This window comes from Peromyscus maniculatus, chromosome 4, assembly GCF_049852395.1.
Source record: "Peromyscus maniculatus bairdii isolate BWxNUB_F1_BW_parent chromosome 4, HU_Pman_BW_mat_3.1, whole genome shotgun sequence".
Lineage (NCBI taxonomy): Eukaryota > Metazoa > Chordata > Mammalia > Rodentia > Cricetidae > Peromyscus > Peromyscus maniculatus.
In genome coordinates, this window is record NC_134855.1 from 108,563,324 (window position 1) to 108,620,716 (window position 57,393).

Sequence of the window (57,393 nt, forward strand, 5' to 3'; positions counted from 1 at the left end):
GTACGCCACCCCTGCCCAACTCTGTCTTGTCTTTTTTTTTTTTTTTGGGTGCGGGGGCCGAGACAAGGTTTCTCTGTGTAGCTTTGCGCCTTTCCTGGAACTCACTTGGTAGCCCAGGCTGGCCTCGAACTCACAGAGATCCGCCTGCCTCTGCCTCCCAGTGCTGGGATTAAAGGCGTGAGCCACTGCTGCCCGGCCTGTCTTGTCTTTTTTAAAGACAGGATCTCCCTCTTGCCATCATGGAACACTCTATGTAGACCATGCTGGCTTGAACTTCATAGAGATTCCCCGGCCTCCAGCTCCAGAGTTCTGGAATTAAAGGCCAGGGTCACCAAGTCAGGTGACAAACCATGATCTATTTTAAAATCCCGTGCAGCGGGTGCTGGAGAGCGGACTAACCAGTTAAACACTTGCTGCTCCTGAAGAAGACTCAGGTTCTGTTCCCAGCATCCCCGGGATGTCTCACAACTGTCTGTAACTTCAGTTCCAGGAATCTAGTGTCCTCTTCTGGCCTCTGTGAGCACCAGACATGCCCCTGGTGCCCAGACATACATGTGAACAACACTCATACACATACAATAAAAACTACTAAATCTTTAACAACTCAGCGGGACGAAGTGGGGTATGCCCAGCACTCTGAAGGTAGAGGCAGGCAGTTCTCCAGTTCGAGGCTAGCCTGGTCTACATAGCTAGTTCCAGGAGAGTCAGAGCTACACAGAGAAACTCTGTCTCAACAAACAGACAAAACAACAACAAACAAAAAATATTTTTAACTCTGTACAGAGACAAGTTGAGTAGATTCACAGTTCTGGGTCTGATGGCCTGCTGCACTTGACAGGGACAAGGGCCCCCAAGGGGACATAACAGACCTCTTTGGTACAGGCAGCCAAGCAAAGAGGCAAGAAACACTGCTAGGTGAAGAGAAACTCACAAGGAAAGACAAAAGGCCTCCAAGGTCATGGAAGTGCTGCAGCTGGGGTTGGATACAAATGTGGGGCTCGGCTAGCACCCACACTAGGCTGGCCAGGTAGAGGCACGCTGTGCCCCGACTGCCCTGGAGTGGGTGTCGGGGGGAGGGGGCTCATGAGACAGCCGACCCGGCATCACTCAGCGCCATCAGGGCGCGAAGAGGCTGCACACGGCCGGTCCCAGGGCTGCAGTTCCAGGCTGGACACCGGAGAGCCTGCCACTGGGTACCTCCCTGCACCCTCAGCCCCTGGCTCTGCAAAGGGGAAGCCACTGTGCAGGTGGTAGACTACCCGCCCTCGGTGTGAGGACTGCAGTCCTTGGAAAGAGTGGGAGGGCACAGACTTGAAGGATACACAACTTGCAAGGGTCTGAAACCAGATCCAGACATACGTGCATGGATGCCTACCTGTAGTGTGTGTGGTTTTTTTTTTGGGGGGGGGGTGTGCATTTGTGTGAGCATTCGGTATGTGTGTACATGCACATCTTTCTCTACCTACCAAGTGCTTGGACGACAGGCATGTGCCACCCACCACTCTTGGCTTCACACATAGGTTTCATTAGTGTGTGTGGCAGTTCTTTGCCCAATTCACATAAAACCCCACAAGGAAGTGTATTTCCTCCCTGTTCTTAGAAAACTGTGCCATCGAATTTGAGTCGCATGCCCAAGAATACAAAGTAATAAAACCAGGCAGGATGGCTTAAGCCTTTAATCCCAGCACTAAGGAGGTGGAGGCAGGTGGATCTCTGTAAATTCAAGGCCTGGTCTACAGAGCAAGTTCCAGACTAAGCAGGGTCACACAATGAGACCCTGACAGAAAAATAAATAAATAGATAAACAAACAAACAAATAGAGAAATCAATCAATCAATCAATCAATCAATCAATCAATCATGCCTCTGTTGAAAATCCCCATAGCTGAAGCTGACTAAAGCCATGAAGACATTTATGTACTCAAATGTTGTTTTTGAGGGGCTGGCAACTGAACCGGTGTTTTTTGAAATGAAGTGCCCGGGGAAAAGCCTTACCTGTGTTAAGGACTAGTGACTAAAACTTCTGTGAATGTTCTGAATCTGAAGACCAACTACCTTGGCTATCTGCAGCCCCCCCACCCCCCTTTCTCCCCCCATCCCCCCCATTAGCGATCCATTGCCAACCTCGGTGTCTGACCAGCACTGATCCTGACGGCTGAGTACCAAGGCTCAGAAACACAAATTCAGGTTACTATCAAAGCCATTGCCCAAACATGGTAACAGTTTCATGAAGTTTTATTTTTTAATTTTCATTACTATTATGTGTGTATGTGGTGTGTGGGGGGGGCTGTGTGCATACGGAGTTCAGAAGACAACTTGGTGGAATCAGTTCTTTCCTTCCACCCTCATGGGTTCTGGGGACCAAACTCAGGTCATCAGGCAAGCATCTGCCCTCCCAGCCATCCTACCTGCCCTCGGGAGGATTTTACAGTAACAGAACAAAGTCATAGATCAAGACACTCAAAACCTCATTGGTGGGTTGGACGGCGGCGGCGGCGGCGGCGGCGGCGGCAGCGGCGGTGGTAGCACACGCCTTTAATCCCAGCACTCGGGAGGCAGAGGCAGGTGATCTCTGTGAGTTCAAGGCCAGCCTGGTCTACAGAGCGAGATCCAGGACAGCCAAAGCTACACAGAGAAACCCTGTCTCGAAAAAAAAAAATGTATTTATTACTTGTATTGGCGTCTCTCAGGCTTTTGATCCTAGCACAGAGGAGGCAGAGGCAGGCAGACCTCCGAGTTTTAAGTATACATAGTGAGTTTCAGGCTGTCCAGGGCTGTAGAATGAGACCCTGTATCCAAAAATAAAAAAATAAAAATAAAAATAAATGGTTGCGGCCTCAGCTTCTGTCAGCAGAGCTGGAGCAGCTGGGTTGGGCCACACCCCAATCTCCCTACGGGTTTCCAGGAGGAAACTTTGAGAGTTTAGCTCATTTCCATGGTCTCATTATAGGTGACCTCTCTGAGGCATCACACACATCCGCGTGTGCCCGAGCATCTCATTTCCCCGGTTGCTCACGCTCTCCCTCCCCTCTTCCGTCTAGGGGGCAAAGCTCCCCTGTCTGAGCTCATCCCCTGAGTGAGGGGGAGGAAGGCAGGTGAAAGGGGTTCTCTCTGGAGGCTCCCCGCTTGTGAGACAGGCTAATTACAGGCTTCCTAATTAATGAGCCATGGGGTTGCATTTCATCAACTGAGTCATGGCAAGTCTGGGTCTCACTCTGGGCCCAGAGAGAGGGCATCAAGAATTAAGGAGGGTCACGGGAGGTAGAGGCCAGCTGGGGGCTGCTATCTAACCCATTTGGTTTTCTGCATTTACCCTTCTGATTTTTTAAACTTATTTTTCAGGTACATGTGTATGCGTGTGTCCCTGTCTTGTGAAGGCAGGCGCCTGAAGAGGCATTGAGTCTCGAGGCTGGAGTTACAGGTGTTTGTGAGGTACCTGACATGGGAGCTGAATCCGGGTGAGTTCTCTTACCCACTGGGCTCTCTCTCCAGACTCCTGCCTGCCCTTCCCCGCCCCTCGACCTTTTCAGGTCCATTTATGTAGTCTATGTGTATGAGTCTGTGCACCGAAGGCATGCTTGGTGCCCACAGGTCAGAAGAAGACGGCCTGGATCCCCTGGAACTGGAGTTAACTGCACAGTCCTTTCTCCAGCCTTCCTTGCCTTGTTGAGTCCCACTCTGTAGCCCTGGATGGCCTGGAATTTACTCTGTAGACCAAGCTGGCTGGGAAGTCACAGGGATCTGCCTGCCTCTGCCTCCAGAGTGCTGATCCCAAAGCCAGTTGCCACCACACCTGACATACCTTTTCCCAATGAAGCCCGATTCTTCCCACAGGTGAGAGTCACCCCAGTCCACCCTTCTTAGTCATGAATTATTTCTGGGACTGCTATCCCCCCATTTTCTCTCTCACACCTTCAGATTCCGCCAGGGCCACCCAGGGGTCACTGGGCACCAAATCACACATACTTCTCCTGCCCTGCAGATCCTCTGCCAGACTTCTTGTCTCTGACCACATGTATCACACACCTGGAGTCCCCATGAAGCACAAGCCCACCTCATCAGGATCCTGACATCCCCTACCCCTAAATGCAATCTAAGAACCTCCCTACACCCTCCTCCAGCAACTGTATGGTACTCTTCCATTCACACTGTAGCCGGAGATGGACCCACTTTGATGAGGCTGAAGCTGACTCTACAGAGTGTTTATTTGGGGAAGCATTTTTATATTTTGCACCAAGAGATGGAATGGGAAAAAAATCTCAAAGCTGTTTTGTAGGTGGGTCATGTGGTTGCTATTCTGTGCTTAAATTCTGCTGACGCTCTGGTTCTTCATGGAGGGTATGGACTCAAGTGGAGGGTCCTGTGGATCAGTGATTCTCAACCTGTGGGTTGTAACCCCTTTGGGTCGAATGACCCTTTCATAGGGGTCATCTAAGACCATTGAAAAGTACAGATATTTACATTGTGATTCATAACAGTAGCAAAATTCTTTTTTTCTTCAGATAAATGGTTTTATCATCAACTTTACATTTTTTGTCAGCTGCAAGATGAGCCTGCTAAAACATGAATACTCCAGTCACAATGGAAAGAGTAACTTCTAGGGCATCTCTAAGAGTAACTTCTAGAGTCTCTGGTTTCCCTGTGTTCAGCCGAAGAACAAAAGCAACACGATAGTAACGAGTTTACTGTTATCAGTGGCATCCTCACAGATCAAATAAGGCTCGTTAGCTGAGCTTTAATTCCTGACCCCTCTCTGAATCCACCAATCCCCTGCTCTGTTCCCCAGCCGGTGTTCTCCAGGAAGCTCCTAGTGCAGCAAGGAGATGGCGGCCATGCACAGCGGGGGGTGGGGGGTGGGGGTGGGGGTGGGTGGGGACTGCATCGGGGAGCACAGCGAAGGCCATGGTCACTCCAAACAGTTCCCAGGCCCGACTGACTCCTTCCCGGACTCCGCCTGGGACACGGTGCTGCCACTGCGCCCCTTTCTTTTTGTTTTTTTTCAAGACAGGGTTTCTTGCCGGGCGTGGTGGCGCACGCCTTCAATCCCAGCACTTGGGAGGCAGAGGCAGGCGGATCTTTGTGAGTTCGAGGCCAGCCTGGGCTACCAAGTGAGCTCCAGGAAAGGCGCAAAGCTACACAGAGAAACCCTGTCTCGAAAAAAACCAAAAAAAAAAAAAAAAAAAGACAGGGTTTCTCCATGTTACAGCTCTGGCTGTCCTGGAACTCATGCTGTAGACCAGGCTGGCCTCGAACTCACAGAGATCCTCCTGCCTCTGCTGGGATTAAAGGCATTCACCACTACCGCCGGGCTAACAGTAGCAAAATTGAAGTTATGACGTAGCAATGAAAATAATTTTATGGTTGGGGGTCACCAAAGCATGAGGAACTGTATTAAAGTCGCAGCTAATGGGAAGGTCGAGAAGCACTGCTCTATACAGATAGCGTGCGTCGTCTCTCACCAGCTCAGTATAGGCAGACAAGTGAGATCTGTGGGAGACCAAAGTGCAGCAGAACCCAGGACACCACCTCAGTACGTTCCTCCCCCCCCCCCCCCCCCCCGCCCACCCCCACCCCGTGTGTGTGTGTGTGTGTGTGTGTGTGTGTGTGTGTGTGTGTGTGTGTATGTGTGTGTGTGTGTGAGAGAGAGAGAGAGAGAGGAGAGGAGAGGAGAGAGAGAGAGAGAGAGAGAGAGAGAGAGAGAGAGATTGGGGATCAAACCCAAGGAAGTACCTCAGCCCTCTTTTAAGCATGTTAATGCAAATGATTTTTTAGAGCATGGATGCCCTTCAATGCTATTCATAATTTCCTAAACAATGTGTAAAATCATAGGTGCCACCTGCTCTGGGTCCCTCCATGGGGTGACGTGGCTCCCCAGTCCCTAAAGGGCCAGCCCAAGCCGCCTATGCTGTTTTCCGGTAGAATAGGCATTTTTGTGAACTTTTTTATTCTAATTTAAAAAATTTATTTTATGTGTATGAGTGTTTTGCCTACAGGTCTATCTGCACACTAGTTTGTGCCTGGTGCATCCAGAGGCCAGAAGAGGGTGCTGAATCCCCTTGGAACTGGGTTACTACAGATGGTTGTGAGCGGCCGTGTGGGTGTCGGGAGTCAACCCAGGTCCTGCGGAAGAGCAGCCAGTGCTCTTAACTGCCGGGCCGTCTCTCCAATTTTGTTCTTTGACAACTTCATACACGTATGTAATGCATTCTGATGACTCTCCCCTCTCCCCACCTCCCTCCCATCCTGTTACCTACCCCCCCTCCACCTCCCTCACCCCCCCCCTCTGCTCTTCTTCACCAGAATCCTCAGATTCACAACTTTTGGTTGGTTTGGGGTTTTTTAGTTTGTTTGTTTTGGGGTTTTTCTGTCTTTTGTTTTTTCGAGACAGGGTTTCTCTGTGTAGCCCTGGAATCAGCTCTGTAGATTAGGCTGGCCTAGAACTCACAGAGATCTGCCTGCCTCTGGCTCCTGAGTGCTGGGATTAAACTGCCCGGCTGATTCTGTTTTGTGATCCATTTAGGTTAACAGGGGCCTTACGTGTGAGCTGAAGGCACTATCTCCTGTCTCTGTATCCCTCGGCAGCAAACCGTTCAGTAGTAAAAGGTAGGGATCCCAAGCCTTCCCTCCAGCCATGCCTGATGGCTGATGGGCCCATTCTTTTTCAAAAGAGGGGAGGGATCCTCTAGAACTAGAGTTACAGAAGGTTGTGAGCCACCATGTGGGTGCTGGAAACAGAATCCTGGTCCTCTGCAAGAACAGGACGTGTTCCTAACCATTGAGCCGTCTCTCAAGTTCCCTGAAGGGCCATTCTCTTCCTCCCCCGCCCCTTCTTTCTGTTCTTTCTTGAGACAGGGTCTCTTTATGCATCCCTGGCTGTCTTAGAACTCGATATGTCGACTAGGCTGGCCTCAAACCTACAGAGATCTTCCTGCCTCTGTCTCCTGAGTGCTGGCATTAAAGACCTGTGTCACCAAGCCAAGCTGGTTGTTTTTTGTTCTTGTTTTTGTTTTTTGAAACAGGATCTTGCTATGTTGCCCACTCTGATCTTGAACTCAGGGGCTCAGCTGAACCTTCACCCTAGACAACTGGGGCTTATAGCCATGCCGAGGTAGGAATTCTTTCCCTGTGTTCCCATTAGAATTTCTGGACTAGAATCCTAGAGGGAACGTGACCAGGCCATACATATGTGACTTGGCTGGGTAGTGTCACATTCCCCTCCACAGGGCTTGTACACCTGTGTTCCCTCCAGCAGGACTTAACAGAGCCTGTGAATGAATGTGCAGCTCACCAACAGGCTGGAGTTAAAATGTTGAGACTTCATCAGTTTTCTTCTCACTGGGACGAGTTGCTCGTTCCTGTGTTCCATTGTGTTCCTTTACCCATCCTCACCCTTCCCAGGACTCCCAAACTACCTATTGACACGTTGAAAGGTCTATTTGCCGCTTTTTTTTTTCTTTTTTCTGAGACAGGGTTTTATGTAACCAGGCTGCCCTCAAATTTAGTATCTAGTCAAGGGTGATTTTGAACTTCTGATCCTCCTATCTCTACCACCTGATTGTCGGTCTTAAAGTCATGTGCCAGCCACCATGCCTAGTGTGTGCAGTGCTGGGAACTGACCCCAGAGCCTCGTGAGTACTAAGCAAGCAGCCTTCCAAATGAGCTACACACACCCTTTACTGTGCTGTCATCTTTATGCTAATTCTCATACACAACTGGGCCTACTTTGGGATTTTTGTTTCTTTAATCTATAATGGATTAGTTCTTCCAAAAACACCCAAGCCCAGCTCTGGACTCTTGCTTCTTGAGCAAACTGCAGCGGACAATGGGCTGAGCATTAAGCTATACCAGGCCCCAAACTTCAAGCTCTTCCTGGTGACTGACTGTTCTTCCAGTAAGCTTGATAGGAAGGACAGGCAGTTGTGCCCAGAATAGCTAGTAAGCATGCTATATACACAGTTCTTGGGGCTGGGGAGGTAGCTCAGTGGTTAGATGCTCTTCTTGCACTTCCAGTGGGGTTAGATTCCCAGCACCCATTGTCTGCCGGCTTAAACTACCTAGAACTCCAGTTCCAGGGGGACCTGATGTCCTCTTCTGGCCACCACGGGCACGCGTGTGTGTACGCACACCCTTACACACATATAAAATGCCCCATTTGGGGCTGGGGTTGTGGCTTAGTAGCAGCTTACTTGCTTCAAGTGCCCGAGGCCTGGGGTTTGATGCCCCAGCACAGGTGCCCGGTGGGAACGGCTTTTAGAGGGGTGTTGGGAGAGACACCACCAACGTATTTTGAGTGGCAGCAAGTAGTGATGTCTTGCTGCTCGAAGACACAAGCAGTCGTAACAAGTTGTCCCTCTCCTTTTTCGTCACCTCTGTGCCCTCTGGGAATCCTCTCTTCTGGGAAGATCATGAGGATGTCACCTGGTGGTGAACACTTGCCTAGAATGAGACCCCAGGTGTCATCCCAAGAAATGGGGAAGAGGAGGGCATGGCAGGTAGAGCCACTTCAGCAAGTGGAGCCAGGCAGGTCAGTGGTTAGCACAGGGGCTCAAGCCCATCTGACAGCCCAAGCCAGCCTGTGCTCTTCTCTCCTTCGTTTAGGAGTCTTCCACCCTCGGAGAAGGGTTTCTAGGACGTGACGGACACACCACCTCTTGGCCCTGCACTGTGATCACGTTTAACTGTGACGGCAGAACTGGTCTGTATCTCAACTGTCCAAACCAATAGCTCCCAGGCAATGTGGCTGACTGGTGACCCTAGGAATATAAATTCAATTTGCTTTGTTTTGAGACAGGGTTCTCTCTGTTCCCCAGGCTGGCCTCAAATGCACAGGGGTTGGGAATACAGACATGAGACATGCCACCCAGTAACTAAAGCTGACTCTTCTCAACAGCGTGGCTTTGGCCACTTCCCAGCCTGGCTCTTCCCTTTCCACTCAGAACCTGAGAGAAGATGCTGCACGTGCGAGCGGCCGGGAGGCCAGGTGAGAAGACAGCAGGTCTGAATAGAGAGCTGTGGGGGGAGCCGCAGGCCGGGTCCTCCTTACAGAATCCCCGTGGGAGCTCTGTGGGAGAAGGCCAGCCCACAGGAGCCCCACTTCCGCCCCAGTGGCCATCACAATGGCATTCAGGTTTTTGTCACAATGCCACTGTGCGTCACAATGCCACTGGCAGTGGGGGGCTGGTCTTTTTGTCTGCAGACCTAGTTACAGGCACTCAGCGTCAGAGGACCCTGTTTCCTGGGAACTGGAAAGGGGCCTCAAGATGGAGACCTATAGGAAGAAGTCGAACAGATGTGGGGCTGGACGAACCCAGTCAGTCTCAGGACCCAGGGTCTGCAGGGACCAGCCGCCCGCCTGCAGGGAACAGGGATTCTCCGTCAGCACTGAGCAGCTGCTGGTCTTCTTCCTGGCTCTCTGGTTCTTCTATTTCTTCTACTTTCAAGACTAATTCTGACAGAGCCTCCCTTCCAGCTGCTCAGGGGGTGGCTGAGGGTCAGAGCCTTGGCCCCCCAGGGCAGCTCACCTGTTCGCCTAGGGAATGAGGACCCAAAGCCTGCAGCAGCCGCTGTGTGCCTGTCACCCCCAGCTGGCCTGCCTTCTGTTCTCAGAAGACCGGAGTGCCACATGTCTCCAGCAGGTCCAGCCTTGTATGACCCCATTACCAGGCAAAGGCCAGGACAGCTATGGAAGGCTGCCAGGTGGAGGCACTGTTGTGGCTGAGTCTTCTTGGTCAGTGGAGTGGAACTCGGCATGTTTCCTGGGAAGGTGTTTTAGGCCTGGTTTCAGGCCCAGTCTCTAATGACAAATAAAATGCCCATGGGGCCAAATAACATATTTCTTTTTATTTTGGTGTCTTTGAGATAAGTGTTTGCTATGTAGCCCAAGCTGGCCTTGAACTCATGGCAGTCTTCCTCGTGTTTGGGTTTACAAGCTTGTACCACCCCAGCTTTCATTCTTCTATTCTAGGGAAGAAAAACAGCTCTGTGGTGCTGGCAAGGGTGGAGAAAAAGAACACTTCCTGGGGGTGGGGGTCAGATCTTGAAGAGAAATGCTTAGTCACATTAAAGGGGTGGGGGTGGGTCCCCACTGGACTCAGGGTAAGTCCTGCCCACCCCAGGGGCTCCCAGACCTCGTTTTGCAGCAGAACAGGACAAGGACCTCTGGATAACTGTGGCTGAGGAGCGGCATCTTGGGGGCAGAGGGCTGGAAAGGCCAAGAGGGAAGTGGGTCACCCCGGAGACCGTGACAGGCGGTGGGTGGGTTCTGACCCCCAATCAAACCCTCTGTACTTGCATGGGCTAGGGACAGAACACAGCAGGGGAACTCGGGCAGAGTGGGGATGTGCGGAGCCCCCAGACAGTGCAGGTCCCATGACGGCCGCGGCACAGCTGGCTGTGGTGTGCAGGAGAAAGGAGGCGACATCCCCTACTGGCCACGGCTGTGGACATATCCCCTGGGGACTCTCAAAGCAGATTCCCTAAGCCTCAGGACGGAGCCCTGGCGACCTGAAGGATGGAAAAACATGTGGTTCAAGAGACTGTAATTTATCTTAAAGACAAGGCGGAGCATGCCTGCAAGGGACAGGGACAGTGCGGTCATCTGCACAGATATTCTTCTCATGTCTAGAAGCTCTTGACAGTGGACAGAGCTGCACAGAATCCTTGTTTTCTTTGGGACTCCATAAAGTTTAATTTTGAATGGAAAAAAAAATGTAGCCTACGGAGCCAGTGAGGTGGTTCAGAGATTAGAGGAGACTGCCACGTGCTAATGACCTGAATTTCAGTTCTGGAACCCCACAGTAGGAAGGGGTGAGCCAACTCCTGGAAGCTGTACTCTGACTTCCACAGGTACACCATGGCACACATGTGCCATATACATAGACAGAATTGGTTAAAGATGTTGCCTATACACAAATATTCTCCTGCAGTGGGCTACATACAGAACAGGAATCTCCTCCTTCAGAGAGTGGCACCAGAGCAACCAGACAGACTCCGGCACCTGGCCTGATAGAAGCTACTGGCCATCCCTAGCACTGACACACCCATGCTGGACAGATCGAAACCACTGCCTGACAGGCGGCAGGCACTGCACATGGCTGTGCTGGCCTGTGTGCCAGGAGGAAGCTTCAGTGAATGTCAACTGTCTTTGTATTAAGGCTCCAAGTGTCTGCAGGGTTGGGAGGACACATGGCTAAGTCATGTGCTTAACAACCCCTACAATGGTCTACTTCGGAGTGACCCTGAGGCAGAGAAGGCTGTGTGAGGTCCCAAGTCACAGTCTACTGAACACCACCCACAAAGCTCCATTAGAAGGTTGTGTGCAGCCAGGTGGTGGTGGCGGCGGCACACACCTTTAATCTTAGTACTCAGGAGGAAGAGGCCAGTCTGGTCTACAGAGTGAGTTCCAGGACAGTCAGGACTGTTATACACAGAAACCCTGTCTCAAAGAATCAAAACAAAACGAAATAAAACAAAAGGTTGTGTGCAGGTAACATGGGGCTCAGGTTGGGGAGTGGCAAGGCCGGCCAGGGAGGATAGGAATGCCCCCCTAGCCAGCCTATGGCTTCATTATCCTGTTGTTGCCTAAGCAGGAGTGGGGTGTCCTGCCCAGCTCCGTAACACACCAGGAGGTGCTAAAACCCAAGAGAGAACAGGGACGCTGGGGTTCTATTCTTGCTTCCTCCACCTGCAGGTCTCCCCCAAAATGGGGCTTCTCTGGTTGAGGCTGGCGTTACTCAAAAGTGGACCCGAACCACATCCTGGCTGGTGACTGGCTGCTGGCAGGCTGTGCACATCATGGGCTGGGAGCGTTGCTTCACATTCAGACAGGGTCGGCACAGAAGGTGGCCACAGGGCAGCTGGTACACAGGCTCCTTGGTGGAGTAGGAAGAAAACGCTCTTTTGCAGGAGGCACACTCTGGACCACAAACACTCCTGGGGTGCTCTGGTGAGTCAGAACAACAAGGCAGGATTAGGTGAGGCTGGTCCTCAGTGAAAGCTTTGTCCCTGGAAGCTAGGGACTGGCAGGCCTCCCTCCTACCATCTTTATCAGTCTTGATGCTGTCTATGAATGCTTAAGAACTGGCCTCTACATGCAGTGCATGGACCAGGTCTGCCCCCTGGCCTCCCACACAAAGTGTACATTCCCCTGCCAAAGCTAGAGCAGGGTACAAGCTTACCCTGACAAGATAAGCTGCCAAAAGAGGGAAAAGCAAAATGTGGCCCAAATATCAGGGTCCAGACAGTCAGGGGGGAGGGAAATCACCAGAGGGGCTTCAATCTGTCGGCAGCTGCCTTCTAACCCCTCAGTCTTTTTCTTGAAACGCCTTGGCCTTGGGCAGGCCTTTCCACTGTAAGATGCACTACAAGATTCCCTTGGTGTGATCAAGAGGAAAGGAGATAAGGTCTACACCACAGGACACTGGGGCTCTGGGTCACGCCACGTGAATCTTAAGAAGTGGAACACCTCTGTGATCCACTAACTGTCAAAGAATCTTCTGACTGTGTAGGACAATGGGGCCATGGACGATGACGAGCACAGTAGAGAGCTCACGGGAGCCTTGCAGGGCTGGGAAAGAGGATGCAGAGTCAGTACCAGAGTGTCCCCCAGAACGACAGTGAAGAAAAGCACAAAAGCGGCTGATGGATGCCTCGGTGGGTAAAAGTCCTTCCTGCATAAGCCTGAGGACCTGAGTTCCACCTCTGGAATCCACAGTGGAGGAGAACCAACTTCTGAAAGTTGTCTTTTCACCTTCACGTGTGTGCTATGGCATGTGCGTACTGCTCACAGAGTAAGGACATTGAAGGAAAAACAGACTCCAGCAGAAGACAAGGCTCTTTACCAAATGGGCTCAGAGGGTGCTGGGGAGGAGAGCTTTGAAAACAGACAGGACAGTTCAGAATTATGGGTATTGGAGATGCCAATGAGAAGGATCCCAGCAGCTGTCAGGGAGGGTGGGGCCTGAGTTCCAAAGAGATGCAGGAGCCACAAGGGCGGCACTAGATGAGGGCACTCACTGACAGACTCTAATAATGGAGACTAGGAAGAAGTGGCTGAAGGACAAAAGAGAGAGACAGCCTGCCAACCACACCCCTAGATGCTGAGAGGACAAGCAGCATGAGACTCAACGGCTTCACTGGGCACTCTGAAAGACATGTTCTTGGGAATAGTTAGGGAAGAAGCGATCAGAGTGGGCACGAGTGAAATGGAAATCCAGATGACAGGAGGAGGAGCAGGCTCTGCATCAGCACGAGGAGTCCAGAGCCTTCCCTATCAGCCTCAGCAGGCTCCCTGTGTCCTTTGTTTAACAAGGGGCTCGGGGTGCTGGAGAGACGGCTCAGTGGTTAAAGAGCACTGGCTGCTCTTGCAGAGGACTTGAGTTTGATTCCCAGCACCTACATGGTGGCTCACAACCATCTGTAACTCCAGTCTCAGGAGATCTGACACTTTCTTCTGACCTCCACCAGGCATGGACATGGTACGTCACCTGGCTGAGATATAGACAAGGGAGCAGAGCAGCATGGACTCACTGCTCTGCTCCTGGTAACGGGTTCCATCTGAGCAGCTCTTGCTGCTCTAACTCCCTCCAGTGATGGACTCTGTACTTGGAACGTGAGTCAAAAGAAACCATTTTCTCACAGCAATAAGTAAAGAAACCAAGACAGTGTGTGGTGGTATTGTGTTCCCCAAAATATTGTGCACCCTAATAAACTTATCTACATACATACATACATACATACAGGGAAAACATTCATACACATAAAATGAAAAAAATTTAGTCAGTTCCTCACTTTGTATCTACCATACGATATGATCCTAGGTTATTTTTTTGTTTTTTGGCAAAATTTGGCCCATTAATCTACCACTGTGCTTTTCTAGTGCAATGATAAAAATGTTACCAAGAAGGGCAGAAGATGACATCTGAACCTTACACCGCTCTTCACATGTCGATAAATCACCCGGATGTCAGACAAGAGGAGCAGTACAGTCAGTCGCAGGACAGAACTGTCAGCCCACCACAGCCAAGGGTGACGGGAACGTCTGTAACCCAACACTCGGGAACTGGAAAGTTCAAGGCCAGCAAGACCCCATGTCAAAATAACCAAAACAAAAACCTATAGCAAAGGACAGCCAGGCTAGAGTCCACACAATGACAGGGCTAAAGATCTTGCCTGTGATGAGTCCCATTTCCGGCAGCCCCACAGCCCCTTCTGGAGAAGACAGGAGAGAAGTTCTCTCCACAGAACAGGAGTTACGCTAAGGGAGCTGGCTCTGCAGGCCCACAGAACAGGAAGCGACAGGCCCACATCCCGCACAGGGAGATGCCAGAGCACAACTCACCGGAGCTGGCGTCTGGCCTCCTGGCAGCACCACTCCCTCTTGTGCCCAGCTGCTGGAGCTGCCCCCGGGAGAGCCGGGCAGTGAAGCAAGGAATGGAGCCGAGGGTAGAAGTCAAGGCAATTTCTAAACTTTGCGACAGCTTCTGCTCATGGGACACTGGACCTGTTGAGAGACACGCAGACCATAACATCTCAGGAGGCCTCGCAAAAGAGAAACAGCTACAAGTTCTTGGAGGACCAGAAAACGACCCTCCGGACTTCAGACATGTGAGTATGAAGAAACCTCTTCTATGTCTCCCAGGACTGAGATTGCAGAACAAGCAGTCAACGTCTTGGGAATCCTGACAACTCCTCCCCATCTACAAAGCTCTAGGTGTTCTCCAGCTTTCCCTAGACAGAGTGTTGTGCAGGAGAGCGCCATCTTGAGGCTGCGATATAGAACTGTGCCTCCTTTTTCTCCCTCCCCTCATTGATTTTGGAGTGCTGGGGATAGAGTCCTGGACTTGTGCTCTAGACACCACACTACCCCTTAGCTACATCCCAAAGTCCTGTTACATTCAAAAGGCTGCCTGCTGGCCAAAGAAATAAGACAAACAGATCCCACCTCTGTTCACTCCCTACCCACTCTATGCTCTGCCTCAGCATACTGCCCTTCCCTCTGCATTTTTTTTTTTTTTTTTTTTTGAGACAGGGGTATCACTATGTAGCCCAGGCTGGCCTCAAACTCATGTTGATTCTTCAGCCTCTGCCTCTTGAATGCTGGAAATACAGGTATTTACTACCATGCCTTTTTGGTTTTGATTTTTGTTTTTTTGAGACAGGGTTTCTCCGTGTAGTTTTGGTGCCTGTCTGGGATCTCACTCTGTGGACCAGGCTGGCCTCAAACTCACAGAGATCCACCTGCCTCTGCCTCCTGAGTGCTTGGGATTGAAGGCGTGTACCACCACCACCCGGTACCATACCTTTCTTTAAAAAAAAAAAAAAAAAAGAAGCTAGGTGGTGGTGATGCCCGACTTTAATCCCAGCACTTGGGAGGCAGAGGCAGGTGGATCTCTGTGAGTTCAAGGCCAGGCTGGTCTACAACTCGAGTTCCAGGTCAGCCAGGGCTGTTACACAGAGAAAACCTGTCTGGAAAAGCTCAAGTGCCAGGAACATGGCTCTGTCGGTACAGTGCCTTCAGCAAAAGCAGGAGGACCTGAGTTTGACCCCCAGAACCCATGTCAAAAATCCAGGAGCACTAGATCACACCTGCAACCAAGTGCTGGGGAGGCAGATGCCCTGAGCCTGCTGGTCATTCAAGTCTGGCAACCCAAGTTCAATCCCTAGAACCCATAGTGAAAGAAAGTAACTAACTCCTGCAAGTTGTCCTCTGACCTAAACACACATGCCCACACACACACAAAACACACACACACACACACACACACACACACACACACACACACACACACACTGATAACACATAGAACCTTTTAAAAGTGGAGAGTAATTGAGGAACAATTCTGGACAACCCAAGTGGCTACCAACAGGAAGACAAAGGGAGGAGAGTATGTTTTACTCTGTATCACACCTGGGATCCTAGCACCTGGGAGGAGGAGGTAAGAGGATCAGAAGTTCAAAGTCATCCTAGTACTAAAGAGAATTCCAGGTCACCTATGTTATATAAGACCTTGTCTCAAAAGAAAAAAGAAAAGAAAAAGTCATCTTTAAAACTCTTCATTTGGAGCTGGGAAGAGTAGCACACAACTTTAATCCTAGCACTCAGTAGACAGAGGCGAGCAGATCTCTAAGTTTGAGGCTAGCCTGGTCTACAGAGGACAACCAAAGCTAAACAGAGAAACCCTACCTCAAAAACAAACAAACAAACAAACAAACAAAAACACTCTTAATCTAGGCCAACATAATGGCTCAGCAGGCAAAAAAAAAAAAAGTACCTGTTTGGTTGTTCAGTGACTGGACACAAGCTACAGTCATCCGGGAAGAGGAGCCTCACCTGAGAAAACGCCTCCATCAGACTGCCTGGAGGCCAGTCTGCAGACACTTTCTTGATTACTAACTGATATGGGGGGCCAGACCACTGGGGGTGCTGCTACCCCTGGGCAGGTGGGTCCTAGTATAAGATGGTATGAGAAAGCAGTGTGAGCAAGACATGATGAGCAAAAACCGGTAACCAGATCCTCTGTGGCTTCTGCTTCAGTTTCTGCCTCCCTTCTTCACTCAGTGACCGAGTGGGACCTAAGAACTGTGAGACGAAATGACCACTTTCCTCTGTAAGTTCTGGTCATGGTGTTTAGTCACAGCAGTAGAAATCTAACTAGGACAGTGGCTGCTCCAAAACTGATCCTCTGGGTTCAGCCTCTGGGACCCACACGCTGGAAGCAGAGCACTAATTCCGGAAGTCGTCATCACATACACATACAACCCCACACAAAAAGCTCTTAACTGGTCTTAGATTCCAAAACCCACCCACTTTGACTTTGCTTCAGTTTGGCATTTAAAATCTTCCGGAGTGAAACAAAGTGGTATAACCTATAATTCCAAAACTGCCAGGCAGAGGCAGGAGGGCTGTCACAAATGTAAGGCCAACCTTGTCTATAAAGTGATTTAGTTAAATGCCAATCAGGGCTATGTATTGTAAAGGGGATTCCAAATGCAAGGATGCAAGGATGGTTCAACATACGAAAATCTGTCAATGTAATGCACCATATAAACAAAATGAAAGAAAAACACATGATCATCTCACTAGATGCTTTGACAAAATCCAACACCCCTTCATGATAAAGGTCTTAGAAAGATCAGGAATACAAGGAACATTTCTAAACATAATAAAGGCAATTTACAGCAAGCCAACAGACACCATCAAATTAAATGGAGAGAAACTCAAAGCGATTCCACTAAAATCAGGAACAAGACAAGGCTGTCCACTCTCCCCATATTTATTCAATATAGTACTAGAAGTTCTAGCTAGAGCAATAAGACAACAAAAGGAGATCAAGGGAATACAAATTGGCAAGGAAGAAGTCAAACTTTCACTATTTTGCAGGTGATATGATGGTATACATAAGTGACCCCAAAAATTCTACCAGGGAACTCCTACAGCTGATAAACTCCTTCAGGAAAGTGGCAGGATACAAGATCAACTCAAAAAAGTCAGTAGCCCTCCTATACACAAATGATAAAAGTGCTGAGAAAGAAGTCAGAGAAACATCACCCTTTACAATAGCCACAAATAATATAAAATACCTTGAGATAACACTAACTAAACAAGTGAAGGACCTATTTGATAAGAACTTTAAGTCTCAGCCGGGCGGTGGTGGCGCACGCCTGTAATCCCAGCACTCAGGAGGCAGAGGCAGGCGGATCTCTGTGAGTTCGAGGCCAGCCTGGTCTACAGAGCTAGTCCAGGACAGGCTCCAAAGCTACACAGAAACCCTGTCTCGAAAAACCAAAATAAATAAATAAATAAATAAATAAATAAATAAATAAATAAATAAATAAATAAATAAAGAAAGAAAGAAAGAAAGAAAGAAAGAACTTTAAGTCTCTAAAGAAAGAAATTGAAGAAGATATCAGAAAATGGAAGGATCTCCCATGCTCATGGATAGGTAGGATTAACATAGTAAAAATGGCAATCTTACTAAAAGCAATCTACAGATTCAATGCAATCCCCATCAAAATCCCAACACAATTCTTCACAGACTTGGAAAGAACAATACTCAACTTCATATGGAAAAACAAAAGACCCAGGATAGCTAAAAGAATCCTATATAATAAAGCAACCCCTGGAGGCATCACCATCCCTGACCTCAAGCTCTACTATAGAGCTATAGTAATAAAAACAGCTTGGTACTGGTATAAAAACCGTCATACAGACCAATGGAATCGAATTGAAGACCCTGACATTAATCCATGCACACATGAACACCTGATTTTTGACAAAGAAGCCAAAACTATACAATGGAAAAAAGAAAGTATCTTCAACAAATCTGGCATAACTGGATCTCAATATGTAAAAGATTACAAATAGATCCATATCTGTCACCATGCACAAAACTCAAGTCCAAGTGGATCAAAGACCTCAACATAAATCCAGTTACACTGAACTTGATAGAAGAGAAAGTAGGAAGTAGCCTGGAACAAATTGGCACAGGAGACCACTTCCTAAATATAACACCAGTAGCACAGACACTGAGCACAACAATTAATAAATGGGACCTCTTGAAACTGAGAAGCTTTTGTAGGGCAAAAGACATGGTCAATAAGACAAAAAGACAGCCAACAGAATGGGAAAAGATTTTCACCAACCCCACATCTGACAGAGGACTGATCTCCAAAGTATATAAAGAACTCAAGAAACTAGACATCAAAATACTGAACAATCCAATTAAAAAATGGGCTAAAGAGCTAAACAGAGAATTCTCAAAAGAAGAATCTCAAATAACTGAAAGACATTTAAAGAAATGCTCAGCATCCTTAGTCATCAGAGAAATGCAAATCAAAACGACTCTGGGATACCATCTTATACCTGTCAGAACGGCTATGATCAAAAACACTAATGACAGTCAATGTCAGAGAGGATGTGAAGCAAAGGGAACACTCCTCCACTGTTTTGGGAGTGCAAACTTGTACAACCACTGTGGAAATCAGTATGGTGGTTTCTCAGAAAATTGGGAATGGATCTACCTCAAGACCCAGCCATACCACTCTTGGGCATATATCCAAGGAATGCTCAATCATACCACAAAGATACATGCTCAACTATGTTCATAGCAGAACTATTTGTAATAGCCAGAACCTGGAAACAACCTAGATGCCCGTCAACTGAAGAATGGATTAAGAAAATGTGGTACATATACACAATGGAGTACTACTCAGCAGAGAAAAACAATGACAGCATGAAATTTGCAGGCAAATGGATGGAACTAGAAATATCATCTTGAGTGAGGTAACCCAAACCCAGAAGGTCAAACATGGTATGTGCTCACTCATAAGTGGATATTAGATATAAAGCAAAGAACAATCAGACTGCAACCCACAGAACCAGGGAGGCTACATAGCAGGGGGGACCCTAGGGTGACTGTGGCTTATAATAAGTTTTGGTTTTGCCCAATCACTGGGTAAGCCTCAGTGAAACATTTCACTATTAGGATAAGAATTTGTACTGTATCAAGCTGATAATAGAAAAATAAATAAGTAATTTTTTTAAAAAGCCAAAGATCTGACTGATTTTGCTTTTTCTTCTGGTTGGTTTTTGTTTTTGATTGACTTTGTTCTTCTGATGGTTCTTATTGTGTAGCCCTGGCTGGGCTGAAACTCACTATGTAGACCAGGCTGGTCTTGAACTCACAGAGATCTATCTACCTCTGCCTCTTAAGTTATGGTATAAAAGGTATGTGCTACTATGCTCTAAGTTGCTTTATTTTTGTTTTAAAATTAAAACAAAACAAAACAAAACTTATGTATACGAGTGTTTGCCTGCATGTATGTTTGCCTGGTTCCCACAGAGGCCAGAAGAGGGAATCAGATTCCTTGGAACTGGAGTTACAGATGATTGTCAGCTGCCATGTAGGTGCTGAGAACTGAACCTGGATCCTCTGCAAGAACAGCTAGTGCTATTTACTGCTGAGCCATCTCTCCAGGCCCACATGCCAAGTTCTATTTTTCAAAACATACTATAAGAGACCTAGAGACAATTTTTCTAATTAAGGCACCAGAATTTCTGTTCAGGTGGTGTCAGATGAAATGATACTTTATATTTCTTTCCTTTAAACATTTTTTTAAATTTATTTTCCTGTGTACACGTGTGTACCCAGCTATGTGGGTTTATGTGTACTACTTGTATGCAGGTGCTGGCGGAAGCCAGAGGGCATCAGGCCCATGGGACTGCAGTTACAGGAGGTTTTTAGTCCCCTGATGTGACTATTCACCCCTGGAAGAACAATGAGTGCTTTTAATGGGTAAGTCATCTCTCCAGTTGCAATATTCCTTTCTTTCTTATCTTCCTGTCTTTTACAAAAATAACATGTCAGCTGGGCATGGTGGCTGTACTGGCTGAATGTGTGTCAACTTGACACAGTAGAGTCATCAGAGGAAGGAGCCTCAGCTGAGGAAATGCCCCCTTGAGATCCAGCTGTGAGGTATTTCCTCATTTAGTAATCAATGGAGGAGGGCCCAGGCCATATGGGTGATGTCATCCGTGGCCTGCTGGCCCTAGGTTCTATTAGAAGGTGGGCTGAGCAAGCCACGGGGAACAAAGCAGTAAGCAGATCCCATCTATTACCTCTGCATCAGCTCCTGCCTCCAGGTTCCTGCCCTGCTTGAGTCCCTGTCCTGACTTCCTTCAGTGATGAACAGCATGCTAAGGGATAAGCCAAATAAACCCTTTCCTCCTCAACTCGATTTTTGGTCATGATGTTTTGTCACACCAATACAAACTCTAAGACAATGGCGCATGCTTTAATCCCAGCACTTGGGAGGCAGAGGCAGTCAGATTTCCAAGTTCAAAGCCAGCCTGGTCTACAGAGCAAGTTCCAGGACAGCCAGGGCTACACAGAGAAACCATGTCTCGAAAAAAAAAAAACCAAATCAAAACAAAGAAACAACAATAACAACAAATGAATAATATGTCTTGTCAGTCTGAAAAGTTACACTAGACATTTCCAGGTTCAGAAGTTTCCAAAGCCAGCCCGGGCTGCACTGCTCAGGGGGCAGGACTACGGCTTCCAGGAACCACCGGTGATGGCAGAGGGGAAAGGCGGGAAGCTAGGCAGCTTAAATCTCACACTCAGAAACAATACAACTCACTCTCACATTTACTGAGCATGTTTTCTTCCCGCGAGGCAGGCCTCCAACTCCACATTTTTCCACTTCTCAGTGTGTTGTAGCACTTCGTGGATACGTGCAGCAAAGAAAACTACAATGCATTTCCATCAATCTGCTCTGGGAAGACTAGACATAGTACCCCAAAGGTGTCTAGACACATGACATATAGAAGATTCCAGAGAAGAAGACATGGTCTGCTTTAAGGGAACCTACTGTTTCTCCTTCCAGCAGGTCTGAATGGAGGATTTGAAAGAGGAAAAGCATTGATCTTGCCAGGGAACACAAAGCAGGTAAGTCCAGCAATGGGACGATTACTGGATGAAGGCACAAAGCACGATGACAGAGCTCAGTCAGATGTGGCGGCTTCCACCTGTAGCCTCAGCACTCAGAGACTGAGACAGGAAGATCAACACAATCCAACACCAGTCAGGGCTACACAGTGAGCTTTAAAAAAGCCTGAGCTACAGAATGAAACCCTTTCTCTCAAAATAAATAAATAAAATTTAGCTGGGTGGTGGCGATGATGGCGCACGACTTTAATCCCAGCCTTCAGGAGGCAGAGGCAGGCAAATCTCTGAGTTCAAGGCCATCCTGGTCTACAGATTGAGTTCCAGGACAGGCTCCAAAACTACATAGGCAAACTCTATTTCCTTAGGGTTTCCTATATATAAGTAAACAAACAAACAAACAAATAAAATTTAAAAAAGAAAAAAGAAATCTCAGAATAATAAGAGAACACAGGCAACCCTTTGGGACTTGCAAGTTATCTATGGACCAAGAACAAAACTGAGATACCCTACAAAAACAAGAAGGAAGAAGCACGGTCCCCAAGTTCAGGGATCTAAACAGTAAAGCATGAAGCCAAGGACAGTGGCATCACGTCAGCAGGAAGGGCAGGGTGACAGAGTCGTGACACAGAAGAGTTACCTGCTGAACAGTCCATCTCCGCGAGGGCGGGCTCACTGGGGGCTTTCATCTTCTTGGCAGTAGGCTCTGAGGTAGTGGGTGAGAGCAGAGGGCTGGGAGCAGAGGAAGAAGCATCCATGCCAAGGCTGTAGTCTGAGCTGTGTTCAGCCTGCTCCGGCTTCCTTTTCCTTGAGGGCAGGGTAATGACAGAAGGGGTCATTGCTGATGTAGTTTGTGCTCTCCCAAGCAGGTGGCAGCCAGAAACAGAATGCTGGAGGAGGAAACGGTCGATCCGGGCCTTCAGGGAAGGATGAGGTAGGGGCTGGGACTGTGGGGTAAAAGCTAATCCTGTGAAAGGGTCACTGGGCACTCGGCCCCAAGTAGCTTCACTGAGGTTACACTTCTCCAGAGTGCTCTGGTCAATGACCTTTCCTGAGGGAAGCAGCATGGGACATGGCATGATTTCCAGGGTGATAGGATCTAGGAACTCCTCTGGCACATCATTAACCATCTCAGACATCTCCTGTAAGACACAGGGAGCCTGCTGGCCCTCAGATTGACCCTCAGGGTCACAGTCACTCTCCATGGGCAAGACCGGAGTGTGCAGACCCAAGTCCTTAGGCATGCTTTCTGATGCTATCAACAAGACACTGTTTATCACCTCCTGAGAGCAGGTCTTGGCTGGCTGACCCCATACCTCTAAACGCTTTATGCAAGAGACGCCACTGCCTGTCACATGGGTGATTCCGATCTTGAGGTGGGCCACGTGGCTAAGGGAAAGAGCCCCTTTATTCCAGAGTTCCTGGGCTACAACAGCAGGAGAGAGGAGTGTGACTTCCATTGGGCTAAAAGGTGGCCTGGCCTTGAAGCCCCTGTGGCTGAACACCACGTGGTTCTGGTTTTTCAGTAAGACTTTGCCTACCAAGGTGAATGCCTCCTTGTCTGGGACAGATAGCTCCATCGGGTCTGTAGTCCAGCACTCATGTGAATCCCGAGAGGCTCTGCTAGATAAGGCAGATGTGTATAACTCCAGGCCAGTGACATTCTGACATCCCCCAGCTGTGAGATCTATGTTAACCCTACAGATTTCCACATTAAAGGGAAAGGAAACTGTCACATAGACTGGTGGTCTAATGAAATACTCTGTCCTAAAGCCATGGCTTCTCTTTATGAGGTCTTCAGAGATGAGGTTTTCTACTTCATAACCATCAGCTGACACCTACATTTAATGACAAAGAGGAGACACTGATCCAAATGAAGACAACGGGTTTTCAAGAACTTGTCACTTACAAAAATACTTTTTATATTTATTTATTTTTATTTTATGTATATAGGTGTTTTGCCTGCTTCCATGTCTGAGCACCACATGCATGCAGTGCCCACTGCGGCCAGAAGAGGGCGTCAAATCCCCTGGAACTGAAGGTCTAGATGGTTGTGGGCCACCATGTGGATGCTAGAAATTGCATCTGGGTCCTCTGGAAGAACAGACTCTTAACACTGAGCCATCTCCCCAGTCCCATAAAATTTCATTTTGAAGAAAACCTTAAGTTCTTAATTTTTTTTCTTTCGGAGACAGGATTTCTCTGTGTAATCCTGGTTGTCCTCGCTCTGTAGACCAGGCTGGCCTCGAACTCAGAGATTCCCCTGCTTCTGCCTCCCAAGTGCTAGGATTAAAGGCGTGCGCCACCACTACCACCCAGCTAAGTTCTTAATTTTTAAATTATATCTGTTAAACTGAATTATCTCAAGTTTTTGGAGGCATTCAAGATCATGCCAAAGGCTGAAAGTAAATGTCCCCAAGCGTGACTCACTATTAAAAATACGAGCAATAAGCCAGGTACCATGCTGTTTATCTATAATCCCGTTCTTGGGAGGTAAAGCAGAATGATCAGGAATTCAAGATCAGCCTCAACTTCATAGCAAGTCAGAGGCCAGCCAGGGCTCCATGAGACACTTGTCTCAAACAAGCAAAGCGAAACAAGACAACACCACACAGTGCTGGTGTGGTGCTTCACACCAGCAGATCCCCACTCTTAGGAGGTTGATTCCTGGTGTGAACGAACAGTTTAAGGTCATCCTTGGCTACATAGAGACTGCAGGCCAGCCTGGGCTGCATGAGAATCTTAAACAAACAAACAAACAAACCAAGGTCTGGAGAAATGTCTCAGTGGTTAAGAGTCCTTGCTGTTCTTTCAGAAAGGACTGAGGTCCAGTTCCCAGTACCTGGCTGGCCTTAAACTCACAGATTCTTATCCCTCCTTGACTCCCACTGCTAAGATTAAAGCTATTCACCACAACATTCAGCAAAAGTAAATGAATAAAAGTAAACCAAACAACAAGGCAACAGAAAGCATGAGAGGGAGGGGGGAAGGAGGGGAAGGAGGAGAGAGGGAGGGGGAGGGAGGGGGGAAGGAGGGGGAGGGAGAGAAGGAGGAGAGAGGGAGGGGGAGGGAGGGGGAGGGGGAGGGAGGGGAAGGAGGGAGGAAGGGGGAGGGAAGGGAGCGATGGAGCGACCGAGTCTACTCTGCTATGACTGTCCACGATACTGATCCACCGAGAGGAACGTGCACAAGCAAGTCAGAGAGCCACCTCACAGCAGTCAGTGCTGAGACCCCAGTGGCTGCCCAATTCTTGTTTAAGTGCTGTCTGCTGGGATCCACGGGGAAAGTGCAGTGAGCCCAAACCAAGGCTACATACACAAACAAAGCAGGAAATAGGGAGAAGTATAAAGACTAGATTGTGTATTTATGAATATATATTTGGTTGGTTTACCTTATTGCAGTGAATTCTTGGTCTGAACTGTGGGAGGCAAAGATTTATTACCATCTTTGTGGCTGAAAGAATAGCTTCCAGGCATCAGAAACAGCCTTAAAAAAAAAAAGAAACTTAATATTAGCCAGACACATTAAAATTCAGCTTTAAAGCCAGAAATAGTGGCACACGCCTTTGATCCCAGCACTTGGGAGGCAGAGGCAGGTGGATCTCTGTGAGTTCAAGGCCATCCTGGTCTACAGAGCATGTTCCAGGACAGCCAGAGCTACACAGAGAAACCCTGTCTTAAAAAAGCAAAAATAAGTAAGTATCAGTTTTGAACTTTAAGGAGCTGAATCTAAGAGAGGAGCAAACAGGGCAGAAGCAGAACTTCTAGTACATTCTCCCAGTCTACACCATTTCCCTGTATCCTACTGATGCTGAGAGAATGCTCACTGAAAAGTTAAGAAGGCAATTTTCTTTCCTTTTTAAAAAAATATTTTATTTATTGTGTATGTGTGTGTCTGAGTGTATGTCTGGGCACCATGGGTGTGCAGGAACCCAAAAAAGGTCAGAAGAAGCTCAGGTCCCCTGGGACTGGGGTTACGGGAGGTTCTGAACCACTATGTGGGTGCTGGGACTGAACCCAGGTCCTCTGCACCAGTGTGCTGAGCTGCTGAGCCATGTCCCCAGGCTGGAGAAGGCAATTATCTGATGTAAGTTCTCCAGGTTGGCAAAGCACATGGTGCTGCAGAGGCTCCCATAGGAAGGAGATAGTATACAAGCAGCAGAGAACAGAAGGGCGGTGTGTGTGTGTGTGTGTGTGTGTGTGTGTGTGTGTGTGTGTGTGTGTGTGTGTGTGTGTGTGTGTGTAAACAATCACAGTGGTGCTGGGCACTCTTAACCCTTCTAAGTGGAAATGCTTCCTTAGTATACACACCTGGAAGAGTCCAAACTCTTTTTGAGGAGGCTGAGGTATTTTTCTTGGCTTACAGATTCTTTCAGCAGTTGAGGGGGCCATCATGGACCCTCATGACATGGAATCCTCATGAGCATGGCATTTATGTCCATTTATTTAAGTATACCAGATTCCCTTTTTCTTAACTGTAAGAACTGTTACTGTGTATTTGTGCATACGATGTGTGTGAGGACACATGTGCCACTGTGGAGGTAGGTCAGAGGACAATCCATTTCTTCCCTTCACCTTTACAGGGTTCTAGGTATTGAACTCAGGGAGTTGGGCTCCGGACTACAGGCACCTTTACCATCTGACTCATCTACTGATCCTTCAGATTCCTTCACTGAAGAAACTTCTGTAAAATTACATTTATTTATTTATTGTGCATGTCTATGTGTGGCTCATAAATGCCACAGTGTGTGGGGGAAGTCAAGGACAATTTGGCAGAAGCTGGTCCTCTCACTCTACTATGGGGGTCCTAAGGGCAGAATTCCTTTATAGGAAAGGCCACCTCGCTTATCCCCAGAGTACTCAATGAATTAAAATTAGGGTAGTTTCTCAGAGAAAGCCAGAAGTTAAGAGCACTGGTTGTTCTTTGAGAGGACCTAGGTTCAATTCCCAGCACCCACATGATGGCCTACAACCAACTCCAACTCCAGTCCAAAGGATCTGGTGCCTTCTTCTGGCCTCTTTGGGTACCAGACATGCACATGGTACAAATACCATGCAGGTAACACAACCACACATATAAAATAAAATTTAAAAATTAATGTATAACATAGAAATGTGGAAGTTGTTTTTTGTTTTGTTTTGTGGTTTTGAGATAAGGTCTCTAGTGGCCCAGGCCATGAACTTCTGATCCCCCTACCTCTGCTTCCTATGAGTATGTGCCACCACACTCAGTTTATGTGGTAATGAAGATTAAATAGGGATTTCCTACATGCTAGGCAAGCACTCTACCAAATGAGTTACATTTCCCAGCCCTGAACCATGTAAATCTTGAATACCCTTTCCAACATATACTGGATCAAGTCTCGAGGGGAACTTTAATGGGCCCTGCCCATTGTTACTGCCTCTTTAGACCTGTGTTAGAGCCTTCTCACCAAAAGTCTTATTAGCCAGCTCCTAAAGCTGCTCCAACTTGGTCAACGGCAGCCAGCTCCATGAGAACATTACTGAAGCATGAGCCTAGGACAGCAGAACATGGACTGCCTTTCTCCACAGCACTTACTGAGTTGGAAGGAACACACAGAAGCTGTTCTGTCCATCCACATTAAATTCTCTTCATTTTAGCTTCAATGGCACCTTTTGCTTCCTGCCTGGTATCTTTGGGGGCCGTGGCAGGTCATATCCCATACTACTACCTGCCAGATTTCTCAGGAGTTTGGATGATCCACACCTGGAGCAAAAACAAATGATAACACGTTAATACAATTTTAGAGCTGTGGGTAGAAGTCAATGGTAGTGCACTTACTTAGCATACATAAGGTTCTGGGCTCAATCCCAACCACCACAAGTAACTTTTAAACTACACAAAGAAACCTCGTCTTGAAAAACCAAAAAACAAAACAAAACAACAACAACAACAACAACAAAACAAAAACAAAAACAAAAAAAACCTCTAGGTTCAATCCCTAGCACTAGAAAATTTAAAACAGAGAAAAATAATTTAGTTGCTATATATGATGGTTTGAATGAGAATGCCCCCACAGGCACTTAGGTTTGAATGGTTGGTCCCAGTACTGGAACTGTTTAGAAAGGATTGGTGGAGGTGGGTGTCACTAGAGGAGGTTTCAAAAGCTCACACCAGGCTCAGTCTGCCTGTTTCTGTTTCTCACTCTGCCTGTAACTGTGAGCTCTCAGCTACTTCTCCAGGACCATGCCTCCCTGCCTGCCTGCCTTCATGCTCTTTGCCATGATCAAAAACTAATCATCTGAAACTGTAAGCAAGCTTCCAAATTAAGCGGGTTTTGTTTGTTTGTTTGTTGTTTGTTTGCTTTAAATAAGTTGCCTTGGTCACGGTGTCTCCCCCTGCAATAGAACAGTAATGAAGACACTGTATTAGTTTGCATCTTGTTGCTGGAGAAAGGGGTTAGTTGGCTTACACTTCCACATCACAGTCCATCACTGTGAGAAGTAAGGGCAGGAACTAAGCAGAGACCATGGAGTAAGTTGCTTACTAACTTTCTCTTCACAGCTTACTCCACTTTTTTTTATACTCCCCAAGACCACCTGCCCAGGGCTGGCATTGCCCACTGTGGGCTGTACTCTCCCACATCAATCATTAATCAAGAATATGACCCACAGACTTGCCTACAGGCTTACCTGATGGAGGCTTTTTTAGCTTTTGAGTCAGGGTCTATATAGTTTTGGCTGTCCTGGAACTCACTGTGTAGACCAGGCTGGCCTCAAACTCACAGAGATCCGCCTGCCTCTGCCTCCCCAGCGCTGGGCTTAAAGGTGTGTGCCATCACAGCTGACTAGAGGTTGTTTTGTTTTTGTTTTGCCTGCATGTCTAACTGTACCACATGCATTCCTGGTGCCTATGGAAGCCAGAAGGGCATGTAGGATCCCCTGAGACTGGAATTACAGATGGTTACAAGCTGCCATATGGTGGGTCCTCTGAAGGAGCAGGTGGTTTTCTTAACCACTGAGCCATCTCTCCAGCCCCCAATTTTTTTTCCAACTGAGGTTCTCCTCTCTTCCCAGATGTCTCTAGCTCGTGTGAAGTTTGTCAAAAGCTAACTAGCACAGTAGGCACAAGGTGGTACAATACATTAGCTAACAACCACAACATACCGGAGCTAGATCTTTTCTCAGCTGGCTCTGGGTAGTGGTCTGGCCTAAGACCATTCCAGCTATTAACATCACCATGCTCCTTGCACTTCAGCACACATGCATACACCTACCTGTTCCACAACACTATGCAGAAACCAGTTTGTAAGGTGGGACATAGTTTTCTTAAGCTGTTAAAGCAATTATTCTCTACCTGGTATGCTCTTTTTGAGACCCATGAGATATATTTCCTTTGTTCTTGATATTAAAATAATTGTTTCTCCCTAGCAATTCAATGCCATTAATGTGTGACCAGGATCCTTTACTTCAGCTACTATAAAGCAGGAATAAATCAGGTTTGCTGGCACAGGCCTTTAATCCCTGAACTAGAGGCAAAGACAGGCAGATCTCTGAGTTCCAGGACAGCCAGGGTTATGTGGAGAGACCATGTCTCAAACACCAAATACAAATTAAAAAGAAAAAGAAAAGGAAAAAAGAAGGAAGAAAACGCAGTAATAAAATCTGTAGTCTCATGCTTAAATTTATCTTTGTCTAAAATATTTATGACAGAGTATAAAACTGCTTTGAAATAATTATCAAACTGGATGGATAAAGTATAATCCAATAGTAAATCATCTCCTTTGGTAGATATTCAACTAGTTAGCAGCTTCTATTCTTGTAGCTGCTCTCAAGACCACTACGCATCAAAGAGAGACCCGACTATTGATCTTTCCAAGTACTGGGATTATATACGTGTGCTGCCACACCAGAGCTGACATAAACATTTTAAGTGGATTTCTGTCTTTGTCTTACTTCAGTTTACATTTTTAAACAAATTCTACGTGGTTTATTTATTTATTTTTTTTGGTTTTTAGAGACAGGGTTTCTCTGTGTAGCTTTGCGCCTTTCCTGGAACTCACTTGGTAGCCCAGGCTGGCTTCAAACGAACAAAAATCCACCTGCCTCTGCCTCCCAAGTGCTGGGATTAAAGGCAAGCACCACCACCGCCTGGATCTACATGTTTTTAAAGATTTCAATTATAATAACTTGAATCTTAATCTATTAATTTTTGTTATTATTTAAAGTAGGTTGGCAAGAAGCCTAGGCTGGCCTTGAACTTACTATGTAGCCAAGGCTAATCTTGAATTCCTGACCCTCCGGTCTCCATTCCCCTAGTACTGGGGTTTCAGGCATATACCATCATGCCAACTTCCATTAATTTGTTGGGGCTAGTTGTTCTATATATAGGAAAATACACACTTCAGGGCCATTCTATGTGATTAGTTTGCTCATTTTTTATTTTTGGATATTTTTGGTGGTGCTGGGAGTTGAGCCTCATGCACACTAGGCATTCATTCTACCACTGACTGACATCTTTAGGTCTTGAACTCACTCATTTTAATAGATGTCGGGGAGGTTTACTTGGGGTTTTATAGTATCAGTAACAGTGATGGTATACTTTCCGAAGTGATCATTCTTTTTGTTTGTTTGTTTGTTTTTTGGTCCCAACTGCTGTGTTTAGAGAATTCTTATTTTTTCTCTGCATTACTAGAACTTTCAGAATTCTGTAACAGAGTTGCTATCCTTATTCATTCTTTTTTTTTTTTTTAAGTATGGTGGTTTTCTTTCTTTCTTTTTTTTTTTTTTAAGATTTATTTATTCATTATGTATACAGTGTTCTGTTTGTATGTATGCAGCACACCAGAAGAGGGCACCAGATCTCATTACAGATGGTTGTGAGCCACCATGTGATTGCTGGGAATTGAACTCAGGACCTCTGGAAGAGCAGTCAGTGTTCTTAACCTCTGAGCCATCTCTCCAGTCCTTCTTTCTTTTTTTTTTTTTTTTTTTTTTTTTTTTGGTTTTTCGAGACAGGGTTTCTCTGTGTAGCTTTGCACCTTTCCTGGAACTCACTTGGTAGCCCAGGCTGGCCTTGAACTCACAAAGATCCGCCTGCCTCTGCCTCCTGAGTGCTGGGATTAAAGGTGTGCGCCACACTGGCTCTTATTCATTCTTATAAGAAAATGCTTCTTTGGAAGAAAATGAAAGCCTGTGATATGGCTCAGTGTGGGCAAAAGCACTTTCCACCAAACCTGACGACCTGAGTTCCATCTCCAGGACCCACAGGGTAGGAGAGAACAGAGAACAAACACACACACACACACACACATATACACGGGCAGACACCTCACCCAGTAAATGTAACAGAATTTTTTTTGTTATTTGTTTTTGCAAGACAGGGTTTTCTGTGTGGCCCCAGCTGTCCTAGAAACCAGCTATGTAGACCAGGCTGGTCTCAAACTCAAGAGATCAGCCTGCTTCTGCCTTTCAAGTGCTGCGTTTAGAAGGGTGTACCAGCATTAAATTTTTGTTTACAAGAAAAATTTCTCTTTAAATACAATGCTTATTGTTCAACTGATATTTTTATTAGCATACCAATTTTTTTTTTCGTTATTGTTTTTCGAGACAGGGTTTCCTCGGTGCAATTTTGGTGCCTGTCCTGGATCTTGCTCTGCAGACCAGGCTGGCCTCTAACTCACAGAGATCCGCCTGGCTCTGCCTCCCAAGTGCTGGAATTAATGGCGTGTGTCACCACTGCCTGGCTATTAACATATTAAATTTTTTTTTTTTTTTGGTTTTTCAAGACAGGGTTTCTCTGTGTAGCTTTGTGCCTTTCCTGGAACTCACTTGGTAGCCCAGCCTGGCCTCGAACTCACAGAGATTCATTCGCCTGCCTCTGCCTCCCAAGTGCTGGGATTAAAGGCGTGCGCCACCACCGCCCGGCATTAATTTTTATACGTTCTTGAAAATTCTGAAATATATATATATATATGCACACATATGTGTATATGTTATATATATATATATATATAACAGACCAGGATATACCAACCTATCTTGTTAATTCCCAGGCCATGTTCTGTGTGTCTTGAGACCATGTCTTATTCTGTAGCCCACACTGACCCTAACCCTAAGATCCTCCTGCCGTAGCCTCCTAAAGGTTGGGATTATATACTCTACTATTAAACACAGCCAAACAGTTCTTGAAATGGACAACTAAATCCTACTGTATATTCATACACTTATAAATCCTTTACAAGGCACTGAAGGCAGAAATAAAAAGGAAGTAGCCAGGTGGCAACATTACTGGGTATTATAGTGTAGTGGTTAGGTACACGATCCTCCTAAGTCTGGGTTCCACCACTGCTGGCTCCACCAAGGTCTTTCGCTGGTGTAGTCTTATTAGCTACCTAGTCTCAACACCCTGATCTTTCAAGGTCAAGAACTTACCTTAATGCTTTATTGAGGGGAGGGGGGAGCTCAACATACAAAAAAGACAAAGGCCTACCTAGAAAAACAGCTTTCCCAGTCCTGCCAGGGAAATTGCCTTGCAACCCAAATTTACTATAAATTCTGTCCAGTAAAATACTTACAAACGTAACCTCCTTTTCCAAATGTGATATCAAAATACAAACTGGGGACCTCAGATCACAGCTAAAATAGTTGGCTGCCCAAAGAAGCAGCTTGAAGCCAGATAACAATGGAAGAATGAGACTTGAGTTCAGTCCCTGTGATCCATATCATCCAAGGAGAGAACTAACTTCCATAAGTTGTCCTTGACCTCCACACATGAGCCATGTTTGCAACCCCCAAAAAATGTTAAAAAAAGGAAGAGTAACTGGAAGAAAATACAAAACACCAAAATACAAGAAAATGGGTATTATACCATGACACTTACTTCAAATTTGTGCAAATATAGTTAATATGCACATATGACCTAACAAAATGTATTTCTTACTGTGGCTCTGGATTTAAAAACAAACAAAACATTAGCCTAGTAGGGCAAGCTCCATAATTCCAGCTCTTAGAAGGCAGAGGTAGAAGGGTCAGTGAGTAGCTCAAGGTTAGACTTGGCTACACAGTGAGACTGAGGTTAGCCTGGTCTATATGAGACTCCACCTTAAAAAGCAAATACACAAAAATAAAATTACTGGGCAGTGAACATCTTAGGCCAACCAGGGCTACATAACTGAGACCTTGTCTCATATACATGCACATATGCAGAAAAAAGAGAGTAAGAAAATGAGTGAATATGATCAAAACTTTGTGTAAAATTCTTAAAGAATTAATAAAGAAGTTTAAAAGAAAAAGAAGAGCAAGGTATAATGGTGGTATATGCATTTAATCCCAGCACTTGGGAGGCAGAGGCAGGTGGATCCCTGTGAGTTCAAGGACAGCCTGGTCTTCAAATAAGTTCCAGGACAGCCAGGACTAAATAGTAAGACCCTGTCTCAAAAACAAACAACTGACCGACACCAACAACCTAAAACAAAACAGGAGTGTGGGGCTGGAGAGATGGCTCAGTGGTGAATAGCACTGATTCTTTCTTCCAGAGGGTCCTGGTTTGATTCCCAGCACCCACACAATGGCTCACAACCATCTGTAACTCCAGTTCCAGAGGATCCAATGCCTCTTCTAACCTCTGCAGGCACCAGACATGCATGTGGTCCATATTCATACATGTAAGCAAAACACTAAAACACATAAAAATAAATATTTACAGAGACCAGGCAAGAGTGCTGGCTCAGCAGTTTAGAGAATTTGTTGCTCTAGGACCTGGGTTCAATTCCCAGTACACACGTGGTGGTTCACAACCATCCCTAACTCCAATGCTGGGTACCCAACACCCTCTTCTGACCTCTACAGGTACCAGGCACACACGTGATGCACATACATACATTCAGGCAAAACACACACATAAATCAATCTAAAAAAAAAATAAAGAACCAAGAATATCACTTACTGAGTCATAATCAGTGTGTTATACTGATTTGAAACAGGGTCTCTCTCTGTAGCCCAGGCTGCCCTCAAATTCATGGGCTATTGTCCTTCCTCAGCCTCCTTAGTGCTAGAATTACAAATGCAAGCCACCACACCAAGCATTTCTTTTTAATTAAGGAGTTTAAAAATGAAACACCAGAATGTACCACATACAAGGGTGAGCATTGTTTTGTTTGTGAAACTTGTTTCGGTTATGACCGTGTGTGTGTGTGTGTGTGTGTGTGTGTGTGTGTGTGTGTGTGTGTGTGTGTGTGTGTAAATATACATACACTCACTTGGGCTAAAGATGCAGCTCAATTGGTAGAGAGCTTGTCTCACATGCATGAAGCGCTGGGTTTGATTCCCAGCACTGCATAAACTAAGCATGGTGGTACGTGCCTATAATCCTAGCATTGGAGAGCTAGAGACAGGAGGATTAAGAGTTACCGGGCGGTGGTGGCACATGCCTTTAATCCCAGCACTCGGGAGGCAGAGGCAGGTGGATCTTTGTGAGTTTGAGGCCAGCCTGGTCTACAGAGCGAGATCCAAGAAAGGCGCAAAGCTACACAGGAGGCCCGGGATACATAAGCCCCTATTTCAAAAGCACACACACACAAGGCCGCTGAGCTGTGTCAGGGGAAAGGCACCTGCTATGCAGGTCTGATGACCCGAGCTTGACTGCTGGAACTGAAAGTGGGAGGCCAGAGCTGACTCTCAAAGTTGTTCTCTGACCTCTGCACGTGTACTGTAGCATACGTATGTCCAACCTCACACATACACACCACACACAGTACAATAATGAATTAAATTGTAAAAAATGTAAAAGCCACTATACTGTGGTGGTTTGAAAGAAAATGGCCCCCAAACAGAACAGCACTAATGGGAGGTGTGGCCTTGTTGGAGAAAGTGTGTCCTTGTGGGGGTGGGCTCTGAGGTCTCCTATGCTCATGCCACACCTAGTCAGACGGACCGCTTCCTGTTGCCTGTGAGTTGAGAGGTAAGAACTCTCAGCTCCTTCTCTAGCACCAGGCCTGCCTGCATGCTGCCTTGCTCCCCACCATGACAATAGTGGACTGATCCTCTGAACTCTAAGTGAGCCACCTCAATGAAATGTCTTCCTTTGAAAGAGCTTCCGTGGTCACGGTGTCTCTCACAGCAACAGAAACCCTAAGACATATACCTACTTACTCCTTCAGTCAAGGTTTGTATGTGAAAGGCACTTCTCTCTAAGGGTGGTTGTAAATCCAACAGCGGGCTGAGGAGACGCCTTAGTCGGTAAAGTGAGTTCAGATCTCTAATACTCGCTCGCACACCTGTAATCCACCCTTGTGCTGAAGAGGCTGAGACAGGTCTCGGGACTCGCTGGCCAGCCAGTCTAACCAATTGATGAGCTTCAGGTTCAGTGAGAGACCCTGTCTCAAAAAACAAAACAGAGATTGGAGAAGACACACCTGATGTCACCCTCTGGCCTCCACACACACCTACATGTGCACACATCTACATGTGCATACATAGACACAGACACACAAGGATTGGGAATATAACTCAGTTGTAAAGTGTATGGCCTATCACTTATAGGGTTCTGTGTCCCATCACAACCACACATACACACACCCCCTAAAACAGCCCTTCAAATTCTCAAGTTGGTGATGCAGCTCCATTTGCAGTATCCCTGTCTAACATATACAAGGCTCAAGACTGGATTCCTTTCCCACATAAGCCTGCAATGGTGGCGCACACCTGTAATGCCAGCACTCAAGAGGTGAAGGCAGGAATATCAGTACTTCAAAGTTATCCCTGGCTACATAAGGAGTTCAAAACCAGTCTAGACTAGATGACAACCTGTCTCAAAAAACAAACAAAAAACCCTTTCCAGCAGTGACGACCTCCCTACGAGAACATGCCTCTCGCAAAGGATCTCCTTCATCCCTCTCCAGAAGAGGAAAAGAGGAAACACAAGAAAAAGCACCTGGTGCAGAGCCCCAATTCCTACTTTATGGATGTGAAATGCCCAGGATGCTATAAGATCACCACAGTCTTTAGCCATGCACAAACGGTAGTCTTGTGTGTTGGCTGCTCCACTGCCTCTGTCAGCCCACAGGCGGAAAAGCAAGGCTGACAGAAGGATGCTCCTTCAGGAAGATGCTCCTTCAGGAAGATGCTCCTTCAGGAGGAAGCAGCACTGAAGAGCACCTGATTCAAGATGAGTGGGAACCATCCCAATAAACACACTTTGGATATATATATATAAATAAAAGGCTTGAAAGCAGCTGGGCGGTGGTGGCCCACGCCTTTAATCCCAGCACTTGGGAGGCAGAGGCAGGCAGATCTCTGTGAGTTCGAGGCCAGACTGGGCTACAAAATGAGTTCCAGGAAAGGCACAAAGCTACACAGAGAAACCCTGTCTTGAACCACCCTCCACCCTCCCACCCCCCCACCCCCCACCCGGAAAAAAAAAGCTTGAAAGCTACTGTCATAGGTAAGTAATTGAAGGCTTGTAACAAGGGAGATGAAGGACATTAATGAGGTTGGCCATTACTCTCCTAGGTGACAAAAGCAGTTTTGAACCCCTCAGAAGCAATTCGGAGGCCCCTCTTTCTTCAGGTGGAAGGAAAGGCTCTCACAACCTTTCTATTCTACAGGAAGGGCATGAAGACAGCAAAGGTGAGCACTAAGGTACAAACTACTCAGAGATAAAACCTTTAGTTTCAGGTTTTCCTTTGATATATTTTCCCTCTTGATTTTTTGAGGGAGGGATATTATTCAAAAGAGAAACAGGAATGTGGACTATGTCTCATGTATTACTTGAGTACACTGGAAAAAAATCTCAAAGCTTCTTTTTAATTAATTAATTTATTTATTATGCATACAGTGTTCCAGCATGCATGCCTACATGCCAGAAGAGGGCACCAGATCTCATCCTAGATGGTTGTGAGCCACCATGTGGTTGCCTGGAATTGAACTCAGGACCTCTGGAACAGGAGCCGGTGCTCTTAACCCCTGAGCCATCTCTCCAGCCCCCTCAAAGCTTCCTTCTAAGAAATTGGTTGGGTTTGCTTATTTTGCTTTTTCTGAGACAGAGTCTTACTCTGTAGCTCAGGCTGGCCTGGAACTCAGTATGTATCCCAGGATGGCCTGGAATATGAGGCAATCCTCCTGCTTTAGCCTGACAATTGCTGGCATCACAGGTGTGAGCAACTATTGCCAGCAAAACTGCTTATCAATTTAAAAATATTTATATGGGGGGAGGTATCACACAACATGCCAAAGCATGTGTGGAGGTCTAAGGTGAAGGACAACTTAGAAACCGACACGGGACAATTTACAGAGTTCAAGACCAGACTGGGCTACACAGTGAGTCTGTCTCAAAAAACAAACAAAGTTAGGGATTGATTGGCGATATAGGCTCAGTGTTGAACACTTGCCTCAAATCTATAGGCCTTAGGTTAGACCCCCAGAAACACAGAAACAAATCCCTCCCCATCTAGGAATGCACAGTTTGGAGAGTACTGTGGGCATGTAGAAATTAACTAGACTGGACAGTTAAGCTGGGGATATTTTCTTTTTTGTGTGTAAAGCTGAGGTAAGTACACTGGACTGGATTCCTACGGTCTTGGACATGTAAGGACTGAGCATCTACATTCACACTCTGGGTAGGGACAAATCTGTTTCTTCTGCCTTCCTGTGCTCAGGCTTAGGAAGGGAAGAGTCAAGAGGAATTATCTATCTACTAGGTACTGATCTACCCAGGGTTGAGGGATTATCTACTAGGTACTGGTCTACCCAGGACTGAGGGATTTCCTAGAACATGAAACTTTCAATGCTGAAGTGGGGAAAGTCCTGGGTAAATGGGATGAGTCACTATCTCTAAAAGGTAGCTCTCTGTGTGCCCCAGAGCTTGAAGCAACCAAGCTGACTTTTTGTTATTGTTGAGATTCAAAACATGGAGGAGGGGGAAGTATAGAGAGTTACTTTGGAAGAGATTAGGGTGACCATGACACTCTGAGCACTTGAACACCCATTTAGGGCCTACACAGAAGTAGTGACTTACACAATGGAACTTTTGAATTTCACAAGAATGTAATGGAAAGTAATTCTGGAAGATACATATATTTTAAAGAGTAGGTCCACACAGGTTAGCGGGAAGTGGGGTTATCTGTCAAATACTGGAAAAGCATTTAACCTTAAAGTAGGTGGAATACTGTGATGCAGTGAGCAATTTAAGAAATTGGACACTTTAGCTTTTAAAGACACATAGTACTTCTTATAATTTCTTAACTGAGTTACCTGTCCATCCAAGAAAAGGCGTGACTTGCAACAATTTTCAGAGCAAGTTAAAATGAAAGACAGCTCTCCTAACCTTTCCCACACAATGCCCACCAGCACAGAAAGACTCAACACAGGTGTGAGCCTAAAAGATCCCTGCAACTTGATGCTGTATGCAGGCAAGTCAAAGGCTCAGTGTTTGAGGCACTGTATGGGGCACATGTGAACAGTTTTATTTTTGTGGTGCTGGAGACCAAACCCAGCACCTCACACATTCGTGGCAAATACAGTCACTGACTCACATCCTCAGCCCTGTTTTTGCCTTTTGGAAAACATGAGTAGTTTTACCTCTCAGCAGACTGTCAAGATTAACAATTTACTCAATGCTTTAGTAACATTGTCTTAAAACCCTGTGGGATCCTAGTAAGGTGAGGAGGCTAATTCGACTTTGACCTTGTTCCTTTTCTTCAGGGCCTTATTTCACGTGTTTTTAAATTTCTCCTAAATTTTTCAACTTAAATTTATGTCTACTGAACCCTAACTCAACACAATCTCATTCAGATTTCTTCTGTGACCCTAAACCCCAAGATACTATCTTGATTCTGTGTCTGTGGGTTGCCAGACTTACCAAACAAGATAGTAACGGCTATAGAAAGACTCCAAGCTGGGCAGTGGTGGCGCACGCCTTTAATCCCAGCACTTTAATCCCAGCACTCGGGAGGCAGAGTAGGCGGATCTCTTTGAGTTCGAGGCCAGCCTGGTCTACAGAGTGAGATCCAGGACAGGCACCAAAACTACACAGAGAAACCCTGTCGAAAAACCAAACAACAAGCCAGGAGATGATAGCGGTGCACACCTTTAGTCCTAGCACTCAGCAGACAGGCAGACAGACCTCAGTGAGGTTGAGTTCAAGGCTAGCCTGATCTACAGAGCAAGTTCTAAGGCAACCAGAGCTGTTACACAAAGAAACCCTGTCTCAAAAAAACCAAAAGAAAAAAAAAAAAAGAGTGCTTACTACTCCTACAGAAAACTCAAGTTTGGCTCCCAGCACACACACACACACATACATAATAGTAATTAAAACAAAAATAAAACACTGCCTCAAAAGGTAACTTAAGGCTAACAGATAAAGAAAAAATGCATAAGATTTTGTGGCTCAAGATCATTTTGAAGATGCTTATTTATTCTGAGCAAAATATACAACTACAGCAGCTTGCCACTACCATAGGTTATACACACTCTGTAATAACATAAATAGCTCTGTAACAGAAAAGAGGATACCCACAGCTACTTGATAGATGGCTGTATTATCTACCTACACTCTGGCTTTTATAATTACTTGGTTAGAAGATAGGTTACAGAGAATCCCTATATCAAATACTTAGGACCAGAGGTGTTTCAGATTTCAAGTCTGGGGTATCTGCATGGACTACCACTTGAATATCCCTGATCTGAGATCTGTCAGTGCTCAGCTTCAGATTTTAGAATATTTCTGACTTGGATTTTCTGGTTAAGGATGCTCAACCTACAGGTGGAGGGTGTACACCTATTGTTTTTATGAACAGGAATGCCCACGAAGGCCCTTTACAGAGCAGAGGTGAACACCTTCTCATGGAGGTATGCTAGCTTCTCTAAGCGAGTCCGTTTCAGTAGTGGAAGCCATTCCCAGTAGGATAATTCTACCACACGGTACCCAATTCGAGCCAGCTGCCTCCTCTTCATATTGTGCAGTCCAAGCAGATCCCTAGTACCATAGCAATATTGGTTCTTGTTTGTCAACTGGATAGCTAGCTTCACTAGTGGGGGCTGCATGTGGGCTAGAGGGCACAGGCCATCTGTCCCCACATCCTCCAATCTATCTGTCACATTGCAAGCAGAGTCCACCAAGGGTACAGCTGTCTTCTTTCTTAACTCCATAGGTGGCTGGCCAGTCTCTACCTCAATTTCGCCCTGGAAATACCTTTTGGCTTTTCCCTTTAGCAACTGATTCATCAAGTCATCTGTAAGGCTGACTCCCGCCTGCTTAAATGGCAATCGGGCTACATCTTCCGTTGGCGTCACTTCGCTGTTAAAAGGTAGTGGCTTCATGTTAGCATCAAGCTGAACCTCCAAGTCAGAAGATCGGGTGTGAGGCAAAATCATATGGTGCTTGATGTACTGGGGGCCACCTAACATGGTCTCAAGTAAATAGAGAGCTTCTAGGAACTCGGGCTTTGATCTCATATCCTTGCTTGCTAAATTCCACAGTGTTACAGATGCCTCTTGCTGAAGGTGAGAATTAAGACGACTGCCCTCATAATCTGGACACTCAATGGCAACTGTACCATCGAGAGTATACAGTTCCTTAGTGAGTTCAAACTTACTTCTTTCTTGAGCTAACCTGACAAACCCTGGACTCAGAGCAACATTGATAAACTCAGCTGGAAAGTATTCAGAAAATGCCAAGCCAAGCAGGCAGGTCAGAAGGTGCTCTGGGTACTGGTTGAATTCAGGCATCTTCCTGTGAATTTCATTTATCAGACTGGAATAAAATTCTTCTGTGTTGGGTGGCTTATAGTTCAGAGTTCCAAAAGACCACAGAATTTTGGCAACATCTTTACTTCGACAGTGTGTTACTCTTGGAGGCAGAGAGGCAGCAACTGCATTCATTACTCTTTCATCCAGGAAGCGTAAGGCTGAGCAGGAGAGAGTGAGGTGCATAACACCCTGAACCCCCAAGGACGGGATTCGTTGAGGAGCAATTTCTCCGAACTGCCTCATGAAATTTACATGATCTACATGAGTGAAGCGGAACATTTTAAGAATATGAACTAAGGTGTGGCTGCTGAGATGCTGCATGTTAGCACAAGCCAGGTCTCCAATTTTCCGCATGACAAATTCAGAGAGACTACTACTTGACTTAAAAAACCCCAAACATATTGTACCAACCTCCTCTAAATTTATCAGATCGATATACTTAAGGATCAGTGATTCTAGTTTTTGCATTAGGTCCTGTGGTACCTGACGATTTTCACCTATAATATAAATTAAGTGAATCAGCTGAGACAAAGATAGCTCTTTCCAGTGTAAATGAAGGTAACTAAAAAAAAAATTTAAAAATCGAGGCACTCTGCAACCTAAGTTCCGCCAAAGATCAGCAACCAGGAGAAGCTGATCCAGATTCATCTCCCACACCTGACGGCAAAACCTGGTTTCATATGCATCTAGCATGGAAGGGGAGAAAGGGATTCTTAAATCAACAAAGGCTTTCAAAATACTGATCAGATCTGAGGTATTAAAGAGCTGCATGTTTTTCATAGTCAGTTGGCAGAGCAAAGCAAAGCTTTTACTGGACAACAAAACAGAATGCTGTTCCGCTGGCAGAGAGCGCAGCTTACAAAAATAAGAAGTAATGACTTCGGGCTGGAGTTTAGTTTGATAAACTCTGACTTTGTGCAAAATTAGTTCACCTTCTGAAACAGACAGGGGTTGGCGAGTCTCGGATCTGTTATAGCTGTGAAGCTGGTACTCGGGCCTTAACTTTAAGAACACTCGGGTTCCTTCAAAGGAATCAAAAACCTCCACATCCTCTTCAACTCTTTTCTCACTGGGTGAGCCTGGATGCAATGTGCTGGCCTTAAAGGTAGAAGCTTTGTTGAATTCCAAACCCAGGTGGGCACTGCTGGTTGTGAAGATTCTCTGAGACAAGGTGGTATTATCAATCTTCTTAACTTTTCTGGCAGGATGGCAGGAGCTATTATGTTCAGGAAGGTTCTGTCTCCCATAATATGTGCTGTTTTCCATATTCCAATATGCCATGCTTTGGACTGCATGGCAGGCAGAAGGATTACAAGATGCTTGGTATTTTAACAGTTTTAACAACTTGAGAGTGGCTGCCATTCTGGAGTCTGTACTGATCTTTTTGGCAGTCAAAGCACAGTCCTCACAGGTGTGGCTAGGCAAGTTCTTGTTTATATGGTGCTTGGTTAGAGACGAACAGGGAGATGTTCCACAGAAACTGCCTGTAAATCTTCGGCATACCACAAGAGTCGTGGCCACAAATGATGGGGCCAGAATTGGTGCCAAATACTGAAAAAAGGGTAGATGAAGAATGAGTGGCTTCTACCTATAACACAAAATGTACACATTATAAGAAATAAGTGCGGCCAGGTGTGGTGGTACACACCCTTTAATATCAATACCTAGGAGGTAGAGGCAAGAGGGTCTATGTGAGTTTCAGGCCAGCCAGGACTATCTTGTGAGGCCCCATCTCAAAAGATAAAGTGAAAAAAGAGATAAAAAGATGCAAGCTGTACCACCGTCCATGCAAGTATGTTCAACGTCAGTGAATGCCCAAAGCACAGCCATCAAGGACAAACCTCACACCAGAAGCACCATCAGGTGGTTTCTAGACAGCTACTTGATATAAACTCACTTCCTTGTAGGGAAAGACATGATGGGGAAGGCAGATTTCCAAAAGGAAGCTGGGGGTAAAAGTGGGCAACTCAGCTGGGCGTTGGTGGCGCACGCCTTTAATCCCAGCACTCAGGAGGCAGAGGCAGGCGGATCTCTGTGAGTTCGAGGCCAGCCTGGGCTACCAAGTGAGCTCCAGGAAAGGCACAAAGCTACACAGAGAAACCCTGTCTCGAAAAACCAAAAAAAAAAAAAAAACAAAAAAAAAGTGGGCAACTCATTCCATTTCTTCACTATCAACATAAGTCCTCTGGAGAATAAGAACATTGGTAAAAAGCTGCCATGCTAACAGTATAAAGGAAAAAGTGGGATCTGCTTTATTTTTTTCAATTTTTATTTGATTGTCTGAATGTTTTGTCTGCATGTGTGTCTGTGATTGGTATCTGAGGTCAGAAAAGGGAGGTGGATCCTCTGGAGCTGGACTTACAAGCAGCTGTGAGCCGCTGGACTTGGGTAGGAGGAACTGAGCTCAGGTTCTCTGAAAGTGCAAAAAACACTGTTTTTTTCAGTTTCTTTTTCTAATTACTTATTTATTGTATGTGTATGGGTATTTTGCACACCAGAAGAGGGCATCGGATCCCATGGGACTACAGTTATAAATGACTGTGAGCAGCCATGTAGGAGCTGGGAATTGAACTCAGGACCTGTGGAAGGGCAACTGGTGCTCTAACTGCTGAGCTATCTCTCCAGCCCACAGTAGGCACTTTGTGATTCCATTCTTCTAGGTCCAGTTTTTTTCGAAAAAGGGTCTCACTATGCAGTCTTGGCTGGCCTAGAACTCACTCTGTAGACCAGGTTGGCCTCAAACTCACAGAGCTCTTCCTGTCTCTGTCTCCCAAGTGCTGGGATAAAAGACACAGACTACATCCAGCTCAGATCCAGTTTTTTGTTTTTGTTTTAAACTATTTATCTTTATTTTTTATGTGCATTGGTATATACATGTATGTCTGTGTGAGGGTGTCAGATCTTAAAGTTACAGACAGTTGTTAGCTGCCATGTCGGTGCTGGGAATTGAACCTGGGTCCTCTGGTAGAGCAGCTGGTGCTCTTAACCACTGAGCCATCACTCCAGACCCCAGGTTCAGTTTTAAAATGAAAATATGCTAGGGTTAAGAGGAGTATGTAAGAGTAGAAATGTGAATCACAGAAGTAAGCAGAAGATATCAACTCAACTTTGAAATGACTCTTTATAGTAGGAAGGATCAGGAACTAAGAATGGTCAACAAAATCTAAATACTGAGGACTTTGATTTTAGAGGATATGAAGGAAACACAGGAGAAATCCTGAACTTCAGGTACTACTTTGGGAAACTTTAATGAGGGCATGAAGGAGGAGGACTGTAATCTCAGCTACTCAGAAGGTTGAACCATCTCTCCAGTCCTTTCATTTGCTTTAAAGTGGGTGTGAGCATTAACTAATTAATTATAACCACAGTAACCCTCCCAGTTCTTACAGTACAAACTTAATTACAGTCCTGGCAGTTCTGGTGCTATTCCTTTTAGAAAAGGCCAACTGTCTTCTTTAGGCTGCTTTGTTTTCTGAGTGGTCTTATTATGTAGCTTAGGCTGGCCTCAAATTCACGATATTCTTGCCTCGGTCTACTTACTAGATGCTGGGATTACAGGTGGGTGTCATCACACCCAGCTTCCAGAATGCTTACAACAGAGTTTGGATCTCTAGTACAGACACTCAGAAACTCATACATGGTGGTGGGGAAAGCGAAGTTGATTAGAAGCCTGTTCACTGTTGGTCCAGAGGTAGAAGAGAGCCACTCAAAGCTGTGCTTCAAGGAGGCCCATGTTTACATGGCTGTCCTGCTGACAAGCCCAGGGCCAGCACAGGTCTCCTCTGGAGGGGCAGCCTGGCAATGCTGCCACTGAATCAGGTACTAATTTGGTCCTCACTTGGCTAGAAGCAGTACAATTTCCACTTTCTTCCATGGAAAAATGAGCAGGCCATGAAACTGGCTCTCCTGTATTCCTCTACCTCCTCTTAAAATTTGTTTTATTCCTGCTAGGTATGGTGTATGTACATGAGTGCTTTGCCTGCTTATATGTCTGTGTACCACTTGTGTGTGGTGGGGGCAAGGTGTTGGGTCCTCTGGAACTGGAGTCTCATATTTTAGCCACCATATGGGTGCTAGAAACTGAACTGTGGTCCCCTGAAAAAGCAACAAGTGCTTTTAGCCACTGGGCCATCTCTCCAGTCCAGTCTTTCTTTCTTCAATGCTCATTCCTTTCTCTTTTTTTCATACTTACTAGCAAAGTCCAAGGAGATATGAGCAGTCAATCAATGGACCATACAAGGTTATTGGTGAAAAATTTCCACAAATGATCTTCTGAAATCTCTTCCTCTCTGTTTTTAGCCTGTTAGGTCTCAAACCCTGGACAAATGACTGAGGTGCCTATTTAACATATCAAAGTACACCTGGTCATTAGGTTCTCCCAGCATCTCTCAGTCTCTACTCATTACAGGGTCCTCCTGGCCGGCACCCCCCACCCCCTATCCTAAACTTCTCCAGCCCAGAAGCTGGCTGCCTTTCTCCCAGAGGCTCTTCCCTATATAATGCAGGCATTTTGTTTTACTCGCTCTTCTTTATACCCTTTTCCCTCTTGGATGCTGCACCCGGTTACCCCCTGCCCTCGCCCTTCCCCTCCCAGCCTCCTCATCATGTGCACTCTGGACTCTTCTGGATGTCCCTGCCTCTGGCAATGCTCTCCCTTTTTATCTACAATAAACTTTCTCCTCCACCATACCTAGGAGCAGTCATGTCCTGTTAGGGGCCATGCGAGGGGACCAAAAGGCAGCATTGGAACTCATGGAATATGGCTGGGCAGTTGGCAAAGCCACACCTGAGTGAGCCTTGGAGAGGCAAAGCCCTGAGGGCTATGAGTCCCGAGGACCTCATGCTGCTATTGAGCATAGCTCTGATTGTTGCCTTCATGGTCACCATGTCCCTCATAATCTAAGGGTTGTATGAAAACTCTCAGGGGGCTTCTAGCCCCTCACTGAGTAGTGTTACTGTTACTTACAATAATAGTGATCGACTTTTTCCAAAACATTGCTGCTAGAGCAGATTAATGATTAAACCACCACCCTTAGAAAGAAATTAGACATGTAGAATTGTAAGTAAGTTTAGGCTGTTTTTGTTAATGGCTTTGAGGTAGAAAATCTTGGGGTACAATTTAAACTTTAGAAAGACAAACAGTTAAACAAAGGACTCATTGAGGTCAGGAAACAAAATAATAGCAAGCTGGCTATTGCTGGCTAGGATGAGTTGGTGATCAAAGGTGATGATTAATTCCTTGTACCCATTTCTGCCCTCAGCTTCCTGATGTAAAAAACTGTTGATGAGTGGGTGTGCACCCTGAGGATTTAAAGTAGAGTAGACTGTTTTTCATATATAAAAGTTTAGATTTGGGATGGAGAGATAGCTCAGGGGTTAAGAGTACTGACTATTCTTCCATTGGACCTGAGTTCAATTCCGAGCACTCATATGGCAACTCACACCTGTCTGAAACTCCAGTTTCAGGGGACCCCCACACCCATGGCAAAAACACAAATGTACATAAAAATAAAATATATTAAAAAAAAGTTTAGATTTGTGACTTAAGAGTTTTTATAAGATTACCTTTTGAGATAAGTTATAAAGTGATTGATCCTTTCTTTGTAATCACAATATGTAGTCTGCCACCAAAAGAACTGGCTGAGAAAAAAATACCCTGCTTGCTTACACTCTGTTAATCTATAACAAGTTGCTTGGGTATGAATGTATGTGGGCTCTTAGGGATATAAAATGTTTAATCATGTAAGGGATATGGAAAACATGTTGTTTTTTACCTGCATTCATTGTAATCATTCACTTGAAAAACAGAATGTAACGACATTGTAATTTTTATACTGCTTGAGAGATTTTGCTGCGGTACATAAGCTGTAAGGGAAACAATAAAGACACAAGAGAAGGAAAGACCAGGAAAGATGTAGAAGTAGGCATCAGGAAACAGAGGGGAGTCATCAGGAAAGACACAGAAGGGGACCATCAGGGCAGAAGAATGAAATAAGAAAGAATGGAGTAACAACGAAGAAGCTTTTACCCTCACCAAACAAGTCTGTCTGTGTTTTGCTCACCGACTACATCTCGCTCCCAGTCTCTCCCAGGACCTGCAGAAGGCTGGTCCCTCTGCAATGTCCTTTCCTTTTTTTTTTTTTTTATTTTATTTTATAATTTATTTATTTGTATTTTATGTACATTGGTGCTTTGACTGTATGCTTGTCTGTGTGAGGGTGTTAGATCCCCTGGGACAGGAATTACAGACAGTTGTGAGCTGCCATGTGGATGCTGGGAATTGAACCTGGGTCCTATGGAAGAGCAGCCAGTGCTCTTAACCACTGAACCATCTCTCCAGCCCCGTCCTTTCCTTTTTCTTTCTTTCTTTTCTTTTTTTTTCCCCATTCATCTGGTGACAAAATCTGGGACCATTGATGTCCTTTCCTTTTTTATTTTCTTTTTTCATTCAGCCTCTTCTTTCCAGGGTCCATAAAGAGCCAGGACTGAAGGGCAGGCCAAAGGGCTTTGTTCTGCCTACCAGGCTTCTTTCTCTGGGTAACAGGAAAGTATGTTCTCATTTCATGGTAAATCCCTATACACTGGGTTCCTTTTTTTTTTTTGAGACAGGATCTCACTATGTGGCCCTGGAACTCACTGGGTAGACTAGGCTGAACTTTGACTGAACTTAGAGATCCACCCACCTCCAAGTCCCTAATGCCGGGACAAAAGGTGTGTGCCACCATACCTAGTGCTGCTACATTTGGTGTTTTACATGCCCAGCTTCAACTGCTCAGATGGTCACAAGCTACATCCTTGGGCCCAAATTAAGCCCTGTACCTGATTTTCATAAGTAAAGTTTTATCTGGACATATCTAATGTCTGTGTTGGCTTTCTCAATACAAGAACTGAGCAACTGTCTCAGAGATTGTATGGATGTAAAACATAAAGTGTTTTTTATCTAGCTCTTTACAGAAAAAGTTCACAGTCCCCTGCTACAGACCACTAGTTAGTGGTGACTAAAACTGTTAATATGAAAGAACATACCAATTAACAACAAATCCTCTGTTTACTTTTAAATTACCTCTGCAGTTGTTTTTGTTTATATTTGGGTTGTTTTGTTTTGTTTTGTTTTTTTCAGGCAGGGTTTCATAAAACCCTCACTGGCCTTGAGCCTATGATCTTCCTGACTCCACCCCCTATTACAGGCATGTACTGCCACATCTAGTTTATAAATGGTAATTTTTAAGGTTTTTTTGTTTGTTCATTTTGTGAGAATGGGTGATGTAGTTCAGGCTAATATCAAATTCACTATGTAGTTGAAGATGGCCTGACCTTCTGAGCTTCCTACCTCCCATTTCTAGTGCTTGAATTACAGTATGTGCTACAATGCCTATTTTATGAGGTATTAGGGGTTGAACCCAGAGCCTCCTGCGTCCTAAACAGTACTTGACCAAGGGAGCTGTAGCCCTAGGCCTATAAACAATAATTTTTAAAAACTACCTGTGCATGAGACAGAGATGTCTCAGTGGTTAAGTGCATTTGCTGGTCTTACAGGGGACAGGGCAGTTGTCAACACCCACATGGTGGCTCACAACCAAATCCAGTCCCAGGGGATCTGACACCCTCTGCTAGCTTCTGTGGACACTAGGCATGAAAGCAGCACACACATACATGCAGGCCAAACATTCATACACATTAAAAGAAAGAAATCTAGAAAACATTTTTGAAAATTACCTTTATCAACTAGGCATGGTGGCACACACCACACCTTTAATGCCAGCACTTGTGTGGCAGAGGCAGGTGGATCTCTGTGAGTTCAAGGACAGCCTGGTCCACAGAGTTCTAGGATAGCCAGGGCTATATAGAGACCTTGTCTCAAAAAAATAAAGGAAACAAAAATAAAAGAAAAAAAAGGGAGGAGGAATTACCTCTATAACTGGACATGGCAACGCACACTTGTAATCCCAGCACTCAGAAGGCAGAGGCGGAAGGGTCTCTGTGAGCTCTTGAGTCAAACATGGTCTACAGAGTTCTAGTTGAGCCATGACATCATCCTGAGACTTTTATTTTAAAAAAGCCTGAGCCAGAGAGATGGCTCATCGATCAGTTAAGAGCGCTGGCTGCTCTTCCAGAAGATCTGAGGTTCAATTCCCAGCACCCACATGGTGGCTGACAACCATCTATAATTCCAGTCCCAGGGGAGTCAATACCCTCTTCTGGCCTCCACAGGCACACAGTGCACAGACATATATGCACACATAAGTAAATCGTAGGCTGTGGCTACATGAAACTCCGTCTCAAAACAAAGACAGAAAATAAACAGATTATATTCTAAGATGGAAATAACAAGAGCCCCAACTATCTTGGGGTCTCTTCTGTACCAATGCTGTCTTTTTTTTTCTTTTCCTAATTAAAATTTGTGTTAGTGAAAAATGGGTTTTTAAATTTTTAAAACAATTATAATTTAAAACAATAATAATTCTTACTTTGTATGTGTTGTGTATGTGGAGACACACATGCTATGGCACATGTGTAAAAGTCACAAGACGGCTTGCAGGAGTCAGTTTTCTTCTTCTACAGTGTGGGTCCTAAGGGTTGAACTCAGATTGCCAGGATTGATGACAAGTGTCTTTAGCTATCTCGATGACCCAAAATAATAGGTTTTATTTATGACATGTTGCTCTATGTACATCATTATACATTGTTCATATTCACACCCTCCACTATACTTCTTGTCCCCATCTGCTCTTACTATTGTGTGTGATGCACACATGTGGAGACAAGAGGTCAATCTGGTGTCTTCCTCTATGGCTCACCACTTTACTTTTGAGACAGGATCTGTCACTGAATCCGAAGGTCACAAATGGCTAGACTGGCCAACCAGCCCTGGGGATCCTCCAGCCTCCACCTCCCAGGAGGATTGCAGGCCCACGACACATCATATCAGTTTTTTTATGACAGTTCTGGGCATCCAAACCCGGGCCGTAAGGCTTGTGGGTCACTTTACTCACTGGGCCACCTCCCTGCTTTCACGTACAGTCTAGATTCTGCACATGAGATGACACACAACCTGTCCTTCTCCCCACCATCACCCTCTCTCGTGTCCTCCTCTCCTCTGCTTAGTCTCCCTTCGAGGCTCAGAGTCCTAAATGAACTATTTGATATGCACCACCCCCACCTCCCCTTTAGCTTTTTGAGACAGGTCTCTTTGTGCAGTCCTGGCAGGTCTGGAACTTGGGAGAGATCACCTGTCTGTCTCCCTAGTGTGCCACCACACCCCACTTAATTCTCATTCCAACAACCCTTTTGTAAGGTAGGTTTCGTTATTTATGTATTATTTATGAGTAAGATATTTTATAAGATTAAGGCACTTCTCACAAGAAAAAAGAAGTCTTTCATATGGTACAAAGCCAAAGGACAGAGTGGAGCTTGCTATCAAAGACTCCAAAGGCCACACTACTAGTATACAGAGACAGCAATACAATTCAGGAAGAAGGGCCAGACTTGGGGGCAGGCCTGAGGAAGCTACTCTCCCAGATTTGCAGATGCCAGGAGCTAGAGTATTAACACTGGGTCAGCTCAAGAGCATCTTCCGCCTGTCACACCCTAGTGTTCCAGTTATCACTATAATTAGTTCACCCTACCTATGAAAGGAGTACAGAGAAGACTCAAGAACTGACCCCTACATGAAAGAGTGGGCTTTGCAGGGTATTTATTCTACAGTAAAGAAACAGTGCCAAAACGGAAGACCTGAAAGTTAGCAGAGAGTTCAGGGGTTGAGAGGCTGGAGAGATGGTCGTACAGTGACTGAGAGCACCAGCCACTCTTCCAAAGCAGTTTGACTGCTCAAGCAGAGTAGTCTTGCAGATGGGGCTTGATTCTGAGAACCCACATAGCTCACAACCATCTGTAATTCCAGTTGCAGGGAATCTAATGCCCTCTTCTGGGCTCTATGGGCACTGCATGAACATAGTACAAAGACATGCAGGCAAAACATGCAGACAGATGAAATAAAATAATTCTAAAAAGAACAGGCACGCCTTTAATCCCAGCACTTGGGAGGGAGAGGCAGGTGGATCTCTGTGAGTTCAAGGCCAGGCTGATTAACAGAGTGAGTTCCAGGATAGCCAGGGCTACACAGAAAAACCTTGTCTCAAAAAACCAAAAACCAAATAAACAAACAAATGTTTTAAGGGCTGGAAAGTTGGCTCAGTGGTTAAGAACACTTTTTCTTGCAGAAGACCCTAGTTCATTTCCCAGCACCCACATGGCGACTCACAACTCCAATTCCAGAAGATATGATGCTCTTTTCTGAACACTGAGGGCACCAGGCATGCACATGATGCATATACATACATGTAGGCAAGACATTTATATATGTAAAATAAAATAAATTTAAAAAGAAAAATTAAGAGTTTTAAGATGCTGGGCATAATAATGCATTCCTTTAATGCACTGGGGAAGAAGAAGCAGGTAGATCAATCTGAATTTGAAGCCAGCCTACTCTACATAGCAAGTTCTAGGCCAGCCAAGGCTATGCAATGAGACTGTCTCAGGAGGGAGAGAGGGTGAGTTAGTTTTAAATTAGGTGAGGTGGCACATACCTATACACACCTATAACCCCAGGACTTGGGAGCCTCAGGCGGGATTGACACACTTTCAAGCCTAGCCTAAACTAAACAGAGACCTCTCTTGCCAAAAATAACAAAAAGATCAACAAAAATACTTAAGAGTTCAACACAGGAGAGGAAAAAAAAAACTCAAAGTAAAAATAGAAGAAAGATCCCAGGGCAAGAACTGTGTGAGCAGACATAAAGAGCGACCATTTCAAGCTGAAAGAGATAAGATAGGCAGTACCTGGGAAAGGAACTTCTAATGGATAATCTAGGGATGGACAGACTGACAGAAAAATAAGCTAGTAATAACACTAACAGGAATTATTGCCAGGTATACAAGTACGCACTACAGGTGTAGTGGTGCATAGAACTCCAGCATTTAAGAGGCTGAAGCAGGAAGATAATGAGTCTGATGCCAATATGGGCTAGATCTTGCTTCCAATTTTAAAAAGAAAAAAAGAGGGGGAGGGAGAACTGGATAGATGGCTCCATGATGAAGAAAACTTCCTGCTTTTCCAGAGGACCTGAGTTCAGTTCAGACCAGAGACATCTATAACTGTACCTCCAGTTACAAACTGGCCTTTGCAGGCACACTCATACACATGGCACTTGCTCACATACACATATACATACATAAAAGTAAAATAAACTAAAAGTCTTCATCTCAAAATCAAAACAGAAAGGGAGGGGAGGAGGATGAGCAACACTAGCTATAATATGATGGCTTATACCTGTAATCCCAGGTACTCAGGAGGCTGAGATAGCATACAAAATTCTACCTGGGCAACTTAGTGAGTCCCAGTCTCAAAACAACAACCTTGTTAAAAGCACTTGCTGCTCTTTCGGTGGACCAGGGTTCAACTCCCAGTACCCTCATGGTGGCTGACAACCATCTATAACTCCAGTTCCAGAAGCTCTGATGCCCTCTTCTGACTTCCATGGGTACCAGGCAAGCACATAGTACACATACATTCGTTCAAGCAAAACATTCATACACATAAAATAAATCTAAAAAAAAAAACAATAAAAAGGGCCCAAGGGTGTAGCTCAGTAGTTGTTCGGTGCCTACCATACAGAGGCCCTGAGTTCACTCTCGAGCACCACATGAAAGCAGGCAGGCAGGCAGGAAGGAAGGAAGGAAGGGAGGACAATACAAATGTGTTCTGTGGAAGCAGCCACTCTAGAACTTCTCTTAATCATGTTGCTATAATACTAAATCAAACACAAAGAAAAAGAAATAAGCTAATAGATGCCAAAAAGAACAGACTGTTGAAAATGATTTGGGGGAACAAAAATGGAGGAAGAAACTGGAAAGAACTGACAGTGTTACGAGTCTATTGAACTATTTAAGTCAAAAATATGCACAACTTCAACAAAAATAACATTTACAAATCACATGTGCTAGAGGCGTGGTGGTGCATGCACTTGTGAGTGGAGGCAGGAGTTCATGCTCACCCTAATTATATACTGACTTTGAAGCCAGGCTAGGACATATGAGATCCTGTCTCAAAAACAAACCAGCCAGCCAGGCGGTGGTGGCGCACACCTTTAATCCCAGCACTTGGGAGGCAGAGGCAGGCGGATCTCTGTGAATTCAAGGCCAGCCTGGTCTCCAAAGCAAGTTCCAGGACAGCTAGGACTGTTGCAGAGAAACCTTGTCTTGAAAAAAACCAAACAACAAAAAGCCAAGCCTAGTGGTGCACAACTTTAATCCCAGCACTGAAAAGGCAGGGGCAGGTAGAGCTCTGTGGGTTTGAGGTCAGCCTGGTCTATACAGCAAGCTCCCAGCTAGCCAGGGCAACACAGTAAGATACCCTGTCTTTAAAAAGAAAAAAAAAGTAAGGAGGAAGAGAAGAGGCAGAGTAAGACAGCAGGAGGCAGAGCACTGTGCTGCCAGGACAAAGGAGACGTGTGCTGCCAGGTAGAGAAAAACGGCAGAGGCAGTTAGTTAACTTCTCTTTCCTCAAGGTTTCCCAGAGCAAACAAGAACGCTAGAAATTAATTAATTCCTAGTTCCTTAATTTAAGGATCTCACCTGATGTCACTGCACTAAGCTCCCTGTCTGTTTAAATTTTCTAAACAGACCTTCCTCTCTATCCCCTCTTTATGGTAGCTAACAGACCACAGCAGTTTCAGAGCGCTGGGATTTCCAAAAGGTACTACTCAACCACCCAGAAGGATGCGATAACACAGAAGCCAGAAGTCTTACCTTTCTATCTTCCAGAGAGATGCCTCAGCAAGGCCATTTTAAACCACTGTCCAGAAGTTAGGAAAAGGGAACCGGGCAGAAAAGGGCAGCCATGGCAACTGTAAATCAATAAGTGCATGACATATTTAGTATATACAAATGACCAAAGCCTGATTCTCATACTGTCTCTTCTTTTTTGCAGTGCTAGTAATCAAACTCAGGGCCTCATAAATGCTAGGCTTACTACACAGCCTTAGCCCCTAACTTTTTCTAGGGGCTCAAGTCTCCTGATGGGAGTCTACCAAAATGTAAGGCCACAAAGGCTTGTAAGCTGACAGTCAAGACCCTGAGCTGTCAGGGAGATGATAGCCAGGCTGTTTCTCCCCTTTTGTTCCCACACGGGAGCAGAGCCCACCAGCAGTCCAGGAAGGTCAAGGTCAAGTGCAGCAGTGGAGGGTCAAAGCAGGGTCTGTGAGCTAAGCCAGAACAAGATCAAAGGGGGGGGGGGGTCCAGCACAAACCATCCTTCTTCTTTTTCCCCCTTCCCCCCCTTTTTTTAAAGACAGGGTCTCAGCTGGGCAGTGGTGGCGCCCGCCTTTAATCCCAGTACTCAGGAAGCAGAGGCAGGCGGATCTCTTTTGAGTTTGAGGCCAGCCTGGTCTATAAAGAGAGTTCCAGGACAGCCAGAGCTATCCAAAGAAACCCTGTCTTGAAAAAACATAAAACAAACAAACAAAAAAGACAGGGTCTTGAGCCAGTCAGTTTTAATCCCAGCACTCAGGAGGCAAAGGCAGGAGGATCTGTGAATTCAAGGCCAGACTGGTCTACAGAGAGTTCCAGAAGAGGCTCTAAAGCTACACAGAGAAACCCTGTCTTGAAAAACAAAAACAAAACAAAACAAAACGAAACAAACAAACAAACAAAAAAAAAAACCCAAAACACAGGGTCTCATGTATCCTAGACTGGCCTCAGACTATGTAACTGAATGGGGTGGTTTGAGGATATGACGGCTCCTAGGTATGGGTTGAGAAGGTCTATTGTAAATATGAAAGAACATAAGAGAGGCATCCAAGGGTTGGGGATTTAGCTCAGTGGTAGAGCGCTTGCCTAGCAAGCACAAGGCCCTGGGTTCGGTCCTCAGCTCCGGAGGGGGGGGGGAGGGGAAGAGTCCAGAGTGAACATGGCTGACAGACTGAACCAGGTCATGTGAGGGGGGGCGGGGTGAGGAGAGGCAGAAGCCAAGAGGCCAGGAGAGTGAAAACTAAGAGCAGTGGCCAAGAGGCAAAAGGGCCTTTAGCAAAATGGCTGAAGATATGCAGGAATCGGAGAAGCTGGGGGAAGGGAAGGCCAGCCCCTGGGCTGGAGAGTTTAGGGTAGGAACAGGGTATGACAGCCAGGATGACTCTGTAACAGGTACTGAGAGTTGCTGGGAGAACCTAGCATCCAGGTCCACCCTGGTATATTAAACGGGCACCTCAGTTAGTCAGCTGTCCTGAGTTGGAGACTAACAGTATCCAGTAGAGGCAGGCCTTGAACTCCTGTGAGATAGAATGTAGCATGCCCATCCCTCCACTTTACAGGATGGCTAGAAAGCAGGCAGGTAAAGCTAAAGACCCACACAGCCATGAGAGAAAATTCCCAACAATAATCCCAGTCACACACAACCAGACACTTGGGCTTTTATTGTTGTTTTGGTTTTTTACCTGTTTTTCCAATTTTTGAGGTTTCAAAGTAAGAAACTTCATATTTCCTTTTTTTTAGAGGGGTGGGGAAGAGTACAGGTCTTATTATAGCCCTGTCTGGCCTCAAACTCACAGAGATGTGCCTCCTCTATTTCCTGAGTGCTAGAATTAAAGTTGTGCACTACCACGCCTGGCTAGAATTCTTTTTTTTTTTTTAATATTTATTTATTTATTATATATACAGTGTAATATCTGCACATGTCCTTGCAGGCCAGAAGAGGGCACCAGATCTCATTACAGATGGTTGTGAGCCACCATGTGGTTGCTGGGAATTGAACTCAGGACCTCTGGAAGAACAGTCAGTGCTCTAAACCGCTGAGCCATCTCTCCAGCCCCAGAATTCTTTTTTTTTTTTTTTTTTTTTTTTTTTTTTTTTTTTGGTTTTTTGAGACAGGGTTTCTCTGTGTAGCTTTGCGCCTTTCCTGGAGCTCACTTGGTAGCCCAGGCTGGCCTCGAACTCACAGAGATCCGCCTGGCTCTGCCTCCCAAGTGCTGGGATTAAAGGCGTGCGCCACCAACGCCCGGCTCAGAATTCTTTTATATAAAAGTTGGCTTATTGGCTGGAGAGATAGCTCAATGTTTAAGAGCACTGGCTGCTCTCCCAGAGGATCAGGGTTTGAATTCTTTGATTCCTAGCACACACTTTGGCTCACAACCAACTATAATTCAAGTCCCAGGAGGTCTGACGCCCTCTTCTGGCCTCCTCCAGCACGGCATACATATGGTGCACAGATATGCACAAAGGCAAAACACCCATTCACATAAAAGAAAAATAAAGAAAAAAAAATAAGTTGGCTTATTTACACGGTGAATGCCAATGTCTCATTGGGGACCAGACAGTAATAAACCACTAAGTGTGGAAGACACACTGACAACAGCCCTGGACAACTGCCAAAATGACCTCACTTACTCAGCTGTATGAAGCAAGTAGTAGTCTTCAGATTTTATTTTGGTCCACCATGCAGGACTAAATCACCTAGGGCTAGCCTGGGGTAACTGAGGGCAGTAGGCCTAAGAACCTAGTTCTAGAAATCCACTGTTCTGAGTATTCGCAGTGTGGACAAAGTACAGGAAAAAAAAAATCAGTTATCTTTGACGTTTAGGTGCCTAGATATGAGCTCCACGGGATGAAGCAATGCCCTGATGTCTACGCCGAGTGAGCTATGAAACCCCCGAGGAGACTCATGAATGGATCTGCTAGCATAAAGGCTCCTGTCCAAAGTTCCTTGAGCCAGAGCAAAGAGATGTCATGACTTGAACAGAAAAGGATCAATGATTTCCTATTCCTGGGGAGAAAAAAGAGAGAGAGGCGGCAAACACGACTACCTCGAGCTGGGCTTGCACAACCAGGGACGGCTGAAAAACGAAGGCCTGTGTCCCACCGCCTCACCCCACCGCCTCACCCCGTCCCAAGCCCTACACCAAACGGTGTTCGAAACGCCTCCTGGCGAGAAGCCGGCAAAGAAACAGCGACTCTTAGGACCCACCCCAGACCGGCTAAGTCACTCTCCGAGGGCTCGAATGTCAGTCTCTCGCCCAGTCACAGCAGTCTGGAGGGGCGAAGGTGGCCCCGATTCTAAGAGGGGCTCTCGGGGTGGGAGTCGGGGCGCCCCGGGCGCCGGCTGGGAAGCACCGCCTCGGCGCCGCAGGCCGAGGAACCGGGAAGGCGGAGCGCGCGGCACAGGCCCGGTGGGGCCAGGACGCAGGCAGCAAACCGAGCCACGTCCTGCAGGCAGCCCACTCACCTGAGGCCCGCAGAGGTAGCGCCCCAGCGCCAGTCCCGGGCCGCACAGGCGAAGTCAACACACGGAGCCTCCAGCATCAGCCGCCCCACAACCCACTTCCGGCCGGCGGCCTCCTCTTTCCGCTTGCGTCAGTCCCGAAGCCGCCGAGGCTCAAAAGACTTCAGCGTTTCCCCCTGACATTTTCTAGTGTCAAGTGTAAAGAGGTAACCGAGGATGTGCAGAAGGAAAAATAGTACCCTGGATGGATCGCTTTGGAAGCAATTGAGCAGCTTTGCACAGGTTCGAATCCTAGTATTACCATCAAGGTTTTATGACTTTGGAAAAGTCGCATAAACTTTTCAAGCCTAGTTTGTCATCTACACAATGAAGATAATGATGCATTTCCGATAGTGAAAATGCTTATGCTTTCAGAAGAGGAACTGGCAATGGGTAGATGAAAAAATGGGCTCAAGGAGCCGGGCATGATGGCGCACACCTTTGATCCCAGCGCTCAGGAGGCAGAGGCAGGCAAATCTTTATGAATTGGAAGCCAGCTTGGTCTACATAGTGAGTTCCAGGACAGCCATGGCTAGGTAGCGCGATCTTGTCTATAACTAACTAACTAACTAACTAACTAACAAACAAACAAACAAACAAACAAATAAATAAATAAATAAATAAATAAATAAATAATAAAGAAAAATGACTGCAAGCCGGGCATAGTAGTGCACGCCTTAAATCCCAGTACTTGGGAGGCAGAGGTAAGCAGATCTCTGAGTTCGAGGCCAGCCTGGTCTACAGCGCGCATTCCAGGACAGCCAGGGCTACACAGATAAACCATGACTCAAAGAAACAAACGACAACAAAAATGGATTCAAGAAGCTGGGACTGAAGGAGGGTAAGTCAAGGATGGTCTTGTACCTCTCTTAGGAGGGTCTCCCACCTGGGCTGGAAGGGATTCTATCAAGTCCTTTGTAGCAGGAAGGCCC

At 46.0% G+C, this 57,393-nt stretch overlaps 2 protein-coding genes and 1 pseudogene across 5 annotated transcripts; 1 reads left to right on the forward strand and 2 right to left on the reverse strand.

Moving 5' to 3' along the window:
* Window positions 1-9,824: 9,824 nt before the first annotated feature.
* On the reverse strand, window positions 9,825-56,559 carry Ubox5 (U-box domain containing 5). Of its 4 annotated transcripts, none has more exons than XM_042276240.2 (8): window positions 56,426-56,546; window positions 52,960-53,057; window positions 34,683-34,781; window positions 27,005-27,172; window positions 24,837-24,931; window positions 22,086-23,283; window positions 14,338-14,499; window positions 9,825-11,940 (listed from the first exon to the last, which is right to left on the reverse strand). In XM_042276240.2, the coding sequence occupies exons 5-8, from the start codon at window positions 24,888-24,890 to the stop codon at window positions 11,732-11,734; spliced, it is 1,623 nt and encodes a 540-aa protein (XP_042132174.2). In that variant the 5' UTR covers window positions 24,891-24,931; window positions 27,005-27,172; window positions 34,683-34,781; window positions 52,960-53,057; window positions 56,426-56,546; the 3' UTR covers window positions 9,825-11,731. The 4 variants fall into 4 exon arrangements, with proteins under 4 accessions (XP_042132174.2, XP_076426763.1, XP_006984602.3 ...); XM_076570648.1 differs by having other exon boundaries at window positions 34,558-34,781; window positions 56,426-56,540; XM_006984540.4 differs by lacking the exon at window positions 34,683-34,781 and having other exon boundaries at window positions 56,426-56,559.
* On the forward strand, window positions 35,243-35,595 carry LOC143272647 (small ribosomal subunit protein eS27 pseudogene; annotated as a pseudogene).
* Fastkd5 (FAST kinase domains 5) lies at window positions 38,798-41,660 on the reverse strand. Its single transcript, XM_076570647.1, has one exon. It carries the CDS (start codon window positions 41,512-41,514, stop codon window positions 39,220-39,222), a length of 2,295 nt encoding a protein of 764 aa, XP_076426762.1. The 5' UTR covers window positions 41,515-41,660; the 3' UTR covers window positions 38,798-39,219.
* Window positions 56,560-57,393: the final 834 nt, after the last annotated feature.

Coding starts and splice junctions, on each gene's coding strand:
- Ubox5 (XM_006984540.4), bottom strand. CDS start 24,890: ATGGTAATAAATCTTTGCCTCCCACAGTTCAGACCAAGAATTCACTGC. Junction 23,284..24,836: donor CAAGAATTCACTGCAATAAG/GTAAACCAACCA, acceptor CATTAAATGTAG/GTGTCAGCTGATGGTTATGA. Junction 11,941..14,337: donor GAGGCCAGACGCCAGCTCCG/GTGAGTTGTGCT, acceptor CTGACTCACCAG/AGCACCCCAGGAGTGTTTGT.
- Fastkd5 (XM_076570647.1), bottom strand. CDS start 41,514: ATGGCAGCCACTCTCAAGTTGTTAAAACTGTTAAAATACCAAGCATCT.